General features: G+C 41.8%; 4 protein-coding genes across 5 annotated transcripts in view; 2 read left to right on the top strand and 2 right to left on the bottom strand.

The window, feature by feature from the left end:
- The window catches only part of xkr7b (XK, Kell blood group complex subunit-related family, member 7b), an 80,362-nt gene extending 74,701 nt beyond the window's left edge, over positions 1–5,661 (top strand). The window contains exon 4 of the mRNA XM_072448699.1: positions 4,251–5,661. Coding sequence (XP_072304800.1) covers positions 4,251–5,046 — 796 coding nt within the window. The 3' untranslated portion in view covers positions 5,047–5,661. The remainder of the gene's footprint in view (positions 1–4,250) is intronic.
- A 6,548-nt stretch (positions 5,662–12,209) lies between these two features.
- ccm2l (CCM2 like scaffold protein) lies at positions 12,210–33,370 on the top strand. 2 transcript variants are annotated; one of them, XM_072448698.1, is made up of 11 exons: positions 12,210–12,387; positions 14,654–14,821; positions 14,962–15,045; positions 16,024–16,204; positions 16,988–17,559; positions 25,578–25,707; positions 26,395–26,458; positions 27,295–27,430; positions 31,777–31,915; positions 32,859–33,006; positions 33,190–33,370. In XM_072448698.1, the coding sequence occupies exons 1-11, from the start codon at positions 12,358–12,360 to the stop codon at positions 33,320–33,322; spliced, it is 1,785 nt and encodes a 594-aa protein (XP_072304799.1). In that variant the 5' UTR covers positions 12,210–12,357; the 3' UTR covers positions 33,323–33,370. The 2 variants fall into 2 exon arrangements, with proteins under 2 accessions (XP_072304799.1, XP_072304798.1); XM_072448697.1 differs by having other exon boundaries at positions 16,021–16,204.
- A 4,278-nt stretch (positions 33,371–37,648) lies between these two features.
- Positions 37,649–40,779, bottom strand: LOC140362383 (complement C1q-like protein 2). Its single transcript, XM_072448487.1, has 4 exons — positions 40,566–40,779; positions 40,421–40,492; positions 38,426–38,557; positions 37,649–38,354 (listed from the first exon to the last, which is right to left on the bottom strand). Exons 1-4 carry the CDS (start codon positions 40,744–40,746, stop codon positions 38,074–38,076), a joined length of 666 nt encoding a protein of 221 aa, XP_072304588.1. The 5' UTR covers positions 40,747–40,779; the 3' UTR covers positions 37,649–38,073.
- A 5,865-nt stretch (positions 40,780–46,644) lies between these two features.
- On the bottom strand, positions 46,645–50,962 carry LOC140362602 (sphingolipid delta(4)-desaturase DES1-like). The gene is made up of 3 exons (XM_072448691.1): positions 50,855–50,962; positions 47,053–47,795; positions 46,645–46,947 (listed from the first exon to the last, which is right to left on the bottom strand). Exons 1-3 carry the CDS (start codon positions 50,934–50,936, stop codon positions 46,801–46,803), a joined length of 972 nt encoding a protein of 323 aa, XP_072304792.1. The 5' UTR covers positions 50,937–50,962; the 3' UTR covers positions 46,645–46,800.
- Positions 50,963–72,089: the final 21,127 nt, after the last annotated feature.

The following is a 72,089-nucleotide window of genomic DNA, read 5'->3' as shown; positions in this document are numbered from 1 at the left end:
CCCATTGTCTGATAAACCTGTTTCTGTGGAGCCTGTTTCCCAAAACTGCTCTTCTTTTAAGCCTGTCACTCTAGAAGACATCTCAGCTCTGGTGACCAAGATGAAACCCTCCTCTTGTACATCAGATGCCCTTCCCTGCAGGCTCTTCCTCAAAGTGTTTGATGTTATTGGCCCCTGGGGGACCAAAATGGTAAATCTCTCTCTTTCTACTGGTGTGTTTCCTGGTCCATTTAAACATGCCATAGTTGAGCCTTTACTGAAAAAAACAAACTTGGACCCGACAGACCCCAAAGGTTTCAGACCCATATCAAAGCTCCCGTTCATGTCCAAGATCCTTGAGAAGGTGGGCTCTGAACAATTGTCAGATTTCCTTGATCAGTGAAACATTCACGACTCTTTTCAATCTGGTTTCCGCAAACATCATTCTACGGAAACCGCATTGTTGAAAATGTCTAGTGACATTATGATGTCTGCTGATTCTGGAAAATGCACTGTTTTAGTTCTGTTGGATCTGTCTGCACGGTTGACCTTTGACACTGTCGACCATCATGTCCTGTTGAACAGACTGAGGGACCTGATTGGACTATCGGGGTCAGTTCTTCATTGGTTTTCCTCATATTTATCCGGTCGGAGCTTTAGTGTTGCTGCAAACCAAATAATGTCCGACTCAGCTGATCTGTTGTGTGGAGTTCCTCAGGGCTCCGTTTTGGGTCCCGTCTTATTTCTGCTTTATATAATTCCCCTGGGAATGATCATTAAAGAGTTTAGTGATGTGTCCTATCACCTGTTCGCTGACGATATTCAGCTCTATTGCTCTTTTAAACCTTCTGAGATCCAGAAGCTGAACTCCTTGGTCAGTTGTTTAGTGCAAATAAAACAATGGCTGAGTCAAAACTCCTTGCAGCTAAATGCTGACAAAACAGAAACTCTGATTATTGCCCCTGATGATGCCATTCCAGGGATAAACCAGTACTTGGGTGTTTTAGGCCAGACTGCTAAACCAAGTCTTAGAAACTTGGGTGTTGTCTTTGACAAAGACATGTCTTTAGAGCACCACTCCAAGCTGTTGACGAGGAACTGTTTCTTTCAGTTGAGGAAAATCTCTAAGCTCAGGAAAATGGTGTCTCAAAATGACCTGGAAGTTATAATTCATGCATTTGTGTCTTCACGTTTAGACTATTGTAATAGCTTGTTTTCCTGTCTTAACAAGAAGGAACTCTCTCGTCTGCAGCTGCTCCAGAACTCTGCAGCGAGGATCTTAACCCGCACAAATAGAAGGGCCCACATTTCACCCATTCTTAAAGCCCTTCACTGGAGCCGGTCTCATGCCGGATACAGTTTAAAATTTTTGTTTTAACTTTTAGAGCTTTAAATGGTCAGGTCCTATCGTACATCAGCGATCTGATTAATCCATACGCTCCCTCTCGCTCACTAAGGTCCTTGGACCAGAAACTGTTGTTGGTTCCTCGCACCCGTTTTGGGACCAGAGGAGACCGATCCTTCCAGGCTGTTGCCCCCAGACTCTGGAACGATCTTCCGTTCTCCCTACGGTCAATGGACTCAGTTACTGCTTTTAAGAGTCAGCTTAAAACCTTTTTATTTAGTCAAGCCTTTTAAATGCACTTGTTTTTCGGACTGATTTTACTGTATATTGTTGTATATGTATTGTTCACTGTAAGTTTTTTGTGTTTTTATTGTTTTATTCTGTGTTTTGTGAAGCACATTGTGACTCTGTCTGTGAAAGGTGCTATATAAATAAAATGTACTTACTTACTTACTTACTAGAACAAATGAATACATAAAATACAAAAATAAAATATAAAATGACTTTAAAAAAAACTGAAATGTGAGATGTATTAATAATAATAAGAATAATAATAAGAATAATAATAACAATAATAATAATAAGAATAAGAATAATAATCAAATAATGTTAATGTTAGAATTACCATCCAGGTTTAAACAACTATTATAGAATTGTACTTTGTTTTCAGAAAATAATTTACGGAACATGATGCATAAGCAAGTTTTGAAGGCACAATCTGGTGGTAAAATGGCAGTTACACAACAAGCAGGTGACTTCACTGAACTAAGTATGGTTTGTCAATAAAAATATCTGTTGGTTGAATTGAATAAATAAAAAATACATTTCTATGATACAGTGGAAGAGCGTTCCTAGCTAAGTAATCATGTATAAACCACCAGAAAACTCACATTGTGCACCTTTTAAGATATACATGTACTAGCTGTCTTTCTCTATTATATGGAATGAAATTGACGGATTAGAAATTAGCATTAGCGATTCCCTGCTGTTAAGGCTATTTTCCAGTCCACCAGGCAGTATCCATGCTTCTGACAATTGAATAGCCGTGTAAGCACAAGTTTATTTAACCTTTGCAAATTAAATACACAAATGCACTGTGTGAAGCTCTCCTTTATTACTGCCCGCAGAATAATAATGTTTGCAAACACTGGTAATATTCCAATGGTCGGCTATTTTTAGGCCTGTCTCAGCAGAGAGGAGCTGCAAGAGGAGGTGTGAGGCTCCGCTCCGCTGATTCTAGCTCAAACCGCAGCAAACCTCACAAATCAAGGGGGAAACTGTGAATATGGTGCATTAATATGGCACAGAAATGGAAGGAGTACTCAATTACTTCTTAAAATGTTGATTTTTTTGGGATGATTTCTTTTTAATATTCTTAATTGTTACCGTGTGTCTATAGAAGCAGCAGCAATACATGATTCAAAAGTACCGTTGTGTTTTAAACTACTGAAAATGTAGAACAGAAATGAAGCCTGTGTAAATTCAGCCAGGAAAAGACCTAACTCCACCCATCTACGTCAAGGCCTCCATGGAAGGACCCCTCTCCCCAGCGCCATCATCGCACTCAAGCAGCGTCCGCCTGTCCGTCTGTGAGAGTCAGATCCCTCACTTCACCATGGACTCTTATCCCAAAGAGGTTATGCAGTTTTTCCCGGCCAAAGAAGGAGGGTGAAAGGTCAGGGGGCGTCTGCACCATGGCCCTCGCACCTGCTCCTCATCCCCAATCAACGCTCTCAAGTGACTCCTCCCCGCTCCAATCAGCACCAGGCGGTCACATTTAAGCCTCAGGCAGATGGCTCGGCCGCTTCAAACCGTACTGCGACCCACCACCTCCCCAGCTCCTCCTCTGCATTCCCCTCATCCTCTACCTTCTCTTCACATCTACCACCACCAGTCTCCAGGCTCCGGGGGGAGACATCTAATACAAATAGATCATGGAGTGCCCATGATCGCAACGTCTTCCGCCGGGGTCTGAGCGCCAAATAACTAATAGTTTAACGTAATAAAGCTTGCTCAACAGTCCATTCTCGTGGTCTCTTCGTCTCTCCAGGGTGATATACTTTTACTGTCATAAAACTAGTAAGTAAGTAATGTAAGTTACGTAGGTAAAATAAGTAAGTAAAGTAAAGGAAGTAAAGTTACTGAAGTACGTAACGAAACGGAACTCAGGTTATTAGAGCGTTATTATTCTTATTAAGAGTTTAGGAGTTTCTTTATAAGTTATCTGTTTTTTTATTATCATACTTCTATTAATCTGTGTTGAAACACTGGAATTTCCCCATTGTGGGACAATTAAAAGTTATCTTATTTTATCTTAGTAAGTCATGCAAGAGTTATTAAAGTAAGCAACACAAGTGAGTTTTTAAGTCTTTTTTTATAGCACCACCTTGTTTTCCATTAAAAATCAGTGCAACAGATTATTTTTATTGGCAAACATGTTGCACACTGGAGCTTTAATTAAAAGTACAAGTTCAAGATAAGAGGCAAATCCTCCTACTGCTGTGAGACACTAGCAGGCCATAAAGTAGCTAAGTTGTATCGTCTGTACATTGTCTGTACAGCATGAAATACATGTCATTGTGTGATAACCATATCGAATAATAGCAAGGAACATTATTGTTGGTCAAATCAAAAGAAACAACCTGTGATTATCCTAGACAGGCGTCTGTCAAGGTGAGGAAAAGATTTACATGGGATCAGTTCAAACTAAAACGTAAAACAAAATCTAAATCAGGTCCTGCGCCTTTAAACTCAAACATTGTGTCATAATCTTGTGTGGCAAGGGATATTAATGGTGGTTTAGGTTTAATTCAGTCTATTAATTCAGTTTACTTCTCAGTGTCTCTAGACACTGGACTTCTCGGGGCCGTTGAAAAATGGGTCAAACGCACAGCACAATATTTACACAAAGGTTTTTGTCTTTCAGGTGTGTCATGACCTTCTGGATCATCCAAGGTGAGACTGACTTCTGCATGTCCAAATGGGAGGAAATCATCTACAACATGGTGGTAGGCATCATCTACATCTTCTGCTGGTTCAACGTCAAAGAGGGCCCCAGCCGTTTCCGTATGACCGTCTACTACTCCGTCACCCTGGCTGAAAACGTGGCCCTCACCGCGGCCTGGTACACCTATCGTGGTCCGCACACCTCCGACTCTTCCGCCTTGGTGGTGGTCTGCCTCGTGGCTTGCAGCTTCGCCCTCGGCACCTTCTTCATGCTGGTATACTACTGCTGGCTCCATCCAGACGGCCCCGTGATCGGCTCGCATTGGGGGGGTTGCGTGGACGAGGGCGTGGTGGGCGCTGGAGGGGTGGCCGGGGTCATCGACGCTTGCCTGACCCCATCGCAAGGCTCCCAAACGGACATGGTCATAACTAGTCCGCCCAGAACTCTCCCCAGGACTAAGGGGGACTCTGGCGACCCGACGCCGGGTGACCGGGAGCGGGACAGTTGCTTGCCCGTGTTCCAGGTGCGCCCCTCACCTGCCTCGTCGCCGGCCTTGCTTCACAGGAGCTCGTCGTCGTCACGGCAGGAGGGTCCTGTGATCCGAATTGACCTGCCCAGGAAAAGATACCCGGCCTGGGATGCACACTTCATCGACAGGCGCCTACGCAAAACCATTCTAGTGCTCGAGACGACGTCGGCAGTGAGCCCGAGGATACAGTACCGGAGCAGTTTGATGGGCAGCAAAGAGGTTTTAGAGTACGAGACCACAGTTTAAGCTCAACAATGAGTCTTTCAATTTAAAATCTCGAAACCTAATGCCCTGAAGTGTCTCCACGGGCTCTACACTTGACGAGGAGAGATCGGGGGGACATTTTGTACAAGGATGAGGTTGTTTGATTGTAAAATGTGAAGTGCAATCGTAGAGCAAGGTTCTTGCATCTTACTAGGAAGGAGTTCATCGAATGGACACGTGCGAAGGGAAAAGTGAACCAGGAGGCACTTTCGTGGTTGAACAGAGGAGTCTAAGAGGTGTCGTCAGAACTGTGAATGATATTAGGAGGTGCAATGCCTGTTGTTTGAGTGGTATTTACAGTACAAGAAGGTTGGTGCATGATTTCCAGCCACATATCCTTGCAAACAACAGAAAAGAAGACGTTTGTAAGAGAAACAATGTGGTGATAATTACATTGATGGTGTTTGGTTGAGAATTTTAAAAGATCCAACAATGGGCCGTAGGTGGGGTTCAACCTAGACAAGGACAAACAGTCTTAGGGCTGAGGCAGTATAATAAGTCACTTTCACAACATCCTTTAGGGCCAGAAAGGCGAAAGAATTCAGAATCTATATCATGAAACCGAATTAATTTGACTGTATGTCTGTTGCCATGTAGTGGGGGGTTTGTCCACAAAATATAGTGTTTATGTGGTGCACACTAAATATTTATAGGGCATTTTTGTTTTGCTTTTCAACCTAATTGTGTCCAGTCTTATGAGGTGCTCCAGATGCTAATATTTTGGTCAACAAAAGTAAATTTTAGAATTCGAATGTGCCATAAGCTACAAAAGTGGCACAGTCAATCTGTTTCAACCACAGGTTCCTTAGTTCACTATCGTTTAGCAAATGTCGGTATTGGAAACGTAAAAAGGTCAGAATTTTGTGTTTAAAAAAAGAGTCCTTCTGTTTACATATTATACATAGCACACCACTGTTAAAGGGTCAGAGTAGACTGCATAGGGATTTAGAATCCAAATGTATTGATGTAAAAGCGAGCTAAACCCTGGTTTCAGCAGGTCTGAGCTTCAACCTCCCTCGTCCTGACTCAGAAACACCTTTGCAACAACAACAACCTTCATGAAGCTGGTAACGCCTTGACCTCAGGTTCATTTCTAACATGACAATTACAAATCAACAAATGTTGTGTGTTATATACATACATAAGTCTATGGCAAACTATACTGTTGTGGACTGCACTACTGTATATTGTGATTCTGTCTCCATCTCTGAAAAGATTCATTTTAGAGAATCTGTAAGAAATACCTTTTACAACATCAGCTGTGGGATGTAAAAATTCCAAATGCTGGCCGTGAATGGCTCCCTCTGCTGGACATTTTGGATAGGACATTCTTGCTGGTTAAGATTATTACTCTTGATGTGAAGATGCCAAATGTCTTGATGTAAATTTTGGGTCAACTGCAGTTCTTGTACAGCATTACGAATGAGCACAACTAAGGCTCCAAAGAAATCCCAGATGTTTTGAGTAGCATCGAGTAGTGCCAAGCAAAAAAAACTATCATGAAAATAGTCGTAAGCACTAAAGTGTCAGCTCTCCTTCGAATACAGAGTTGGGGCAAATGGAATCTCACATTGAACTACAATAAAGCTGGATACAATGTCCCGATAACGCTCAAAGAACATCGTGTCAACAGTGGACGGACTGATGGACTGTACGGCATGGCAGTGGTGCTCTAAATATACGTCCATCGCCATTATGTCTGATTGATGACAGGTTAATGTACAGAAAATGCATATGTCAAAATGCTCAATCGTATAGCGCAGAGTTGCTCTCCCTGATTGGGTGATTAAAGGGATAGTTTTGTCATTTAATAGAATGAGGTTCTGTGCAGCATTTATGGACAGGCAAGAGCATAGTGTGAAGAGACAAAGCTAAGTTAAGAAGAGGCTAATGAAGCTTAGGATTCAAGTATATACTGGGTGTTTCCAAAGCAGGAGTACGGGGACACCTGTGCGTTAACGGGCACATGCCAGGGGGTACTTGGAAGGATTTAAAAGAAAGGTAGTATTGAATGGAATTTGAATATAAATGTTCCTCATAGTACAATTTACATCCTTTAGAATGTTTCTGTGGGATAAATATCATTAAAACAAGAAAATATGATAGTTAAATGTGGCAACATACTAGAAAACAGATTGGAAATGACTAAAGAAACACTGGTACATGATGATAGGGGCACTGAAGAGACAACTGTAGACCATATCACTGGACTAAGCTAACGTGCTAGCCGCAGCGTGATTCTGGGCTCAAATTGGTTCCATCAGTGTCTTGTTCTCATCACTTCAGGTTTAAAATGGGACACATATGCCAGCTTTCAGATCTTTCACTGTTTTACAGCAGATTGCTAAGATTTGGTGACACTGGTTAACTTAAACCAAACTAAATTAAAGAAAGAGGTTCTAAATCAAGTTTGGCTCAACATATCCAAGTCTTTATTCTCAGCAGTTGCTTTTGGGATTCCTACCTTCCTGAACCTTAAAGCTTGAACACCTTGACAGTAAATTATGCTTGCATAGCTATCAATGAGTAGCATTTGTGACTAGCATAGGACAAAAATAATGCTCTTCAGGTCTTCAGGAAACTGAACGTGTTTGGCTTAAAAAATATGAACAACATTTCAAGAGGATTTTTTTAGAGACTAAATTGTTATCCAGATTTGTGAGCGAGAAGTCAGTGAAGAGCCATGGAAAGTTCGATTCCCGACTACGACAATTAACTGCATGTCCTTCTTCTCTCTCACCCCCCATTTCACGCTGTAAAAGCCAATGAAGCCTACGGCAACGAAATCTAAAAAAACAACCTTCAGATAGATTCCAAACCATGTCGATTGCCTTTCCTGACCAGCCAAGACCAAACGATTTGAAAATAGTGTTGATTTCAAAGGGCGTGATTGACAGGCGCATTAACCAATCAGAGAAACGCTTGGTCCATTCCTGACTAAACAAACAATGAGGGAAAACAATTTAATTAACACTGGACTGAGAAACGTCGCAGATTTCCACAAGCGACGCACTAAACTCTGAGGTAAACTAGGCTATAGACTTAGTTTTGAAAATTTTGAAAATTTTTGAGCGGAAACGTCTTCTGCATTTGAGGGACACGTGACACATATTAGCGGCGGTAAACGGTGGTTGGACTGGTTCATTCTTGGAGAGGTTTTTTGACGCCCCCAATGGTCCGATTCCAGACCCTTCTGCTTTTGAAAGAAATGTAGGAGGGACTGGCTGGTCAGGCAACTGATCGCCCTGGCTGACCAATTTACATGACAGATAATCCTTCCTCTGACCATCTGACCAAGATCTTGCAGAATGTAGAATTACAAACCAAACACGCACATGAGAGTCTGATAGCTTTGGATATGAAGATCTGTCCCTGAAATTATGGATTTTTATTCTAAATGATTCTGAAATTGACGTATTTTACATGAAAAATAGCTCTGGCCCAACCCAAAAACAATATATTTCATCTGCGGCAGCTCTAATTCCAGCTCAAATGTCAAATTCCGTGGAAAAACTGCAAATCTGTCCAAACTGAAATGGAAAGAACTTCCTGTTGCTGCTCAGTCCAAAAATGGCAAGAACCGCACTCTAGAGAATACAAAAATGTCCCTTTTAAGAGTATTTTGTTGTAGAGGTAAAAAATATTGGTGCGCTGATTATATATCGACTTGAATAAAAACATGTTAGTGAGTTCAAAACTCTACTCATCTTTTATTAATTGATGCAAGTATTTCTGTTGATTTATTTTTGTATTTGTTTTATATCTATTTACAATATTGTTTACACACTCAGTGGCCATGTCTTTGGTATGACTCTTATATTAAGATGTAAAAATGAAAAATAGATTTTTTTTACTCATTCTATATATATATATATATATATATATACAGTATATATATGTGTACATACCAGAGTGGCGCTATATAGAAAGTGTATGTATGAGTATGTGTGCCTTGGTTTGTATGTATGTTCTTGTAAGTGCAGTATGTAAGTCTTTTTGATAATGCTGCTTAAACCGTCTGAGTGAAACAGACAGAAAATAAACCTGTGGTGAAAATATCTATGACAATGTAAAAAAAAAAAAGGTCTCAAAAAGTTGTACTGTAGTTGGGAACAAAACGTAGTAAACATGGCTCCAATGCCACCAAAACAAATGTGCGTCTTTATTGTGCCTGATTACAACACACAACTACTTGATGTACTTGTTTTGTTAAACATATATCACAGTACATTGATAGTCAATCAATAATAACAAGTAATCAATATTGAAATGATCAAATCATCATTTTCTGACTCCAAACATGCACATGCTCAGGTTTAATGACACATATGCAGTAATTAATGTAATGATGAGTTTAATTGATTAGATTGGCAGCCTCCCTTCCGTCAGTCTGCCCCAGGACAGCTCTGGCTACAGTAGTTTACCATCACTAGACGAGTGTTTTATTTAATTTAAATACTTAGTCAGTGGGAAGGCAAGTCAAAGCTATTTTACAAGCTTTTTGTGCGTATCAAGCTAAAATATCTGTGGTAAGAACATTCTCCATCTTTATAAATCCAACCAAAACAAAAATATGACTTTTGATTAATTGCAGCATAGGAAAATGAAATAACACTACATTTTAACTGTGGTTAACGACAGCGTAACATTTCTTCCAATGACTAAGTAAAAGCATGTCTCGTGTTGCTCAAAAATCCCTCTTTTGCCTGAAAAAACGTATGAACAGGAAAATCTCTCTCTCTTTGCAGATTTATCAACCAGAACCCGAGTGTAAGGTCAAGGTAAAGGTCCTTTTTACTGTCCCCGTAGGGAACTGTGTCCTCTGCATTTGACCCATCAGTGCCCCTGGAGCAGCCCGTCAGGAGCTGCAGTCGCACACCTCCAGATCTCTCCTCTTTGCAGGAGGATTTTACCCATGACCCATGATATGAGATGGTGAGGATTATTTTGACCTTTAAAACATGTTTTTATTTGACTCTGTGTATTTGCTGGAATATACCTCAGTGGTGCTTTAAATAAAAGAATGTCAGTCTTACCAGACAGAGGACAGTGCATACATGTGAGCAAAGACACCCAAAATAAAATACATAAATGTTCCATCCATTGCCATAGAAACCAGGCAGTGCTGAATAAGACAAATGGCTTCCTCTGTTGTCCATACATGGGCTCGTGTTGCCTCCTTGTGGCAAAACACACTTATTACACTCTTTGTTTCTTTTTACGCTTCACACAGTAACATATATTTTCAATGTTTGATCATGGTTTTATTAAGTTAATGTGTAACTTTTGCACCTTCAATATTTGATGAATACAATAAAGAAAAAACACACAACAAGCACACAAAAACTACAGGACACGTCTAGATGAACGTGTTTTAAGTCGTTTTGACAAATTTTGATTTATTTACAATTAATTGATCTATTATATTATGTGTAGCTTTTTGGTTCATAGTATTTCAAAATAAAGTGCACAGTAGTACAGAAGTACAGAACCCCAGATAGAAAATGAAACAGCTTCATTAGTAATAGTACTTGTGTTGTTTTCCCTTATTCGCTCTCTACTGCCCCCTGCTGTCCGTGAACCTGCTCCTTCGCTACGTATACACATAAACAAAATCAAAAATTCCCTCTCAAACATTGTTTTATTCACTTTAAATGTAATAACACTGTCCAGTTCAATAAATGAACTTAAATGGAACTTCATTGTGGCTGATACGAACACTTGCAGAGTTTTTAGTACTTGATTGAGTCGACTTGACGACTGGAACACACAAACTCTGAGAAATTGTCACTCTGAGGTCCGACATCTGAGGACGACTGGAACTAAGGCTCAGGAACCGAACGCTGCACAGGTTAAGTGTTGATAAGTACACACAAGCGAGGTTTCTCAACATATTTACATCTATTTGCACTTTAAATTAAGTCGGAAAATCAAACACATTAACAGAATTCCAACCCATTGCTTGATGTTTGTGTTATTTTAAGCTCAACTTCCCTCCATGATTTGATCCATGTCCATCCCATATGCTTAGATGTTTGTTTTTAGTTTAGATGTGTATGTGGAGGAACAGAAGACAAAGACTGTAAAAAAGTGGCATGCTCCGCTTTGTGTCGAGGCTTTGCAATGAATCCAGACAAAAAGAGCAATCTAGATGTACTTCTAGGCAAACGAGCACAAAATGGACGAACATAATGAGTTCCAAGTAAAAATATACATTTAACAGAAGAGTAAGAACAGAAAATTATCTCACGTAAAGGTACAAGGTCATGACTGTTGAGGTATAACTCACCTTTAAGTCAAGCTCGTCCGGACACTGGAGTTTATTCAAGAACTGGGGCCTAAACCAGATGTGGCTCGTGAGGCAAGAGGTTTACAAAAACGAAGGGAAAAATGACACCACCAAACTCGCGACATACTAAGAGATGGAAGTAATGGGTCACCTGCTCGCATCTCAGAACATAAACTTGACCCTCACGAACACCTTGTTGGACACAGAACATCGCGTGACAAGGAACACTCATCGTGGCCCCAGCTGCCAACCCTAACTACGAAAAGCTTCACCGCGTGACGGAACGGGAAGAGTCCAACGCAGACCGGGTGACACATCCAAAGCGCGGGGAAACAAGTCAAATAAATGGAGCCTGGACGGAAAATCTCAAGCCTGGAAGACTACCTGAGGCGTTGTCTCTCGGTCATCGACTTGCTTCCTCAGCGGTGCAGCGGCAGGTCACTACCTCAGCTTGCCAGCAGCCGACCGAAGCCCAGCTCGCCTTATTTAAGTCCCTCTGACCCATCCAGTGCCCTCCTCCTTCTCCTGACCCTTCTCGACCACCACCAGTGTCCAGAGCCCAAGGGGAAGACATCTCATCCATCAGCGCTCAAGTCTCCTGCCGGGGTCTGGGCGACAAAGAACCTAAACATGCAATAAAGCTCTTCTGACGCTCGTTTTGTCTGTCTGAGTCTCTCCACATTGAATGAATTGGGATAAATAAGCGTAAATGTAATGTCTGCGTATGTGCCTTTGCTTTATCTCACACAATGAGCGTTATCAGTCCTGGTGGGGTTTCCTCTCGGACAGGAAATGGGCTTCCTCTACTTCCTGCTCTCTGGAGTTTGGCCCTAGAGGCTTCCATCCAGAACAATCAGTGTAATGCGAGTGGCAGGGACCGAGCACGGCAGAAATGGGGCTAAAATAAGACAAAACAATGGAACATTTCGACCGAGAAACTGAAGACAACTTGGAAAATATGTGAAGAAGAGGACGAGGACGAAAAGGAAAAAACAAACTAAGCAATGGACTACGAGCCAAAGAAATCCAAAAAGGTACAGCATCATTATTGGTAGTGCTAACATTTTGAGGTGATAGTAGTAGTTTATGCACGTTACACTGACTGGAATTCTAGATTTCTTGATTTCACACGTGGAGCTGGTGGTTTAGGTGTTGGTTTATGCGGAAATCGAAGGTTGCCCTTTCATACAGTCTCTAGGCAAGGAAAACTGGCCTGGTCCAATTCAAATCGATTGTTCAAAATGCTCTCACACCAGGAGCAGATAAGCAGATGGATTCAACAGCACTAGGTCAGAAACAGACAGCGAAATATTCGACGTAGATTCACTCGTTTTAGATGAGCAGAAATGACAAACCACGGCCCCTCTACCGCGGCATGTGTGGTTTTAGTTTTGTTTTTGGTCTGCTGTGTGAACATGAAAGTAAAAACTACCGGACCGCCAATGTTTTTATTTGCGCGACGGACAGCAAATAGCTTGTGTGCAAGTTTTGTGTAAATGCATTAATCTCTGTAATAAAAGAAGCCAATGCGTTACGTCAGATGTAAGCAAAGCTATTGAATTTTATTTTAATTTTTAATGTATTAATTTGATCATTTTTTATTATTTAATTTAATTAATTTGTTTATTTATTTATTTTATTTATTTTAATTTCTTTTTTTAATTTTTTATGTATTTTATTTATTTTTATCATCACAATCCGAATCAACTTTTTTCTTTCTTTTGTACTTACTTTTATTCATATACAGCATGTTAAGTGTTAACATGACAAAATAAGACCCCTTTCTTTTCTTTTTTTACATAATTAAAAAGGAGTACAAAGAAGAAGAATCTTATAATATGTTCCCCTTTCTCAAAAATCAAACAACTGGTAAGAAAAACTACAGGATGGTCCGACACGATGATCATATCATCAAAGTACTGACGCTTCACACATAACGCACATGACAATTTAACACATCACATTAACTTAAGTAGGATTCTGTCTTTGTTTTTGTTGTTTTTATCAAGCAAGAACCCCTCAGTGAGACCAGTTCACGCAACATAAATTCAGACCGAAAGGAGTTCCGAGCTGAGGGAGCAGCATAAGCGCACAACCTCAAATTGTCTTATAGATTAAAGTCCTCCAGTGAGTGAACCTGGGAGCGCTCAATGAGGGTTAAAGGGTGAGTTTACCACCCTCTAACTTGAAGACGGAGCCTGAAGACCGTCACTAACTGTTGGAGAGAGTGTGGCAGCCAAGAGGCAAACCACCGCCACGTGTTTTGGGACTGTCCTGTCAATCAAAAATATTGGAATTAGCTTCACAATGCGCTGCAGAATTTTAAAACTATGTACCGTATTTTCCGGACTATAAATCGCACCTTTTTTCATAGTTTTGGCCGGGGTGCGACTTATATGTGACATTATTTGTTATTTTCACATGACAACCACAAGAGGGCGCTCTAGGCTCTAAGCAACGCAGAAGAAGAATCTGCACTTCCTCTTCCTCTGGAGTTTGTGGAGTTGTTTAGAAGTGACAGTGGATTTAGTGATTTGGGGTAAAACTGATGTTTTGCTAAACTTGTTAGCATGTTCTTTATGCTATAGTTCTCTGAATAACTGTTCATATGTTACGTTAACATACCAGACACTTACCACAGTTCTGTCTGTGCCTCATGTAGCTGAAGGTGTTAGCGTTAGCATACGTCATGTAGCTGAAGGTGTTAGCGTTAGCATACGTCATGTAGCTGAAGGTGTTAGCGTTAGCATACGTCATGTAGCTGAAGGTGTTAGCGTTAGCATACGTCATGTAGCTGAAGGTGTTAGCGTTAGCATACGTCATGTAGCTGAAGGTGTTAGCGTTAGCATACGTCATGTAGCTGAAGGTGTTAGCCTTAGCATACGTCATGTAGCTGAAGGTGTTAGCGTTAGCATACGTCATGTAGCTGAAGGTGTTAGCGTTAGCATACATACACCTGTTATTATATTAAATTGCATTGAAGATGAAATGTCTGATCGTAAATTATTTATTTCGCACTCTGGTCTTGTTCTATGTCTGTTATGAGTTTTAATGTTTTGATATTTTAAAAATGGAAAAATTATCGTAATAAAAGACCGTCACTCCAATCCAACAACGGTAAAAATGTTGCAGATAGGCCAGGCCAGTATCCAAACATCCACGCATTTACAATCAAACCATAGTTTCATCACATTTAACACTTATAACGACTTGAATACTACATTAGACGTGACCTCCTCGACCTCCGTCACAATCCGCCACGTGCAAATGCCAAACGACCGCCGCCATCTGCTCCCGTAGGGTTTCGTGTCGCCCATCAAGCGCCTGGTTTGGTCCAAATCCAGTCGCCGGGCAGTGGACCGCGGCAGCGTTTACCGACGCCCGCTGCACACGGTTCCTCTGTACGCTCCCGACTACCTCATCCACCCAGAGAGGCTCATCTTTGACTACGTGGAGAAGGAGGTCAAGGTCGGTCCAAATGTCATGAATCTAACTTTACTCATTAAAGGAGACTATGGAACATAAATCCACATGTTACAGCTCATTTTATAAATATGTTAGTTAGATGCATTTTGTTTACTGTCAATGACATTTCATTTATAATCCAGTTTCTTGGCCATCTGACCTGGGTGTCGGTGTCTTTGAACCCATCGAGTCGAGATGAGCTGCTGCAACTTCTGGACACAGCCAGGGTGAGTAACTTTTATCTTTATTTTTATGTACGTTTTCATTTATTTATATTTATTTATTACTTCATTTGATGTGCATTTTACTTGTACTTGAGAATTTTACTGAGTTTGATTGTGGTTTCTAATATTGCTCCGGTCAGTTAGAAAGATGACCAGGTAAAAACATGTATCAACAACAAACGATGAATTAATTCAATTATGTTTTGATTTATAGGGAGCTTGTTTTTTTCTAATTGCTTGATTTAAAAAAAGGAAACGGTGATTTGAGTTTTAGATTTGATAGTAAATGTCTATTGATACAAAATAGATCTTTGGTATGTATCATCATGTGTTGATCCTGTCTCGCACATGGACCCTCGTGGTTTGATCCTCGTGGTTGGACCCTCGTGGTTGGACCCTCGTGGTTTGACCCTCGTGGTTGGACCCTCGTGGTTGGACCCTCGTGGTTTGACCCTCGTGGTTGGACCCTCGTGGTTGGACCCTCGTGGTTGGACCCTCGTGGTTTGATCCTCGTGGTTGGACCCTCGTGGTTGGACCCTCGTGGTTTGATCCTTGTGGTTTGACCCTCGTGGTTTGACCCTCGTGGTTGGACCCTCGTGGTTTGACCCTCGTGGTTGGACCCTCGTGGTTGGACCCTCGTGGTTTGACCCTCGTGGTTTGACCCTCGTGGTTTGATCCTCGTGGTTGGACCCTCGTGGTTGGACCCTCGTGGTTTGACCCTCGTGGTTTGACCCTCGTGGTTTGATCCTCGTGGTTTGACCCTCGTGGTTTGGTCCTCGTGGTTGGACCCTCGTGGTTTGACCCTCGTGGTTTGACCCTCGTGGTTGGACCCTCGTGGTTTGACCCTCGTGGTTTGACCCTCGTGGTTTGATCCTCGTGGTTTGACCCTCGTGGTTTGGTCCTCGTGGTTGGACCCTCGTGGTTTGGTCCTCGTGGTTTGACCCTCGTGGTTGCGTCTGTGTGCTCTGTGGTCTGCAGCAGCTGAAGGTTCTCCCTCTGAAGACCAGTGTGGAGCAGGACTGCATCTTGAGTCTGTCGGCCCGGTGTCTGCTGCTCACCTGGAGAGACAATGAGAAGCTGCTGATGCGCATCCCCACCCACGAGATCGCTGCTGCCTCCTACCTTCGGGACGACGCACTGCACCTGCTCGTCCTCAAAACAGGTGAGGGACAAGAACACAAGCATAAATGCAGTACATGTACTTTTACCTGCATATCTGTGTGTGGCTTCACTTTTGTTGTTGTTTGTTAAGTTGAAAAAGGATTTCCCCCTCACACATTCACTTACAATATGAAGACTTAATAATGTGCATTAATAGTCGCAAAAATAAAATTATCCACAAAGTTGTGGAACTCAGTGTCGTGTTTCAGTTTTCCAGATATAAACCCGGTAAGTCCTTTATTACAGAAGGGACGCCAACGCTGGTCATATTCTACATATGGTTACCGGCCTCAGTAAGTGATCTCGTCGAGTGTTCGTGTCTTGTTTCAATCAGAGGCAGAAATGCTCAGAATGAGTTTGGAAATGATTTAAGGACTTAATAGGCTCTGCCTATTACATTCTTTTCAATTACAATTTTGCTGCTTCTCCACACAAGATGGCAACCGCAACTAAACCCAAAATCTCTCAAGCCAATGTCATAACTCTTCTATAGATTATAATGGCTTTTTGGTGATTTAAAACCGCTCCAGGTTAAAACAGCACAAAAATAATCAGTTCTGTTATTTAATTGTTTTATTTATTATACATAATTTACATGTAATAATTTCACTTACTCATATTATTTATCCATGTGAACGACCCAGAGTGTCCTGAGTTTGAATCCGGCTCTCCACAGTTTGCTGCAGTGTCTTTCTCCACTTTCATCCCTATTTCACGCTGTGCTGTCCAGTCTAATAAAGCCTTTGGGCCAGTCCCATAACTCAATGCTTTTCCCCCCTCTCAGGTTTGAATGTCGACACAGTAGTTGCCGGGGACGACAGCCTGGACTGCAAAAAGTCCAGCGGAGCCAACAGCCGACGGCAGAGCGCGAGCAGCAACAACGACCCCCGTCCTGAAGGAGGCACTATGGAGCGACGCCACACCATCTGCGGAGTGGACTGGAGGCCCTCCCTGTCCCGGAGCAATCACGACAAGAACCAAGCCCAGAATGTGGAGCGAGGAGGAGGGGAGCGGGTCGGAGGAGGGGGGAGCCTGGAGAGGAAGAGGGTCGGGGGCAGCTGGGAGAGGAGACAACCCACCCGAAAACCCGGAGGGAGCTGGGAGAACCGCCGGGCCCGTCCCATGAGCGGAAGCTGGGAGAGGAGGCTGGGCGCAGGCAGCTGGGAGCGGAGAGGGGCCGCGGAGAGAGGCTCGGGGGCGGCGGGGGGCAGCTGGGAGCGACGTCAGGCCTGCACCGGCAGCTGGGAACGGGGCAAAAGCTACGGAAGCTGGGAGAGGAGGAACCACAACCCACTGGAGCCCACGCCCTGCCCCGACGCGTACTGCAACCTGGTCATACTGGCTGTGGAGAACAGGGTGGGTGTGGCGGATGGAGAGCTGCCTCAAACTGAAGTGCAGCGGTCTCCTTCGATGGCTGGGCCGACTCGCAGTGTAAACGGGTTTAGATCAAAGACGGTCGGCAATTCGAGTCAATGGCCGAGCTCAGGTGCGTTTGGCGTCTGTACGGCAACCGAGCTGTCCCGGTGGTGCCTTTCGTGACCACTCGGAACAATCGAAGAGAGAGTCGAGCGAGCAGAGAAGGCTAAAAACGCTGATTGTAAGAAAACAGAAGGATTTTTAACTGAAAAAAATAGGCAAAAATCACTATAAAATCAAACCTTTATTTAAGCTGTTGGCCCCTGTCAGCGGAACATGAGCATTTCACCCTTTATTATGTGGGTTATTTGGCGCTCAGACCCCGGCGGAAGACATCATCTATTTGTATTGGTGGTGTACTGGTGGTGGTAGATATGAGGAAAAGGTAGAAAGGATGATTAGGATGAGAGGGATGCAGAGGAGGAGGAGGGGAGGTGGTGGGTCGCAGTACGGTCTGAAGCGGCCGAGCCGACTGCGTGAGGGTTTAAAATGGGACCCGCTCTGCGCTGATTGGGAGCAGAGGAGGTGCAGAGGAGGTGCGCCGTGCCACGGGGAGGAGTGACTTGGGTGCGTTGACTGAGGCTGGGGAGCAGGTGCGAGGGGCGATGCAGGTGGCCCTGGCGTAGCAGTGGACGTAGATGGGTGGAGTTAGGTCTTCCAGGCTGAATTTAAGCAGGCTTCATTTGTTTTTACATTGCGCTCAATGGAAAAAATGCTACTTGGATGAGTGACGAAACATCTTCAAACCTTTGTCCACTGATACACAGAATACATTTTGCTTTTGCCAAGGATAGAGTTTCTTGGTTTCTTTTTTGGCACAGTCTGTTACTCCCGGCACTCTGTCTTACTCCATCAGGCCAAAACATCAAAACATACACATAGAACACACACATAGAACACACACATAGAACACACACATAGAACACACACATAGAACACACACATAGAACACACACATAGAACACACACATAGAACATACACATAGAACACACACATAGAACACACACATAGAACATACACATAGAACACACACATAGAACACACACATAGAACACACACATAGAACATACACATAGAACACACACATAGAACACACACATAGAACACACACATAGAACACACACATAGAACACACACATAGAACACACACATAGAACATACACATAGAACACACACATAGAACACACACATAGAACACACACATAGAACACACACATAGAACACACACATAGAACACACACATAGAACACACACATAGAACATACACATAGAACACACACATAGAACATACACATAGAACACACACATAGAACATACACATAGAACATACACATAGAACACACACATAGAACACATACATAGAACACACACATAGAACACACACATAGAACACACACATAGAACATACACATAGAACACACACATAGAACACACACATAGAACACACACATAGAACATACACATAGAACATACACATAGAACATACACATATAACATACACATAGAACATACACATAGAACACACACATAGAACATACACATAGAACATACACATAGAACATACACATAGAACATACACATAGAACACACACATAGAACACACACATAGAACATACACATAGAACATACACATAGAACACACACATAGAACACACACATAGAACATACACATAGAACATACACATAGAACACACACATAGAACACACACATAGAACATACACATAGAACACACACATAGAACACACACATAGAACACACACATAGAACACACACATAGAACACACACATAGAACACACACATAGAACACACACATAGAACACACACATAGAACACACACATAGAACATACACATAGAACACACACATAGAACATACACATAGAACACACACATAGAACATACACATAGAACATACACATAGAACACACACATAGAACACACACATAGAACACACACATAGAACACACACATAGAACATACACATAGAACACACACATAGAACACACACATAGAACACACACATAGAACACACACATAGAACATACACATAGAACACACACATAGAACACACACATAGAACACACACATAGAACACACACATAGAACACACACATAGAACACACACATAGAACATACACATAGAACATACACATAGAACACACACATAGAACACACACATAGAACATACACATAGAACACACACATAGAACACACACATAGAACACACACATAGAACACACACATAGAACACACACATAGAACATACACATAGAACATACACATAGAACATACACATAGAACACACACATAGAACACACACATAGAACACACACATAGAACATACACATAGAACATACACATAGAACATACACATAGAACACACACATAGAACACACACATAGAACATACACATAGAACATACACATAGAACATACACATAGAACACACACATAGAACATACACATAGAACACACACATAGAACACACACATAGAACACACACATAGAACACACACATAGAACACACACATAGAACACACACATAGAACACACACATAGAACACACACATAGAACATACACATAGAACATACACATAGAACATACACATAGAACACACACATAGAACACACACATAGAACATACACATAGAACACACACATAGAACACACACATAGAACACACACATAGAACACACACATAGAACACACACATAGAACATACACATAGAACATACACATAGAACATACACATAGAACACACACATAGAACACACACATAGAACATACACATAGAACATACACATAGAACATACACATAGAACACACACATAGAACACACACATAGAACACACACATAGAACATACACATAGAACATACACATAGAACATACACATAGAACATACACATAGAACACACACATAGAACACACACATAGAACATACACATAGAACATACACATAGAACACACACATAGAACACACACATAGAACATACACATAGAACATACACATAGAACACACACATAGAACACACACATAGAACACACACATAGAACATACACATAGAACACACACATAGAACATACACATAGAACACACACATAGAACACACACATAGAACACACACATAGAACATACACATAGAACACACACATAGAACATACACATAGAACATACACATAGAACATACACATAGAACACACACATAGAACACACACATAGAACATACACATAGAACATACACATAGAACATACACATAGAACACACACATAGAACACACACATAGAACACACACATAGAACATACACATAGAACATACACATAGAACATACACATAGAACATACACATAGAACACACACATAGAACACACACATAGAACACACACATAGAACACACACATAGAACATACACATAGAACATACACATAGAACATACACATAGAACATACACATAGAACACACACATAGAACACACACATAGAACATACACATAGAACATACACATAGAACATACACATAGAACACACACATAGAACACACACATAGAACATACACATAGAACACACACATAGAACATACACATAGAACATACACATAGAACACACACATAGAACACACACATAGAACATACACATAGAACATACACATAGAACACACACATAGAACACACACATAGAACACACACATAGAACATACACATAGAACACACACATAGAACATACACATAGAACACACACATAGAACACACACATAGAACACACACATAGAACATACACATAGAACACACACATAGAACATACACATAGAACATACACATAGAACATACACATAGAACATACACATAGAACATACACATAGAACATACACATAGAACACACACATAGAACATACACATAGAACATACACATAGAACATACACATAGAACATACACATAGAACACACACATAGAACACACACATAGAACATACACATAGAACATACACATAGAACACACACATAGAACACACACATAGAACACACACATAGAACATACACATAGAACACACACATAGAACATACACATAGAACATACACATAGAACACACACATAGAACACACACATAGAACACACACATAGAACATACACATAGAACATACACATAGAACATACACATAGAACATACACATAGAACACACACATAGAACACACACATAGAACACACACATAGAACACACACATAGAACACACACATAGAACATACACATAGAACATACACATAGAACATACACATAGAACACACACATAGAACACACACATAGAACATACACATAGAACATACACATAGAACACACACATAGAACACACACATAGAACATACACATAGAACACACACATAGAACACACACATAGAACACACACATAGAACACACACATAGAACATACACATAGAACATACACATAGAACATACACATAGAACATACACATAGAACACACACATAGAACATACACATAGAACATACACATAGAACATACACATAGAACACACACATAGAACACACACATAGAACATACACATAGAACATACACATAGAACATACACATAGAACATACACATAGAACATACACATAGAACATACACATAGAACATACACATAGAACATACACATAGAACATACACATAGAACATACACATAGAACACACACATAGAACACACACATAGAACATACACATAGAACACACACATAGAACACACACATAGAACATACACATAGAACACACACATAGAACATACACATAGAACATACACATAGAACACACACATAGAACACACACATAGAACATACACATAGAACACACACATAGAACACACACATAGAACACACACATAGAACACACACATAGAACACACACATAGAACATACACATAGAACATACACATAGAACATACACATAGAACACACACATAGAACACACACATAGAACACACACATAGAACATACACATAGAACATACACATAGAACATACACATAGAACACACACATAGAACACACACATAGAACATACACATAGAACATACACATAGAACATACACATAGAACACACACATAGAACATACACATAGAACACACACATAGAACACACACATAGAACACACACATAGAACACACACATAGAACACACACATAGAACACACACATAGAACACACACATAGAACACACACATAGAACATACACATAGAACATACACATAGAACATACACATAGAACACACACATAGAACACACACATAGAACATACACATAGAACACACACATAGAACACACACATAGAACACACACATAGAACACACACATAGAACACACACATAGAACATACACATAGAACATACACATAGAACATACACATAGAACACACACATAGAACACACACATAGAACATACACATAGAACATACACATAGAACATACACATAGAACACACACATAGAACACACACATAGAACACACACATAGAACATACACATAGAACATACACATAGAACATACACATAGAACATACACATAGAACACACACATAGAACACACACATAGAACATACACATAGAACATACACATAGAACACACACATAGAACACACACATAGAACATACACATAGAACATACACATAGAACACACACATAGAACACACACATAGAACACACACATAGAACATACACATAGAACACACACATAGAACATACACATAGAACACACACATAGAACACACACATAGAACACACACATAGAACATACACATAGAACACACACATAGAACATACACATAGAACATACACATAGAACATACACATAGAACACACACATAGAACACACACATAGAACATACACATAGAACATACACATAGAACATACACATAGAACACACACATAGAACACACACATAGAACACACACATAGAACATACACATAGAACATACACATAGAACATACACATAGAACATACACATAGAACACACACATAGAACACACACATAGAACACACACATAGAACACACACATAGAACATACACATAGAACATACACATAGAACATACACATAGAACATACACATAGAACACACACATAGAACACACACATAGAACATACACATAGAACATACACATAGAACATACACATAGAACACACACATAGAACACACACATAGAACATACACATAGAACACACACATAGAACATACACATAGAACATACACATAGAACACACACATAGAACACACACATAGAACATACACATAGAACATACACATAGAACACACACATAGAACACACACATAGAACACACACATAGAACATACACATAGAACACACACATAGAACATACACATAGAACACACACATAGAACACACACATAGAACACACACATAGAACATACACATAGAACACACACATAGAACATACACATAGAACATACACATAGAACATACACATAGAACATACACATAGAACATACACATAGAACATACACATAGAACACACACATAGAACACACACATAGAACATACACATAGAACATACACATAGAACACACACATAGAACACACACATAGAACACACACATAGAACATACACATAGAACACACACATAGAACATACACATAGAACATACACATAGAACACACACATAGAACACACACATAGAACACACACATAGAACATACACATAGAACATACACATAGAACACACACATAGAACATACACATAGAACATACACATAGAACACACACATAGAACACACACATAGAACACACACATAGAACACACACATAGAACACACACATAGAACATACACATAGAACATACACATAGAACATACACATAGAACACACACATAGAACACACACATAGAACATACACATAGAACATACACATAGAACACACACATAGAACACACACATAGAACATACACATAGAACACACACATAGAACACACACATAGAACACACACATAGAACACACACATAGAACATACACATAGAACATACACATAGAACATACACATAGAACATACACATAGAACACACACATAGAACATACACATAGAACATACACATAGAACATACACATAGAACACACACATAGAACACACACATAGAACATACACATAGAACATACACATAGAACATACACATAGAACATACACATAGAACATACACATAGAACATACACATAGAACATACACATAGAACATACACATAGAACATACACATAGAACACACACATAGAACACACACATAGAACATACACATAGAACACACACATAGAACACACACATAGAACACACACATAGAACACACACATAGAACATACACATAGAACATACACATAGGTACTCCAGCGGTTCCCGACAGTTTGGCCCAGCTGCATTGCAGGATGGGGCAGATGCAGAGTGAATTTAATAGATTGAACCCTATTCTTGAATCACGATGGACTGGTTTTGTTGCTTGATGGAATATGTTTGAAAATCAATGTCCAAGCCAAGTCCGACCCGGTTTATCGTCTCGTGGGCACGTTTCCGTATTTCACTTGCCGCGAGGTATGTTAGCCTCTGTCCCAACAAGCTTCCCTTGTTTTCCCTTTTACAGTGATCAGAAATGGCAGTTTTGTCGTTTTGTGGTTTGCCGGACACACTCCAGAAATCAATTTAGCGTTTTAATTGAACGAAATGTACAGTCAGAGAAAACCTACGGTATTTAGGCCCATTTTTCACCGCCAATAAGGTTTCCAGGCTGTATTTTGTCAGACTCAACAGACTCTACTGCCCTTTTACCTTGTATCGCCGAGGAATTTAAAGTTACTGCAAATTTCTCTCGAATACAAATGACAGTAGAGCAGGTAAACGCAGTCTCCAACATCTTGCTCTGATGTTTTTGGTTCTCTACGGACTGATGGACCAGTTGTGTGTTGTCTCGGCACAGGACGCTGCAGAGGAGTACTGCTCGCTCATCTGCCAAATGTTCCAGATCATTTACGGCCATCGGACCATCGAGTGTGTGGACCGAGCGGGCTTCCACCACACGCTGCCGGGCCGCTACTGGCTAGAACGGAGTCAGTATGACACCATCATTGTTCACTAGAAAATAAGATAAAAGTGCATGCATTTATTAACCGTAAGTGCTGGAATATGACAAAATACCAAAGACCTGAATTGTGTTAAAAAATATTTTACATCTAACATTCCCTCAGCATCAAATGAAGACGGGTAAAAAAAACTAAAACAACAACTTTGAAGCCATTAACAGTCATTTGAAATAAGGAAAAGAAATATATATATATATATATATATATATAGAAACCTATGTAGGCCTTAACTGTAACTATGTTTTTCAGCGTATATTGTTTTTAGCAATAAAACATTGTAATTGTAAAAAAATACATTGTAAAAAAAAATATATATTGATATTTATTGATTTTATTTATACAGAGAAAAACTCCCCTTTTCATGGGTTCCCTGTTAAAAACAAAAGACAGATTAAACAAATAAACATTCAATAAAACAATCAATAAAATTACCGGTAATGAATACATAAAAAGACTTACACTATTAGATACAATGATATAAAGCAGTGTAATGCTACACCATGGAACATTTCAGCCTAAGCAACATATCCATGGAGACAAGCAAGTATTTTTTTTAACTAATTTAACATCTCCAGCTACATGTTTTTTGGCTACACAGACGGATAGAAATAGATAAATACACATATTCTGAAATAAGCGTGTGTCTTGTTGCAGGTGACAGCTGTTTGACGGACGTGTCGTACAGTTATGACCCAGAGTTCAGCTGCTGCAGCTCATAGTGAGTGACCTTACTAAACACTACTACTACTACTACTAATACTGGTACTACTACTACTACTACTACTACTACTACTACTACTACTACTACTACTCACTCTGTCATCTGAGCCGCTGTCTGTGTATACTTCAGTACAATCTGAAGAGATTCTACGCTGCAAAATGTAATTCCAAGTGAGTTAAAATGACTTAATTTATGATGTCACCGTCCTGTTTATAGGTGTTATTTTAAGGATGGACATTTCCCAATTTGACTCATTTACCAATTTTGTTTTACTCGTTAGCTCCACTATAATTTCATAATTTAGTTATAATATTAGCTGTTGGATGTAGCCTTCTTTTGCCTGGCATTTAATCTAAATAGTTTGCTAAGAAAGTTTTACAATGTTTATTTTGCGATTTAAAAAAAAGCAAACCTTTTGTACGGGCCATAATCACCAAACACATTAACATTTACACTCAGTTAGCTCAAGTTTATTTGCAAATGTTTCACGAACACTGAGCTCATGTTTGACTTAAAATAAATATGTCTATAGAGTAAAACACATCGATAGATGAGTCTAGACTAGACTTTAGTTTGTGAATATACTTTTGTACATTCAAAAGATAAAAGCTATTGTAAAGGTGCTAGATTTATTTTATTCCAAGCCCATTATTATTTCATTTTGCAATTCATATTTTACATTGTTTTTTAATATTCAACTTAACTTTTTGTTTTTTACATGTAATTTTGCGTAAAACAATAATCATAGGTTCGATTAAGTAAATAAAAAGAGTTTAATCTAATCTTAACAAGCGAAATACTCTATAGTAAATAGTCTGTTTGTGTGTTTGCAGCGATGGCTCTCAGGAGGCCTTCGAGCTGTACTACAGTGAGACATACAGCGAGAGCTCGTCCCAGCGCAGCGTGGCGTCGGCGGGTGACGGGGACAACGGCGCCGCCCTTCTGCTCATGCACGACTACATGACCACGGTGAGGCCCGACCATGGATGTATTATATGATCTGGATAGGCCACGCCCCCTCTGCCTCTGGCTCCAAATTGAGTAGTGGCCACTTCGCAGAATGCAGCCTTTGGTCGGACCATTTCAGGAGTTCGGCCTCTAAAATTACCAAACATGCTAAATTGTTTTTAGTCTAAAAATAAAATAGAAGGAATTTCACTCTTCAACTGTTTCTAAAATACTTAAAAAATACATTTTTAACCTCCCGGTGAACGGTGTACGCGCACCGAGCGCGCACGTGACCCTCATGAACGAGCCTCAAAAGAACACGTGACGGAAACTAAACACAAACAGAAGAAAGTGACGAGACAAGACCACGATACACGTAAGTTGTGTTTGTATGTCATTCCTCACGTTTCACACATCGTTCCATATGAAGTGTAAAACAACGATTACACAGTTAACACGAGTTAACACAAGTTAACACGAGTTAACACGAGCTAACGTAAGCTAAAGTTTAGCTACACAAAGATGCAACAACACGTCGTGATGGCTCGTGCTTCTGCAAATAAATAACTAATTATTTCTCTTACTAAATGTTCTAAGAGACAAGAGGTTATGCACAGATAAAGGAAAACTAGAGAAAGAAGGGAAATAAAGTGATGTTTGTATTATGTGCTATAAAAAAACAACCAATAATTCAAATATAACCTGCTACAATGGGTCATATCTTACATATATAAATGTAAAGGTGTTTAAAAGTGACAGTGCTGTACTTACAGGGGCTGAGACGACATTTGAGGTTTTATTACATATTTCATAATGAAGTGTGCTGTGTTTAAACAAAGCACACGCTTGTTTTGTATAGGAATGTCATGGATTTACTTCCATGGAATATGTAGAGATTTAGCAAACATGTCAGTTATGTTCTAACTTCTAAGGTTTAAACTTATTCATAAATAAATTACTTTTGGTTCTAGCTTTAAAAATTAATGTGAAAAGAGGAGCTTTTGTGTTACAGAGCGAAATGTAAATCTGTCAATAACATATTCCAGCTTTTCTCTGTTAAATGTGCAGAATATATCAATGTTCTAATGAGTATCTTTCTCATCTTCAGAGTGCTGACCAGTGAGTTTAGTCTGTCTGTGCTGTCCAGAGCTCTACAGGTCACTACAGGTCACTGCAGGTCACTGCAGGTCACTGCAGGTCACTACAGGTCACTACAGGTCACTACAGGTCACTGCAGGTCACTACAGGTCACTACAGGTCACTGCAGGTCACTACAGGTCACTGCAGGTCACTACAGGTCACTACAGGTCACTGCAGGTCACTACAGGTCACTGCAGGTCACTACAGGTCACTACAGGTCACTGCAGGTCACTACAGGTCACTGCAGACACAGAGTCATCTCAAGTAAACTCCTGACGACTCCAAAGCAAAAGGTATTTTAATAATAACTTGTGCCTCGACTAAAAGTAAACAGTGTAGAATCAGTATTTTGAATTTATAAAATGTCTGTTTTGTTATGACCAAAAAAACTAAATGATAATTGTTCTTCAAAAGAGACACTCCTGTGTCACATGTGTCTGTGAAGCAGCTTCATGACAAACATATGAAGTGTATGTTATATGACTTTTATAAATCTAATACATATGAAGTGTATGTTATATGACTTTTATAAATCTAAACATATGAAGTGTATGTTCTATGACTTGTATAATCTAAAGCTGTGACATGTTCTGTTTGTCTCTGTCATACGATGGAGCTGAACGGTGCAGTTACTGAAGTACAGAAGACTGCGTAGCCATGGAAACAAAGTCTTGTTAAATACTGAGATATTCAGTATTTAATGCAATAATGTCACATTCATGTGCATATAACTGATGTAAAAAGAGTGTTTATTTTACCATTATTTTTAGTATTATTTTGTCTTACGCTGTTTTTATTTTATCTTTATCTTTATTTTCCCCCTCCATTCCTTATTAAGGTGTGAGAGGTTCTATCTATAGGAGTTTTTGTTTATAAGAGTTCTTCTATTAAGATCGATCTATTAAGAGTGTTTTTTAAACTTCCTATAAGTTTTCTGTTCTTTTCCTCTGTATCTACTGTGTTGCAACAACGACATTTCCTCATGTGTGGACAATAAAAGATTCTTATTTTATTCAGTTTGTTCTATTTGACTTATACAGGTTGTTTTATCATTGTTAATATTTTTATGTTGCACTGAATCACCAAAGCAAGTTCCACTGTTTGTGAATTCTGTTCTTTGACAATGGCAATACATTTTCTGATTCTATTAATGATGATAATAATAATGAACAGTACACAGACTCCAAAACTCCTTAATAAGGGACTCCCACATTGTAGCTTTAAAACTCATTGTAGCTTTAAAACTGAACTAAAACTGGCTAAAATCAATTTATCATTTAAGATATTCCTTTATTGTCCCACATGGGGAAAAATATAATCAGATTTGCATTTATTGAACAAGTTCATTCATGTTCATTATTCGTATTAAATACATTAATAAACAAATGTGTTTTGTATTTATTAAAGATTGACATGATACAAAAACGACACAAAAGGAAACTGAATATAATTAAATACTGCTTAACTCAATTATGTAACAGAATCGATGATTATATTTTATATTTCTTCTCATCTGATTAAAAAAAATGCATATTGGCCAAATTATATTATGTAAATAAATAACTGAAAAGTTAATAACAAAATAAATACCCAAACCAAAAACTACAGAAAATGATGAGGACGTTATTAAACCTCTAAATGTAATTCATTGTCATTAAACCAGACTTTTTATCTTAACACTTCTTTATAATTCTCTTAAATATCAGAGCTTTACAACATGATACATGTATATTTATAGATGGATATAACAATTCATCATTATACGTTATGTAAACAGAATATTTCAAGCCGAATTATTCCAAAAGTCCGTGTTGACTCTTCTCAGTCTGTCGCGCTGCTGTGACGTGCGCGCTCCCGACGCCAAAGCCTCACGGCGATGACGTCACAAAAGTGGGAGGAGATATACCACTGTTCAGGAAGTAATGCGGAACTAAAAAACTTTTTTGGAACCATGAGCCAATGAGCAGCTCCATAGGTTTCAATGGCGGCCATCTTGGCTTCCGGGGGCTTGGGCCCGACACTCAAATCCTCTCTCTTTCAAAAAGGGACCTCGTCACGCTCACAGGGAACAGCGGCACTGCATCGGACACAAGTTACTCTTATGCTCCATTTTGGGTTTTTCGAATACGTTTTTTCAAATTCTTTTATATGTGTTTTAAGGAAAATTGCTAAGAATTGGAAGGACCTTGAGCGGTTGTACAAAACATCAATACTGCGTCCCAACGTCCACACTCTTCCCACTATTTTGAGGTCACTCTATCTTTAGTCGTGCACTCATAGTTTCCCACAATGCATCTTGAAAAACAGTGCACAGACAGATCTTTAACTGGACACGACCCGACTGAATCGCTGTCAAACTGTGATTATGAATTATGAAGCCAATCATAAACAAACTGTTACACCCTAAAGTCGCTAACGTTGGCTATATACCTTATTGAGCTTTAAAAAATAAAAAAAGTCATTAACGGTTTGCCACCGAAGGCTACAAACTAAATAACCCAGTTCTTTTTGTTTATATATTTATTGTAAGATTGAGTGTAAGACAATGCAGTCAATCAATCTTTATTACAGACAGGGATGTTAAAATGAATTGGTTGATCGATTTCCATGATTATTCCGGTCACAATAATTGAAAGTAATCAGTGTACTCCCTCGTTCATCCATCATAGAAAAATAAAGAACTAAAAACTAATAATCACGTCATTTCTAGTCAATCTGGACCATAATCTGGTTTTATGTGCTGTTCATGTACAGTAACTTTACCTTTGCATTCAGACAGTTTGATTTCGTAACACATGATACTGGGACGGAAAAGAAAATTACATTTTTTGTTTTGTTGTGTGTCAGTAATCGCGAATAATTTGATATTGTGACATCCCGAATTATGGAAATATTTTTTTTACCACGGTTTAGTTGACATTTCCCCCACCCCGGGGTTAGGGAGTAGAGTGGATGTTCCCGTTTTGTCCTGTTTATTGGATTTTCTCAATTTCACCACTTTTTCCCCTCCCTGAACACGAGACAACATATAGATCTCAGTCAGACATACCTTGCTCCAACATATAGTTAGAGAAATATACATTTAACAGCGGCAAAAAAAAGTATGTGACAAACCCTCCACCAGAAATGTCATGCAATTTAACAAAAATATATAGAAACGACTCAAATCCAGTTAAACATCACGGCATCCAGTCCATTTTCACTCATGTAGATCTTCGTGTTTGCAGCTGCGTAACAGACTGAACCCGGGGGAGCTGCAGCAGTTCGCCGTGCTGCTCAGGGAGTACAGAGTGGGCTCAGACATCCAGCACTTTTGCGCCGATCTCCTGCAGCTGTACGGAGACAGCCGCAAGTTCCTCCTGCTGGGTACCGCACCATCCCGTCAACACCTGCATGGTCGCGCACACCAGAACAGAACAGGGCCCTCTAGTGGTGACGCTCCGCCCTTGCGTGAGAGTACTTGACTGGAAATACATGTAGATCAGTTAATATTCACAAATATTTTAAATATGCCAGAGTGGAAAGTCCCTCCTTCACAAAAGCCTTCTTCGAGTCTGGAAGAAGGCTGAATATTCTCCTGTGAATCCCCCTCGACCTCTCAACACGTCCTGTCATTTAAGGGTTAACATTCTGCAATAGTAACAAGAGTTTTACTTGTAAGATGAAAATAAATACAAAAAATTTAGATGGCGAAATATTTTGTATTCTAACCAAGCACCTTGAGAAGGAATATGTGATATGGATTTGTGCAATATGAATCAGTGCAATATATAGATTTGTGCAATATGAATCAGTGCAATATATGGATTTGTGCAATATGAATTAGTGCAATATATAGATTTGTACAATATGAATCAGTGCAATATATAGATTTGTGCAATATATGGATTTGTGCAATATGAATTAGTGCAATATATGAATTTGTGATCAGTGCAAAATAGGGATCTGTGCAATATAAATATTTCTGAGATCAGTGCAAAATAAGGATTTTTGCAATCTGAATCAGTGCAATATAAATCAGTGCAATAGAGATTTGTGCTGTATGAATCAGTGCAATATAAATCAGTGCAATAGAGATTTGTGCTGTATGAATCTGTGCAATATGAAACAGTGCAATATGGACATGTGCAATCAGACTAAGACTAGTAAAGTACATGCATAAAGTTCAACTCCAGGTATGATTTTGATGAGGGATAAAAAGTTGAGATAATTCAGTTAATGCAATGCAATAATTTCAGAGTGTGTTCTTAACCCCTACCCTGTACATTAACTCTACGTCCGCTTTAATCTCGTGTTTCTGTGGGACAAGGAATGCGGTCGTTCATCCCAGACCAAGACGTGGGAGTCTTTGAAAGCTTCCTGGAGAGCATCGGCATCAGAGAGGGCGGGATTCTAACCGACAGCTTTGGACGCATCAAACGCAGCATGAGCAACACGTCGGCCTCAGCCATGAGAGGGTCAGCGTGTACACATCAAATGCAACCGCTAAATGCACAGCACACATTTGAATAATAAACACATCGCAAACACTGCAATTATGTATGGAACAGTATCGCCGATTCCGCACATCTCCTTTGAAAATTGGCCAGAATTGCAGAAATAATTAGTTTGAATACCAAATCGTATCATTTCTTCTGCAGGTACGATCACTGCACTTCAGAATCTGGATGTCAGGAGTTTAACCGACGCATGAGCGACATAACCCACGACATCCAGGCGCTGGGCTTTCAGGACACTCACGGGGACATTGAGGAGGAGGACTATTATCTGTAGCACACCCGATGATGAGCAAGAGATAAACCAAAGTCAAGACAAATTTCAGTTCAGTTTCAGTTTCTTGCCCTTTGTAGTATAAAATAAGCACATCGGAAACCACAAGAAAAGGTGCGAGGAGCTCAAAGTGCCCAACATTCATATATACATACATTCAAACCAACAAAAAACAGTTCTGGAAACACAAACCACTTTAAAAGGGACTAAAACAGCACAGTCTCAAAAAGGATGGAAAGAAGTGCCTGTTGCAGTTTAAGGACACCACTGGGAAGAAACTCCTTCTGTGGCGTGATGTAGTGCACTTAATGGCACAATAGCGGTTTGAATATGTCACTGGCAGGATGATTGGATGGGTCAGTACTCATCGATAATGCCCGATAAAGTAGTATATTTTTGAATACGAGATAGATAAGATAAGATAGCTTTTATTTGTCCACACAATGGGGAAATTTCGGTGTTGCAAAGCAAATAGATACAGAAGTAGGAGAACAGATAACTTATAGAAAGCTTTAAAAAAACACTCTTAATAGAAAACTCTTATAAATAAAACTACTATAGACAGAACCGGATGGGAAGAATGTTGTCATTTTAAGACAAAATACGATCATCGTCACCAAAATATCAGGAAACAAAGAAGAAATACAATCTTTTCTGGATATTTACTTGACTGAAGAGCAAAACAAAAAAATAGGTGTTGACATAACAACTACAGAGTTATGTGCCATCAAAAACTAAAAAACAGTGAATCTCCGGGAGTGACGGATTCGCCTGCTTTTATCAACTTTTAACTGGGCCATTAAAAAAGCTGAGAAGGAAGCCATCATCTCCTTAATACCTAAAGAAGGGAGGATCGACTGTGCCTCACATAGACCAATCTCAATTCAGAATGTGGACTACCGTTAATACGCCTCAATTGTGTCCAAAAGAATCAAAATTTAAAAAACAAATATTCCCAAATTGAATCCACAATGATCAGACAGGATTTATTAACAAACAACAAACACAAGACAACATAATACCATCCTTACACATAATGAACAATATACAAAAACAAACAGAATCAACAGCCTTCTCAGCATCCACACTTATTATTACAGCTTTGTTTTGTTTGCAGGCCTTATTTATTTAAAGTACCAAGCAAATTTAATTTAGAGAACTTCATAATAAAACATATTGAAACGATAGTCCAACATCAAGAATCAAAATTAACGGTCAATTGACGGACCCACTGACATTGGAAAGAGGGGTGGGGCAGGGTTGTGCTTGGTCCCCTCTGTTGTTCGCCTTGTACTTGGAACCATTGGCCCAATATATTAGACAAACGAAAACAATTGATAGTGTCTCAATTGACGGGACAGAATATGAAATTGCTTGCTATGCAGATGATGTTCTACTATATTTGACCAAACCAGACATTTCCATACCCAATGTGACACATTTCCTTCATGATCAGGCCCAATGTCTGGATACAAATTGAATGTAAATTGAACTGACATTCTCTCTCACTGGATTACTTCCTCTTTCCTTTAGAAAGACCTATCAATTTAAATGGCAAATTGAATCTCAGAAATATTTAGGTTTAGTTCTCCATAAAGAATGATCAACAATCTTAGAATGAACTCTGAGCCTATTCTTTAGTCTGAATCAAAGGATAAAAACTAAAATAAAAAATGTTTTGCACAGATTTCTATATCTAGTCCAGCCCCAACCGGCTGTTTGGTGAGTGGAACAAATGAATCCTTAAAGAATCCTTTGACTTGGAGAAACAGGACTTTTATGGGTATTTACAAATTATTATAACCAAGAAAGTAGACGAAGTGTTGGCCATTATAACTCTCTGACTGAAGTCTTTGAGGAATAAAAGGCCATGAAAAGGACTGACAAAGTAACAGACATCAGACAAATGTACAATGTACAAATTTGATGGACTTTGAACCAAATTCACTTTGATTTTAATTTAAATGTTACATGATTGTGTTGTTGTTGTTGTTGTTGTTTTGCTGTTTGGTTGATGTCTATTTTTATTTTTTACTTTGAATTCCGCTCTCTGGTCTTGTTCTGTATTTTATGCTTTAAAAATAAATATGTTAAAACACGGTCAAAAGCTTGAAAAAAGTAAATTATGTACAATGTGTGTCCTTTAATATATATGGTTGACTTCAGTTTGGATGCTTTTTCTAAAACACAGATATTGAGTAAATTAGATCTACGTCATAAAGTTTTTTGTTATTTTATTGTAAATCTGACCTGAGCCTGCAGCTGCTCGATCTTCTCCCTGTGTTCAGCCAGAGCAGCACTCATGCCCCGTAGCACAGCTTTAATGTCGTAAAGCTCGACAAAATAGAGTAAGACAGTTTGAGGTACCAGTTTAGTTCAGAAGATAATTGAGTATAGAGAGAACTCATTATGAATTCAAGTTTAATATATCAGTTTAGCGTGAGTACAATTTTAAATGTAGTTAATTTGGTGAGTAAGTGTTTGAGGGGCACATGAGCTTGGTGTGGGAAAGGGAAAGGCAATGGAGCCAGGAATAGTCCAGGAGTTGCTGAACTACTTCATTTATGGACGATTCCCACCTGAAGCTAATTGTGAAGGGTGAGTATATATGCAAAGTACTTTTTAGGTGTGGAGATTTATCACAATAAGCGCCTGAAACATCTCGGTCCGATGGAGAATTGTACTAAAAGTGCCAGAGACAAAAGGATCCAACCGTGTTCCACTGGGAAAGGTGGTTCGCACAGCAAGCAACATCCAGCAGAACTGGAGGTGAGCGCTGTGGCCGAGAGAAGACGCACAGAGTCAATGCAGGTGAGTAGTACCAGCAGACTCCGCCCATATCCCCACATGAGGGAGGAGCAAAAGAGGAAGTGTGTTGTGTTAGTCATGTATGTTTGTAATAAGCTGAACGAACCCACAGACATGCGGTTATAGTTTTATACTCTGTTCCTGAACCAATAAACTGCAAAAAGTAGACTCCAAACAACTAATTGAACTATATGAAATCCAACACAATAAAACTGGACTTGACACAAAGTAAATGTTACAAATATTACAAATCATACTGTGGATTCATATTTATATTCATATGTAGATTGCCATCTCATTTATAATAAGGTGTTTGAAATAAAAACACATGCATCTAATACACACACATATGATTAGCTTTGAGTCCAGTCGGTCGGTTTAAAAATCTTTACCATTGGCCCTTTGAATTCCTTTTGTCTTTGGCTATTCAACAGAAATCACTGACTACAGTTTTGAGATGTTTTTTCAAAGTTTATTATAGATTGCGTCCCTTTAATTTCAATGGACACAGAGTTTGGCTGTGTCCAAATGTCCGGACTATTCCCGACTTTAGAGCTCGTCCAAAAAGTCCAAATGTCCCACAAGTGAAAAATTTCCCACAGTGCAGCATGAAAAGTAGTGTCCAGCGATGGTCAATATAGACCATGATGCATTGGTCTTTAACATGACACAACACGACTGAATGAAGCAGAAGAGCTGTAAATACACTGACTCGAGAACACTGTATGAACAAAACACACTGCTAATTAAGTTGCTAGCGTTAGCTGCTTAACTTAGCTTGAGATCATAACGCAGGCAAAAAGTTGAATAATCCAGTCCATTTGTTGTTTACAGTTTGATCCATGAATTGTGTGAAATGTATTTGTCCATAATTATGTGCCTCCCAGACACATTTTTACCAATATTCATTACATATATCTATATTTTGATGCGTTTTGCTCACTTTTTTCCACTCGAACCGACAGAGTCTCGTGACCCGCGGTGAAGAGGAAGTAGTGAGCAGAGTGTATAAAAGTGTATAAAGTCTGCTAAAGAGTGCAGGACTGTGAAGTGAATGAGGAGTAGGGGACGAGTGGGGACGTTCTGCACTATTTAGCAGACTTCATAGTGCAATAAATCATCCTCGGCGCGGGTCACGTGACTCTGGCGTCCGAGTGACAAAAAAGTCTGCAAAACTCAGATAAAGATAGATTTCTGTAATAAATATTGTTTAAAGCCATAGTATTGGGTAATAGTGTGTGTGCACCCGTCAAAACATCCAAACTACAGTACAATGTACTGACAGTAAACCCTTAATGTAGCAAGATTTAGTCAAATGTTTAAGATAAATGAACAACAGCTGATATTCGTCCATCTCCACAGCAGGTGCGGAAGTCGAGCAGCGGCTTTTGACACACACACACACACACACACACACACACAATATATTTAGTTTCAGTGCAAAGAACTACTACCAGTTTGTTATGCAAATGAATTTCATTGAAGAAAAGATGCAGACATTGATCTATTCACTTGTGCTGTAATGAGATTTTATTGAGAAGCTGTTGGAGGTTTGTGACACAGAGTATGCGTCCGGAGAGGAAGCTGACCATGAACAGAAAAAAGGGACACGCAGACTTTGAGAGCCCTGTGCATCAGGTAAGTGTGCAGGAGAGCACGAAGGACCTGACACTGAGGAAGGGCATCGGAATGGAGGAGCAATGATGTAAAACTGGTCTGTGTGCAGGGTCTGTCACCCATCTGACTGTGCGTACCCTCACAAAGACACCTGCAAGTGCCTCTGTAACTAGTTGAAAAATACGGCAAAATAAACAAGAAAGTATTTTTTTTTATCATTAACAAACTGATCACATTAGAAATTTGTGCCCAAATTAACCTATTAACCCTGATGAGTACAACATTTCTGTTGCCATTGTTGTAATTTTGAAGCATGAAGCATTTGGTTCTCACATAGGGAACAGCAGGTGACCACTGAAGGTGCTGAGGTGAGCTTCATTATCATAGATGACTGTTTTCTGGATGAGACGCAGATGCACAACATCCCCAGCCCTCAGGGACAGTGTGACTCCATTGGCTGCAGTGTTGAATCCACTCGTCTGCTGTTCAAAAGCACTAAAAGTGTACGCTCCATTCTTCACCAGCGCCGCTGAACTGTAATAAGCTGAACCTAGTGAATTAATGTGGAACTCAAAGTGGTAGGCCCCGCTCACCGGTGCAGTGAAATAGCCTGTATGATACATAGTTAATATTAGAGTTGGTTAGGCCCACATAGATCAGTGTAACGTGTGGGTGCTTCACCTGTGTATGGGTTGTAGGCATTTCCAATGTTTGTGAGAACGTATTTGAAGGGCAAAATGACATCAGAGGTATAGGGTCCAATGGTTCCAGAGCCTGAAGCAAATAAAGAGGCAGAGAAAGCCACTTGTGCCCCTGAAAAACAGAGACAATGAACTGTTAGCAATGTTGTAGGACCTAAACGGACTATGTTATTGCTAAACAGCAATAACATAGTCCGTAGTATAAAAACCTCCATCCATCTTGTTCATTATAAGACCCACACCACCACCTGTGCAGTATGCACGCTGTCTGAGATGCCATACCTGTGAGGATGGAGTATATCCAGTGAAACTCATGTATTGTGTCTCAAGGCTCTTTGGGTCGCCTGTGCCTGTGCCAATTAGTTTGCCAGGCAGGTCCAATTAAAGAAAAACTACTTAAGAAGGACGTTCCACATTATTAAGCAGACCACTATTTTCAAGCAACATGGGAAAGAAAAAGGGTATGTCTCGCGCAGAAAAGCGTGAAATAGTTGAATGCCTTGAACATGAAAACTTGTGTGATCATGGTACGATTTGTAGCTGATTCAGAGCGCAGTTCCGTGTAGATAAAGACACAATGAGGAAGGTTTCTGCCAGACAAACACATCGGGTTAACGAGAGCAGCTGCTAAACTGCCATTACAAAGCAGCAAACAGGTATGTGAAGCTGCTGGTGCCTCTGGAGCCCAGCAAACATCAAGGTGTAGGATCCTCCGGAGGCTTGCAGTTAAACATAAACCTTCTATTCTCTCTTAACCAATGCTCACAAGCTGAAACGGCTCCAGTGGGCCCAGAAATACAGGAAGACTCATTTTCAAACCACGTCAGCAAGGAGATTTTGGGCCGGAATCATGGGGAGAGAGCTTTTCGGCCCTTTAGGGTCCCCGGAGGTGTGACCTCTGTAGTATGTGGGGTTGCTGACTGAGAAAAAAGAAGAAAAGAAGAGCCGTGCTTTCATCTTCATGCCTGACAATGCTCCATCTCATCATGGGCCTCTATGGGCCTAAAAGAAGAGAAACTCATGGTGTGGCCCCCATCCTCCCCTGACGTCAACTCTATTGAGAACCTTTGGAGCATCCACAAGCAAAAGATCTATGAGGTACTTCACAATAGATCCAAGAATTATGAAGCTCCTGTCACATAAGGGGGGCTATGTTAAAATGTAACGTGCCTTGTTCAGATGTGTTGATTGAAATAGCTTTTGATTTCAGTAAATATGACCAGCAAATCCCTCTAATTTAACAAATGACCATTTTCAGTTCTTTACAACAATAACATGGTTTGAAACTCTGTGGTGCATAATCATTTGGAACAGTGCATTTGAAGTTTTTATTCTAAAAACTTTTGAATTGTACTCTAAAGATTGATGACTTCAATGATGAGTCATGTATTTTGGCAAAATCAGTGAAAGATATCGTTTGCATTCTAATTTGGAACACAGTGTAGATCTGCAGAGGTCGCGAGGGCGGCAGAGAGTAGGACATTTGTGGCAGGGACCCCAGACATACACGATCCAACATTTAACTCATTCAAAAGATAGCTATCAATCAATAGGTCTAAAATAATTTTCATCATTGTAAGAACCATTGTATTCATAGTGCACCTGGAGGATGCTAAGCGGTTGAAAAATATCACCAAAATACACAAATCACATCACAAATCTAACAACAAGGCTTTCAGGGGCCCCCAGAATTTATAGCGGCACCCCTGGCATAAAAAAAAGTTATTTAATCATATTCACCTTTTGATTTCATTCAAAATATAATTACTGTTTTATCAGGCCTGTGTGACTCGTACCTTTTGAGAGTGTGTTTCTGTTCATTTACCTTTTACACCTTTTTAAACGTTACAACTTGATTTTATGATTCTAAATCTTGGTTGTGTTTCTTCCCTTTTTCTTTGCAGAGCTGGCTTGTAACACATGTACTCAGTTAAAACCACCGACCACATTTACATCGACAAAGTGTGCGTCTCACCTTGCAGCTTTGCCTTCATTGACTCCACTTCACTGGTTTGGTTCTCGAGCTCTTTGAGTTTGGCTGCTTGTTCTAAAAAAAAAACATAACACACAGTAAATTAGATCTACGTCGTAAAGTAGTTGTATTGTATTGTAAATCTGACCTTGGCTGAGCGCCTGCAGCTGCTCGATCTTCTCCCTGTGTTCAGCCAGAGCAGCACTCAGGCCCCGTAGCACAGCTTTAATGTCGTAAGGCTCGTACTTTTCTTTTGACCTCCTCTTGAAGACGTCCTGAGCCGAGGAGAAGGCGCAGAGCAGCAGCAGAAAGACCAGAGTGTTCGCCATTGTTGTTCTCCGAGCTGTGGCCGGACTTGTCTGACTGGTATTGTCAGTGAGTGTTGCAATATGTCATGAAAAACACCCACCAATTACATACAGCCATGAGATAGTTCCTGCTTTTCTGCTTCTGACGGGAATCTCAGCAATTTCCTCTTGTGACCTTTCCCTCCTTCCTTATTTTCTGTTCACGCCCTTTTTACTGCGCTCTCTCTCTGTACATACAGTACATAGATCTATTTTTTCTCTCTCCCTTAAATCACTAAATACACTTCAGTTCTGACGAAAAATACCAAATGTGTTATGGATGTGTGTAATTTCTATAGCCCAAACTGTAAATCAAATGTTTTTGTAAACTGAACTCATGACTCAAAAATGACCCACACAAAGGTTTTCTCCCATAGGGTCTTTGTGCTCATCGGACTAAAAAGTAATGTTCTGTTGGCGCTACTTCCATAATGAATACAGTGAAACAGACAAAAGAAAATGTGAACATCCACCAGCCAGCACCATATAACAAGCTTTGAATGAAGAAAACCTAAATCGTACCTGAATTATAAGGCGGTTTTGGGTGTTGATCCGAGTGTCAGTGACGTGCTTGAGTTGAACATGTACTTTATAGTTTTTTTAGTTTTAATACATTTGCAAATCATTTAAACAACCTTCTTTCATGTTGTCATCATTAGGTATTGTTTGTAGAATGTTTGAGACAAATAATGAATACAATGCATTTTGGAATAAGGCTGTGACATAACACAATGTGGAAAAAGTGAATACTTTCTGGATGCACTGCAAACTGCACTAAAAACCTTGAAAAACATGCTCCTCGCTATGAGGGCGGCTTGTCTTTCCCCAGACGTGACTTGTAACTCCTAGTGAAAGGCACACCACCTGCCTGTCTGTTAGTTTCACCTCTTCACCAAACAATGACATTATGAAAGCGGTTTAAAATTAGCTTAGAAAACAACAGACGGAACAATTTATGAACAAAATATGAGTTCACCTCAGCTCTAAAAGAACAGACTCTTTTGCTTTTATCAACTTTTAACTGGGGCCTTCAAAAAGCGCTGATCCCTCCGAGTTGGAAGGAAGCGATCATTTCCTTGACACCTGAAGAGAGAAGGATCCTGTGGCCCCTACAAGCATCGTGGTGGTGGACACTTTGCTCAATGCGCATCAATTACTTTGGTGTGCGTGAGTTTTGACGCTCTTTTTATGATATGTGTGTGTTTGATCTGTTGTATATGTTTGATTATATGTACAAGTAAAATATTACAAATCATATGTTACAATTTCTTGATGATGTATTGTGAAACAAAGTAAAAACTGTGCTTTCTTATATTTCTGTTCCATCTATTTTTTCACCCCAAGTAATCATCTTTTTTATAACCACAATTGGTGATTGCAATTTGAAACATAATCTCACGCTTGATTTCCTAAGCAGTACACTTTACAGGGTTTTACTTTTCTGCCGTTACATAACACATTGAAACATGAGATAAATCTAAAGCAAACATCAAGCAACATCTTGATGTGTGACATCATCGTCATGGCAACTGTACAGAATATGGCCATGCATTACACGGTCACTTGCAATGGTTTCTTGCCATTGCACAGCAACCAGTGGAGTGACTGTGTAATGCATTACACAGTCACTATGAGTTGTTCTTTTCCTCACTGTATTTATCAGCAAAGGTGAAAGAAAAGACTTGACTCTGATCAGTTTCTCTGAGTGCGGTGGACGATGGAAGAGCCAGCTGCAGAAGCCATGGACAAAGTTCTAGTTTGGTCTCAATGTTTCTCCAAGGGAATGTTTACTGGGGGGGACACAATTTTCAAATGTTTCACTTTCAATTAGTCATAACTTGTGGTGACTAGATTATACAATGATCAACACAATCAACATAATGTTCTAGTTACAGTGAGGAAAATGAGTGTTTGAACACCCTGTGATTTTGCAAGTTCTCCCACTTAGAAATTATGTTCATCGTAGGTGCATTTCTACTGTGAGAGAGAATCTATATTATATCATTTATTTGTATGTTATAGCTGCAAATACGTATTTGAACACCTGATAAAAAATCAATGTTGATATTTGGTACCAAAATATCTATTTTTGTATCATCTGACCATGTGACATTCTTCTTCTTATTCTTTGATGTTTTATGGCAGTTTGTATCCAAGTGTTACATTACCGCCACCTACTGTAGTTGTACGTCTTCTGTAGTTGTACGTCTTCTTTAGTTGTAACGTCTTCTTTAGTTGTACGTCTTCTTTAGTTGTAACGTCTTCTTTAGTTGTAACGTCTTCTTTAGTTGTACGTCTTCTGTAGTTGTACGTCTTCTGTAGTTGTACGTCTTCTTTAGTTGTACGTCTTCTTTAGTTGTAACGTCTTCTGTAGTTGTACGTCTTCTTTAGTTGTACGTCTTCTTTAGTTGTACGTCTTCTTTAGTTGTACGTCTTCTGTAGTTGTACGTCTTCTGTAGTTGTACGTCTTCTTTAGTTGTACGTCTTCTTTAGTTGTACGTCTTCTTTAGTTGTAACGTCTTCTTTAGTTGTAACGTCTTCTGTAGTTGTACGTCTTCTTTAGTTGTAACGTCTTCTTTAGTTGTACGTCTTCTTTAGTTGTAACGTCTTCTTTAGTTGTAACGTCTTCTTTAGTTGTACGTCTTCTGTAGTTGTACGTCTTCTGTAGTTGTACGTCTTCTTTAGTTGTAACGTCTTCTTTAGTTGTACGTCTTCTTTAGTTGTACGTCTTCTTTAGTTGTACGTCTTCTTTAGTTGTACGTCTTCTTTAGTTGTAACGTCTTCTTTAGTTGTACGTCTTCAAAGCCAATGACTCCTCTGGATCATCCAGATGGTCAGTGGCAAACTTCAGACGGGCCTGGACATCCATCCATCTTCTACCGCTTTGGTGCTTGCAGCGGGGGCACCAGTCTAACCAGGGACTCCCAGACTTCCTCCTCCCCAGACACTTCCTCCAACTCCTCCGGGGGATCCCAAGGCATTCCCTGGCCAGCGTGTCCTGGGTCTTCCCCGGGGCCTCTTCCCGGTGGGACATGCCCGGAACACCTCCCCAGGGAGGCGCCCAGGAGGGATCCAGAACAGATGCCCGAGCCACCTCAGCTGGCTCCTCTCGACATGGAGGAGCAGCGGCTCTACTCCGAGCTCCCCCCGTGAGCTCCTCACCCCATCTTTAAGGGAGCGCCCAGCCACACGGCGGAGGAAACTCATTTCGACCGCTTGTATCCGCGATCTTGTTCTTTCGGTCATTACCCAAAGCTCATGACCATAGGTGAGGGTAGGAACATAGACCGACCGGTAAATCGAGAGCTTTGCCTTTCGACTCAGCTCCCTCTTCACCACAACGGTCCGATGCAGCGACTGCATCACTGCAGCCGCCGATCCGCCTGTCGATCTCACGCTCCATCCTTCCCTCACTCGTGAACAAGACCCCGAGATACTTGAACTCCTCCACTTGGGGTAAGGACACCCCACCCACCTGGAGAGGACAAGACACCTTTTTTCCGGTCGAGAACCATGGCCTTGGCTGCAAACCGTCCCAGTGCAGCTGCAGGTCCGTATTTGATGGAGCCATCAGGACAACATCGTCTGCAAACAGTAGAGATGAGATCCTGTGGTCCCCAATCCGGACACCCTCCGACCCCTGACTGCGCCTAGAAATTCTGTCCATAAAAACTATGAACAGAACCGGTGACAAAGGGCAGCCCTGGCGGAGTCCCTCATGCACTGGGAACAGGTCTGACTTACTGCCGGCGATGCAAACACAGCTCCTGCTTCGGTCATACAGGGACCGGACAGCCCTGAGCAACGGGCCCCGGACCCCGTACTCCCGGAGCACCCCCCAAAGGACACCCCGAGGGGCAAGGTCAAAAGCCTTCTCCAGATCCACAAAGCACATGTGGACTGGTTGGGCAAACTCCCATGAACCCTCGAGCACCCAATGGAGGGTATAGAGCTGGTCCAGTGTTCCACGACCGGGACGAAAACCACTCTGCTCCTCCTGAATCCGACGTTCGACTATCGGTCGGATTGTCCTCTCCAGTACCTTGGAATAGACCTTACCGGGGAGGCTGAGGAGTGTGATCCCTCTGTAGTTGGAACACACCCTCCGGTCCCCCTTCTTGAACAGAGGGACCACCACCAGAGGCATGGTCCCCGAACGCCACTCGATGTTGCAGAGACGTGTCAGCCAAGACAGTCCTACAACATCCAGAGACTTTAGGTACTCAGGGCGGATCTCATCCACCCCCCAGAGCCAACTTACCACCAGGTGGTGATCGGTTGACAACTCTGAGTGTCCAAGACATGCGGCCGGAGGTCTGATGACACGACAACAAAGTCGATCATTGACCTCTGGCCTAGGGTGTCCTGGTGCCATGTGCACTGATGGACACCCTTGTGCTTGAACATGGTGTTAGTTATGGACAATCCGTGGCTAGCACAGAAGTCCAATAACTGAACAGCGCTCGGGTTCAGATCGGGGAAGCCGTTCTTCCCGATCACCCCTCTCCAGGTATCGCTGTCATTGCGGCCGTTGAAGTACCCCAGCAGAACAACGGAGTCCCCGGTCGGTGCACTGTCCAGTACCCCTCCCAAGGACTCCAAGAAGGCCGGGTACTCTGCACTTCTGTTCGGCCCGTAGGCCGCCACAACAGTGAGAGACCTGTCCCTTCACCGGGGTAAACTCCAACACGTGGCGGCTGAGCTGGGGGGCTATAAGCAAGCCCAAACCAGCCCGCCGCCTCTCCCCGCGGGCAACACCAGAGAAGTGGAGCGTCCAGCCCCTCTCGAGGAGATGGGTTCCAGAGCCCAAACTGTGCGTGGAGGTGAGGCCGACTATATCTAGTCGGTATCGCTCAACCTCCCGCACAAGCTCAGGCTCTTTCCCCCCCAGCGAGGTGACATTCCATGTCCCCAGAGTTAGTCTCTGTGTCTGGAGATCTGGTCGCCGAGGCCCCTGCCGTCGACTGCCGCCCAGATCTCTCAGCACCGGCCCCTTATGGATCCTCCTGCGGGTGGTGGGCCCACGAGAGGGCGGCCCCACGTCGCTCTTTCGGGCTGTGCCCGGCCGGACCTGGACATGTGCCGACTTAAGCAGTGGAACCTTCTATGCGATGCATGACTTTAAACCATGACGACGTAGTGTATTACCGATAGTAACCTTTGAAACTGTGGTCCCAGCTCTCTTCAGGTCATTGACCAGCTCCTCCCGTGTAGTTCTGAGCTGATTCCTCCCCTTTCTTATCATCACTGATGAGGTGAGATCTTGCATGGAGCCCCAGTCTGAGGGAGAATGATAATCATCTTTAGCCTCTTCCATTTTCTAACAAATGCTCCAACAGTTAATCTTTTTTCACCAAGCTGCTTGTCAAATGCACCATTGCCCTTTCCAGCCTTGTGGAGGTCAACAGTTTTGTCTCTGGTGTCTTTTGGCTCTTTGGTCTTGCCCAAGGTAGTAGATGGATTCTGGCTGATTGTGGGGTGGACAGGTGTCTTTATGCAGGCTACAACAGGTGCTACTACTTGAAGTGGAATAAAGGTGGACTTTTTAAAGGTAGACTCTTTTAGAGACAGAATTCTTCTTCTGTTACTTTTAATGGTGGTTGGCAGCCAACTGAAAAGGTGCATTTACCACCACCTACTGTAGTTGTACGTCCAACTTCTTGTATGTGTGGTATGTGTGTTTACACTTTACCATACCTATACCATCATATACTTATTTGCAGCAATAACGTATATACAAATACATTATTTAAAAATCCTAAAATGTGATTTCTAGATCTTTTTTCTCACAGTGGAAATTTCAGAGCCCTCCATAATTTCTTAGTGGGAAAAATTGCAAAATCGCAGTTCAAAAACTTAGACAGATCTCAGTAAGGTCAGTGGAAATATGAAAAGTAATCAGTCAGTCCTGGGAAAGACTTTAGTTCTGCACTTGTTTCACTCTTGAACTTTAGATGTCACAGTCACAGCCTGCTTTATACAGCCTCAGTCTGCCATAGTCAAATCCATTCAGCCTTTGGGTGGTAGTTTTTTAGGTCACTCCAGCTTCATTTCCCCTGTGAGTTTTCTCTTGATGCGGGAGTATGGACTAAGTGTGTCGTCCATGATAAAGTCATACAGAACTCTGACCCACGATGTGTGCTGGGGCAGATCTTCATAGTACTCTGCAGAAATCTTATTTACCTGGGAAGACAAGCAGCATGCAGCAAGTATTAGTGGTAGTTTAACCATGCATAAGATGTAAATACTCAGAGGATGAACTGAACGAACACTAGATCATGCACTCACCAGGGGCAGCAGGCGTCCAGGGATGCTCGGGAAGTCGTGGTGCTCGTTATGGTAGCCCACATTGAAGGTGAGTAGGTTGAGTGACCCATAATACGAGTAGGTCTCGTGGCCTTTAAGGAACATGTAGTGCTCTGCAATGAAGTGACTGGAGATGGGGTGCAGGCCCATTCCCAACAAGGAGCTGGCTAGCATGTAGACCAACGGCTTAACCCCCCACAGCCAGAAAAGCACAACATCGAAGCTGCACTGGATGAGTAAGTTGGTGATCTCCAGCTGAGAGATGGGTTTGGGGTTGATGCACAGCGGCTGTACGGCATAGAAAAGTGGTTGCAGAACAATCCAGATAAACTTTCGAATGCGTGTGCAGAAGAAGCGGCCTTCAAAGTCTGTGGGGATGTCCACGTCCACTCCATCGCCACCCATGTAGCGGTGATGGTCCAGGTGGTAGCGCTTGAAAGAAGCTGAAAATGGCAGGCCAATGGGCAGATTTGCAAACATCGCAAAGTAACGATTCCACAGTGCTTTGTTGTTTCCAAAAGCTGTGTTATGAGAGATTTCATGTATTGCAAGGGTTATAGACTGGTTGACACAGCTCCCAAATGTATAAGTCCAGAACAAGTCCCACTTCCAGTCCAGGTCTTTGACCAAATAGAAGGCGAGAAACTGGATGAACACCATCATACACACAATCCATTTGAGTCTTGGGTCAGGACCCATCAGTGTCTTGATCTCTGGATATTTGTCTGTAAGAAAAAAAAAGTAAGTAATTTCAACATACTTTTTCCTTCTTTTATTTGAATTAGGTCATAGCAACCTTTGCAGACTATATATAGCTGCACCATGAATAGGATATTTGAGAGGTGAACATCTCCACAATCTCAGGTTCTTCGTGTCAGTAGAAGGTTCTTGAGGTTAGTGTGCATGAAAGCACACTTTTATCTACACTTTATCTTACTACAGGTAGGCCATTCCAGGTGACTTCTGTCAACAGCACAACAATAACTGACTGATAAGAAAAATAATAATAATGATTGATGAATGATGATTACATAGTGCCTGTTAGCTGATAGCTTGACAAAACAATATAATTCATGTGTTGCAGTCACGTGATGAGATAAGAAGTGGGATATTTTTGAACAGGTGGACAAACTTACCTTTATCACTCTGGGGGAGGGCAGAAGTGCTCAAAATGAATGTGCTCCCACGATTAGCTTTTCTCTTCTCTGCCATCCCATTAGAAATCCCCCAGAGATGGTTCAGAGAAATCAATACACTATTTTCTTCATTTTTATGGAAAGGTAAGAAACCTAGAATAAGTCTGAAAAAAATATCCATCCCCAGGAAAAAGGGTGGACTAGGGATACCAGACATTCATAATTATTATATAGCATACAATGTAGCATAGAGTGTATACCCCCTTATCTGGGCGTATGAGAGGGAGCAGGCAGCTATGGGCCGCTGGAGATGGCTGGAACAGAAACTTGTCGAGGTGAATTATAAGAGTATTTCATTAGCCTCACTCTGGTATCATACCAAAATTAATAAAATCATAAAAAATCCCATAATTTCATTTCCTTGTAGAATTGTCAATGAAATACACAAACAACTCAAAATGAATGGTGTAGCTTTACCTTCGTGCCCCATATGGGACAACCCAGTATTTAAGGCTGGCGGGAAACCTATTAGCAATAAATCATGGCAAGAAAGAAACATCAACAATATAAGTCATATCCTGACGGAGAAATGCTCCTTCAATGAACTCAAGAAGACATTTGGCTTGAATGACTCTGATACGTTTCAGTATTTTCAAATTAAGTCCATCATGCAAAATTAATCAAGCATCATGTTAGCATCATGTTAGCATCATGTTAGCAGACAACAAACCTCTTGACATTAAGTTCGGGGATGCAGTCTCTGGCCGTGGAAAAGTATCTAAAATCTACAAATTGTTATGTTGCACTTCCTCTTGCACCTTTAATGTGATAAAAACACAATGGGAGAAATATTTGGGCAAACACTTAACATCAGAACAATGGGAAACTATCCTGAACCGCTCAAACAATCTTTCAAAATGTGTCAGGTATAAAATCATACAAATTAAGATTCTGTTCAGATCTTATATCACTCCACATAAACTTAAAAAAATGAATAGTAATGTTACGGATAAATGTTGGCACGGGTGTGGGATGAACCGTGGCACTGCCCAGAAACACAGACATTTTGGTTAAAGATCAGAGATTATTTATGTAAATTATTTAAAATCAACTTTACTTTAGAACCAGCAGTGCATTCTGGGGAAAAAAATGGAGGGAGCAACCACAAAAAAAAGTAAACTTTTATTAGACTTAGCCTTCCTTTCAGCTAAACGATTAATTTTAATAAACTGGAAAGTGAAGAAACCAAATTGTTTTAAAATAGTTAAACTGGCAGAAGGACTTTCTGGAACTTGTGTCTATGGAACAAGCAGCTTCTGTTCTGCAAGATCTGGGCAGTGACCACAGTGACCACTGTGACCACAGTGACCACTGTGACCACTGTGACCACAGTGACCACTGTGACCACAGTGACCACAGTGACCACTGTGACCACTGTGACCACAGTGACCACAGTGACCACAGTGACCACTGTGACCACAGTGACCACAGTGACCACAGTGACCACAGTGACCACTGTGACCACAGTGACCACAGTGACCACAGTGACCACTGTGACCACAGTGACCACTGTGACCACAGTGACCACTGTGACCACAGTGACCACAGTGACCACTGTGACCACAGTGACCACTGTGACCACAGTGACCACTGTGACCACTGTGACCACAGTGACCACAGTGACCACTGTGACCACAGTGACCACTGTGACCACTCAGACTCTCTGAGTCAAATCATGGCACTATTGAAAGAAAATTAAACATATGGGAATAATGAAATAAGACTGAAAATGACGAGCCACTCTGTCCACTCTTGTTTATTGTATTTTTTATTTTTTTTTTATTTATGTCATATGTGTGTGTATGTGGGGTGTTTCTTTCATTCATGTATTGTTTTTGTTTGTTTTTTCTTGTTATAGTCCTTGTTGTACAGTATATGTAAAATAAAAAAAATGTTTATTAAAAAAAAGAAAAAAAAGAAGCGGGATATTTAGCCATTTCAGGGCCTCATCAAGAGAGTTGTGTCATGAGGAAGTGATGCTGAGACAGGCACAGTCATGTGACCACTGTGTTCCACAAAAGTACAGGCAGAGCCCTGCACAGAGCAGGCCTGAAGTAGACTCCAATGAGAGTGTGACGCTTCAGAGTAAATCATTCAACCCTAGAGCTTGGTCCACACCAAGTCCCGTTACAGCACTCTTGAGTTATTGAAGATGAATCATTACACATGAATAAATCCTCCTGCGCAATGCAATGAAATTGAAATAGAACTAAATATGATAACTAATTTGCTTTCTTAATAAATTCACTCCTGCACAAAAGTGAGTGCCAGGAAGTTGCGCAGAGACGTGAAAATATTTGTATACAGCATAAAAGCATCATCATGGAAATCATTAGTATTTCCAGAGTATTGGAGTATATGAGTCAATTTGTATGTGACATATACCGTAACGTAATCCACCATAGATGAGATCAGAAGTGTTTTTAACAGCCTGACCTCGGACCTGTACTCTTGAATGACTCCAGACATTAATCCACCTAATTGCAGCATCTTCAGTTCAAGTTGACATGCTTGGTTCCCTGCACAACTAAGTCAATTATACATTTATTTTTTTTAAATGCACAACTGGTAAGTTAAAGTTTACATACCAAGGATCTCTTTCCTCCTTTCGGCATGAGGCTGGTCTGTGTACACCCATTCATAGTCCTCATGCGGTACACGGTTACCCATGGCGGTACTCTGTTATTATTTTAGGTCTTTATTTTAGGTCTTTGTGTGCATCCTCCAAGTGTGTCTGGAGACTTTAATCTAGATACCTTAATCTACCCCGCAGACCTTAACCAGGAGGAACCTTCTCTGACTGGTTCGGAAGAACACATTGCTAAGGTGGAAGTACTTTGAAGCGCTTCAAAGTACTTTGAGTAAGTGAGTAAGTGGGAAGGTTCCAAGTGTGGCGGTTCCATAACTACTGAGAGTACAGTCTAAGGAGGCGTAGTGAAGGTGCGTGTGTCACATTCCCCACAGTATTGACACTGTTGCTCTATATTGCACCATCTGGTGGTCTAAAAAAGGTAGACCTACTGCTTCTTAAGCAGATGCGTTAACACTACGATCCTTCATTCAAAAATGCAAACACTGAGTATGTTCTGAGGAGCAACAAATATGAGATAACTTAGTGATAAAGTCACTCAATCTTAGTAATTAAAATAAATAACAGCCTATTGTACAATACAGAGGCTGTAATATGAGAAGTGACTCATAATGAATGTAAAAATATTAGTAAAAAAGGGCTTGCAGAGGTTATTCTTGTGAACAATCACAATTACCCCTCAAAGAGGAACCGGCAAATATTCATCACAAGTGAACCACAAAGCGACAGACTGACACGAGCGACACCAAATGACACAGTAGATGTGTTGGTCACGTGACTTCTTTTGTGACACACAGAGTGACACAGCTCGACACAGGCGTCACTTTCAGAGCTGGAAACATGTGTCGGTTTCTCAACTCGTTTGGCCCATCACCAGGAGGCAGGGGCCTCGGGCCTCGACCATAAAGGGCAATGGCCTGATTAAATAGTACATCTAAAATTCACTAGAATACAGATTTCACCTCAACGTATAGGAAATTACAATAAGGCAAGGCAAGTTTATTTGTAGAGCACATTTCATACACAAGGCAATTCAAAGTGCTTCACAGCAAGAAAAATACATTAAAATCACAAAAAAATGACAGAAACAGAAATACAATCAAATTAATCAAATAAAAAAAAAAAAAAAAACACCTAGCCACAAAGAGTAACGTGTTTTTGGCTTTTTAAATCAGTCCAACTGATTGTACTTACTTTTAAGAGGATTTAATGTATTTAAAATGAATAGATATCAAGGATTTAAAGCTTAAGATTGCTAAAGATGCTTTTTATTTATGATATGAATTGCTTATGTTGATTAAAATTATAGAACTAGTGGAGACTACCATTTACCAGTAGCACTTATTATCAGATCAGATCTGACAAATTATCAGATCTTTATTTGCCACAATTGTTTATAAAAATACTCACAAACTTTAAAATTGGAACACACACATTGAAATATGTTTATCAGCCTGGGCTGAGCCCCTGATCCCACCAGTCTCTAGTGACACCCCTGCTGACAGCAGCAGGAAGGAAAGACCGGCGAAACCTCTCCAGAGTCTGTGGGTCAATGTGGTGTGATCATGCCACGACATGGACCCTACAACGAGCCAACATTCTGACTCTGTGAATGTCCTTGAGTGGCCCAGTCAGAGCCTAGACTTAAACCCAACTGAACATCTCTGGAGAGACGCTCAACGTCCAACCTGATGGAGCTCCAGAGGAGGAGTGGGAGGTCCAAAGATGCTTCAACAAAGTATTGAGCAAAAACAATCCAGTTCAATCAACTTTATTATACAGCACATTTTTATAAACTGAGATGTTTCCAAAGTGCTGCACAAACATTCAATAAACTTGCTCTACGAGAGCTCCTGACCATAATGATACAACATAAATAAATACAATATGAGAGTAAATAAATCATCTAAAACTATGAATCGAAAGAAAATAAAACAATGAAAGAAAAAGATTAAATAAAAACACAAAAGATCACACAACTCAATAAAAGTGGGCCTTAAGCTGAGACTTAAAACACTTTTAAGTCACTACTGCGGGGAGTAAATACTTATGTACAGGTCCTTATTTTGGTTTATTTTTTATTCTTAATAAATTTGCAAAGACTTCAAACAAACTTCTTTCATTTTGTCATTATTGTTTGAGAAATGTTGAGGCAAATGATGAATTTAATCCGAGTTCAAGGGTTAAGCTCTTGCACACAAGTGAGACTCTTGGACTATGGGACAGAATTATGAATTGGATCAATGCTTTTTTTAATCTAGCTTTGTTTGACATTTTTAGATTCTCATTCTTGTAGTAAAACCCCAGAAACTCTACTAGCTTTAAAGAAAGTACATGTAGTATTATGCCAAATTGACTTTGAGCGTTTAACCATTGCCCCCAGTTTTATGACATCATAAGGTAGATCTCCAAATATGTTTACAGCATATTGAATCATATTGATTACAACTGAGTGTACAACATGCCAGTGGAAAGCTAGGTTTATTTATCTTCTGCTGCCAGTAGATGGAAGTGCTAACATGATTCCTGATGAGTGTAAAAAGAGTGTGTGCTTTTGGTAGATACATCATTTTAAGTTCTAAAACATGAGATTTCAAATTAAATGTTCTCGGGAACACGTTTAAAGGCCAATAACAAGAGTATTAATGCAGAATATTTGTCTTTGCATCAGGTATAGGCAGATACTCAAAGCATCTCTACCATACACCAAATACTCAAGCATGTTCTTATCTGCATGGCCAACAAATGTACATTATTTACAAGTTCTTAAGCATTAAAATTGCAGACAGCGTTCTTGGACTTCTTCTCTTCTTTTGTGGGTGGGATGCTCCATCTTGTTGAGAAACCAGAGCCAAGTTTATCTTCAAGCTGAATAAAAACGACAGTTCGAACAGATTCATTTTGATAGACAGTAGACGACTTGCTCAGTACTTAAACTAAACTGAACTTACCACTTTTAGGAAACTCTGATAAACAACAGGATTTGCCATATCAGCCTCTGTTCGGAGTGTGACTTTAATAAGATAAGATAAGATAAGATATTCCTTTATTGTCCCACATGGGGAAATTTCATACACCAAATACTCAATAATAAAATAATCTTGGCACTTGAAGTTTTTATATCTACAAACAGACGAAAACAGTAAAATGAAAGATCTTGCAGTAGAACTGACCTTAGATTCAGGGTCTGGATTACAATCAATGCATTTCTAATCCACTGCTCTATTAAATATGTTAAAAACCAATGGGAAAGAGAAGGTAATATTGTTTTGACAGACAAAGAGTGAGAAAACGCGTGTACATCCTAGAGGAGGACATCAAAATCACATGTCTGGGGGGAGTTTTGCTGGAATAATGTGTCACACCGTGTCAAAGTGCCCATTATTCATGAGGAAATGCTGAAAATTGAAATGAATAATGTTCTGCAAACTGTTTTTGACATTGCCATCCATTTGGGCCTCCAAACTCCTGCCATGGCCACAATAAATGGATACCTTGTGAATTTACTTCTGACCGCAGGAAATGAAAGAAACTGGACTGGCATCGGAACAGACATCAGACGAATGGAAAAAATGACCTTCAGATTTATTTTGAAAATGGACAAATTTGACCGACTTTGGACTAAATGGGCCTTAAATGTTGTGACTTTTTATGTTGTAATTTGTTGGACGTTTTGATTTATGATAATAATAATAATTCATATTTTTGTTCTTCTCTCTGGTCGTGTTTTTTGTTCATGTATATATTTTAAAAAACATTGTGGTGATGAACAAAATGTACAATGATGATGATCTACTTATGCCGTAGTCACTAATTACCTGAAAAAAGCACAACATTTTGTGTCATCAAGCGCCAAGAAACCTGCTTAAATTCAGAAAATCAATCAAGTTCAGGTCACTTTTTATACACACAGGTAGAATTGTTTTGCAGTTGGAGTTGGTTTTCTCTGATACAGTTTGATAGCACCGCTCACTCACAGGTCAGTCCTGGGTCCCCGTCTGTTCAGTCTCTACATGCTGCCGTTAGGTCACATGATACGCAGTGAAAATGTGTCCAATCACAATGATGCAGACGAGTCAGATCTATGTTTCACTGTCGCAGGTGAATATGGACCAGTAGATTCACTCTGTCACTGCATCCAACAGATCAGTTTGTGGAGCAAAACAACTTTCTCCAGCTGAACTCAGACAAGACTGAAATCATCGTCTTTGTCACAGAAACAAAGAGAAAGTGTTAGTGTCACCTCCAGAGTCTCGGTCTAAAACCTACAAACCAAATTAGAAATCTGGGTGTAATAATGGACTCAGACAAAACAACATCAAATCAATAACATCAGCAGCTTTTTACCATCTAAAAAACGTTGCCAAAATCAAAAATATACTGTCAAAACCAGATTTAGAGAGACTTATCCATGCGTTTGTCTCCAGTAGATTAGACTACTGTAACGGCCTGCTCACTGGTCTCTCCAAACGAGCTGTAAAACAGCTGCAGTACATCCAGAACGCTGCTGCTCGGGTCCTGACTAGAACCAGGAAGTATGATCACATTAGTCCTGTTTAAAACCAGGAAGTATCAAATCAAATCAAATCAATTTATTTTTGTAAGGCCCAAAATCACAACAACAGTTGCCTCTGAGGGCCACAGGGAGAAATGAATCAACAATGTCTGTGGTGGCGATGAAGTCAGACAATGTCTGTGGTGGCGAGGGACGATGTCCCAGGGTCCTCTGTCCTTAGACTCTCCTTCTCGGCCAGGAAAAACTACAAAAAAACCTCTTTGGGAAAAAAGCGTAGAAACCTGGAGGAGTTCCAGTGAAGGAGAGATCCGACTCTCACAGACGGACAGACGGACACAAGGAGACTGGAGCTGGACCCACTCTTCAGGCAGAAGAGGGACCGTCTGAGTCGAGCTGGACCCACTCTTCAGGCAGAAGAGGGACCGTCTGAGTCGAGCTGGACCCACTCTTCAGGCAGAAGAGGGACCGTCTGAGTCGAGCTGGACCCACTCTTCAGGCAGAAGAGGGACCGACTGAGGCGAACTGGAGCCACTCTTCAGGCAGATGAGGGACCGTCCACACAGGGCAGGGACCACTTCACCAGGGGAGGGGCATCTGGGTCCACAGGTCCTCAGGAGTGAGAGAAAGAAAAGAAGGCGGTGAACAGTTTGCAAGTGGAATCAAAAAATAAATATTGTTTGATAGCATAAGTAGTCAGAAGAAGAAGAGGATAGTGCTCAAGCTGACATACTTCCCCCAGCATAGTTACCATCACATTAGTCCTGACTAGAACCAGGAAGTACCATCACATTAGTCCTGTTCTCAGGTCTCTGCACTGCCCCCTGTGGCTCAAAGAAGAGACTTTAAACAGCTCTGCTTGTGTACAAGTCTCTCCATGGCCTAGCACCAAAGTACATCTCAGACATGTTAGTGCCATATGAACCATCTCGGACTCTGAGGACCTCAGGGACTGGCCTCCTGCTGGTGCCAGAGTCACATGGACCAGCCTCCTGCTGGTGCCAGAGTCACATGGACCAGCCTCCTGCTGGTGCCAGAGTCAGGACTAAACATGGACCGGCCTCCTGCTGGTGCCAGAGTCAGGACTAAACATGGACCGGCCTCCTGCTGGTGCCAGAGTCAAACTCAAACTGTTTTGTGACCTCTGTAATTTCTTTGTGATTGTAATACATTTTTCCTGCTGTGAAGCACTTTCAATTGCCTTGTTTCTGAAATGTGCTCTACAAATAAACTTCCCTTGTCTTGCCTTGTTCATTTCGGGACCAGGCTGTTACCTTTTTGGCAGACAAAGTTCCCCAGAGTTGAACAGTGTAAATCATTCCAGGAAAAGCTTGAAGTCTGAGAAGCACAGAATTCGGATCCATGATTGTTTGGCTCCGGTTGTAACCACTTCATGTAGGTACTGGGGCTGCCGTTGGACCACCTCCAGGAGATCCGGTCCAGGCCGATCCACACAGAGGTTGTGGTGGTAGAAAGAAGGTCCGTCACAGCTTGGTTTTCAGCCGAAGTCTCGATCATGGCCAGGTCGTGGTAGTTCTGTCTGCAGTAGGACTGGGACTGGGACCAGGTCATCGGATCGGTGATCAGAATGTACTGTTTAAGGCCTGACAGTTGAACTGAGTTGAGAGAGAAGGGAAATGTTAGAAGCAAGTGTATGTTCTAGAGTGAAATATTGCTTGTAGAGGTGGAACATATTGAAAAATGTAACAAATAAATTAGAATATTCAGTGTATTGTGAAATTCAAACAATAAAAAGTTGACCAAAGAGTATAAATTTCATCTGGACTCTCATCCAAGAGTCATTGTCAATCTGCAAATTTAGATATTTATCCTTTTCTGTGGTTTCAACCGAAACTACACCTCTTTGTTTCCTACTGGAGGTTAAAGAAGAGGCTAGTTTGACAGGCTCTCCGGTCCCTGCCCACCAGGCCCTGCCCTTCACGGAACAGGATAAATGTCTCTTGGATGAGAGTCGAAACGTTTCGTTCTTTTTCCACGGGTATAAAATAACATGTATGCCCTTTTGTGGTATATTTTAATTTAAGGTTTATTTTGTGTGATACTTGAACCTCAACCAAGACATTGACAGGAATGTTTGATTGCTCGGAAAGTCCAGAATGATATCTCAGTATTTTACGGAGATCGACATCAGTCAGGTCATCGTTTTAAGGGTTAGGCTCAGATGGCCATGATTGACGTTGAGGTGGATTAGTCAACCAGGGACTAGCATGGTCCATCCATATCAAAACAAACAAGTGGTTAAAAGGACAAAAGGCAAACTATATCACAAGTGGACGTCTGCAGAATCTACAAGAGAAACTCAAAACTCCCTCTAAACGAATCGAACATTTGATTCGCTCATTTGTTTCACAAGCATCACAGAAATAAACCGATCTGATTCCATGGTTCTGTCTGAGTTTAGTGGAGGGCGTGGTCACCAAACGCAAAGAATTGAAAAAGTGTGAATCATCTGAATATTGAGATGATAACTTTTGGCAATATAAGAGTGTCAGAAATAAATGATTCACTTTATTAACTAACAAATATACTATCTTTGTATTAGAATATCAGTCTATCAATTTTAATGTGAGCATAATTGAAGTTGCTAGATTATTATAGAGAATAGAGTGTAGAGATGTGGGGCATTAAAGCAACTTACCATAGTAACAAAAGAAGTGCAATGGACTGGCACTGGTCTTGATCCCTCCAGAAGCCGTTTTGAATGTAGACACAAGATTCTTTTCCACCATAATTATCTGGTTGAGCGGAGGCCCAGTTCTGGTAACCTCCAGGGCTGGTGGTCCCAGTGGAAGACCATCTCCAGGAGTTTGAGTCAGTGGTCATCACCCCTTTCCATGAAGCAGGGTCATCGAACAGTCCGATCCAGGCCCAGGCGCCAGAAGGTATTTGTACTCTTTTCACATCCTCTGCATTTTCCATAGTGGCCAGGTCAGTGTAGTGCTCTCTGCAGAACTCCCGAGCATCTTTCCAACTCAGGGTCCTGTCCACGTAGTGGTACTCAATCTGACATTGCACACGGATGAGCCCTGGTTGTTTGGAACAAGCAAGAGTTCAATGGAGATTAGAAAAGCAGAAAACAACATCCAATAGTTGTAGATTTGGTTCATATCTGAAGAGATAGCTTTGTGTCTTGCCAAAACTATAAGTACAATGGGATAAATTAGAACAACACTAAGAAGAAACTATCTTAAAACAGACCCAATAGTCTTAGTGATACTCTTTAGCTTTAGTTGTGCACAATAAGAACAAAATGATAAGGTGGACTCTTACCATAAAGCAGGAGGGATGAGAGAATCCCAAAATGCCTGTTCATCACTATCTATTTCGAGCTATTCTATTCAAATGAATTGATATGTAATCATAAAGGTCGCCAGATAATATGGAAAATGAGCTTTACAACTAAAGAGCCTTGTCAGTCCACAATCTCAGTCGATCTCAGTCGTCCGATGGCTGTGCCACTTTGTTTATGACCAGGATTTGTTTGTTCGTCATCCATTCAAATGACTCGGATGGAAATATGTATTTCTAGAAAGGGTGAGGTTTAATGTGGATCACGACATTACAGTGTTATAATGGAGTCTGCATTTAACCTAATCATATTCTGTTCATATTCATGTCATGGATGTAAAGGTCCATGGTTACTAGATGTATGAGTAGTTTAGTACTGAACTGTGAATGGAGTACAAGCCGTGTTGGAAAGAGTACTGAATATTTGTACTCAATTAAGAGTACAAGTACTGGGACCAAATCTGAACTTAAGTAAAAATAAAAAGTACACTAGTTTGGACTCTTTAATATGGTTTCAGTATAATCTTAGCTCAGTTTTTTGTACAGAACTTGATTAAAGACACATCTTAAAATGGCAGTCAGTGTATTCTTTGAGCTCTGGCCAATCAGAGCGAGCGATGCAGCGATGTTTTAAGTGTTTGTAGTTTTAAAGCGAAGCAGAGACACTGTCGAAACGTACTATTAGTGACGATGACACAAACCTCACCAACGATCAAGGACTGGACTGACAAAGTAACAAATATCAGACAAATGGAAACAAAATTACATTTGGACTTAATTTGGACAAGTCTGAGGACAGGTCTGAGGACAAGTCTGAGGACAGGTCTGAGGACAAGTCTGAGGACAGGTCTGAGGACAAGTCTGAGGACAGGTCTGAGGACAAGTCTGAGGACAGGTCTGAGGACAGGTCTGAGGACAAGTCTGAGGACAGGTCTAAGGACAGGTCTGAGGACAGGTCTGAGGACAAGTCTGAGGACAGGTCTGAGGACAGGTCTGAGGACAGGTCTGAGGACAGGTCTGAGGACAGGTCTAAGGACAGGTCTGAGGACAGGTCTGAGGACAAGTCTGAGGACAGGTCTGAGGACAAGTCTGAGGACAGGTCTGAGGACAGGTCTAAGGACAGGTCTGAGGACAAGTCTAAGGACAGGTCTGAGGACAGGTCTGAGGACAAGTCTGAGGACAGGTCTGAGGACAGGTCTGAGGACAAGTCTGAGGACAGGTCTGAGGACAGGTCTGAGGACAGGTCTAAGGACAGGTCTGAGGACAGGTCTAAGGACAGGTCTGAGGACAAGTCTGAGGACAGGTCTGAGGACAGGTCTGAGGACAAGTCTGAGGACAGGTCTGAGGACAAGTCTGAGGACAGGTCTGAGGACAAGTCTGAGGACAGGTCTGAGGACAGGTCTAAGGACAGGTCTGAGGACAAGTCTAAGGACAGGTCTGAGGACAGGTCTGAGGACAAGTCTGAGGACAGGTCTAAGAACAGGTCTGAGGACAGGTCTGAGGACAAGTCTGAGGACAGGTCTGAGGACAAGTCTGAGGACAGGTCTGAGGACAGGTCTGAGGACAGGTCTAAGGACAGGTCTGAGGACAGGTCTGAGGACAAGTCTGAGGACAGGTCTGAGGACAGGTCTAAGGACAGGTCTGAGGACAGGTCTGAGGACAAGTCTGAGGACAAGTCTGAGGACAGGTCTGAGGACAGGTCTGAGGACAGGTCTAAGGACAGGTCTGAGGACAGGTCTGAGGACAAGTCTGAGGACAGGTCTGAGGACAAGTCTGAGGACAGGTCTGAGGACAGGTCTGAGGACAAGTCTGAGGACAGGTCTGAGGACAAGTCTGAGGACAGGTCTGAGGACAGGTCTGAGGACAGGTCTAAGGACAGGTCTGAGGACAGGTCTGAGGACAAGTCTGAGGACAGGTCTGAGGACAAGTCTGAGGACAGGTCTGAGGACAAGTCTGAGGACAGGTCTGAGGACAGGTCTAAGGACAGGTCTGAGGACAAGTCTAAGAACAGGTCTGAGGACAGGTCTGAGGACAAGTCTGAGGACAGGTCTAAGAACAGGTCTGAGGACAGGTCTGAGGACAAGTCTAAGGACAAGTCTGAGGACAGGTCTGAGGACAGGTCTGAGGACAGGTCTGAGGACAAGTCTGAGGACAAGTCTGAGGACAGGTCTGAGGACAGGTCTGAGGACAAGTCTGAGGACAGGTCTGAGGACAGGTCTGAGGACAGGTATAAGGACAGGTCTGAGGACAGGTCTGAGGACAGGTGTGAGGACAGGTCTGAGGACAAGTCTGAGGACAGGTCTGAGGACAAGTCTGAGGACAGGTCTAACGAAAGATCTGAGGACAGGTCTGAGGACAAGTCTGAGGACAGGTCAAAGGACAGGTCTAAGGACAGGTCTGAGGACAGGTCTAAGGACAGGTCTAAGGACAGGTCTAAGGACAGGTCTAAGGACAAGTCTGAGGACAGGTCTGAGGACAGGTCTAAGGACAGGTCTGAGGACAGGTCTGAGGACAGGTCTAAGGACAAGTCTGAAGACAGGTCTGAGGACAGGTCTGAGGACAGGTCTAAGGACAGGTCTAAGGACAGGTTTAAGGACAGGTCTAAGGACAAGTCTGAGGACAGGTCTGAGGACAGGTCTAAGGACAGGTCTAAGGACAGGTCTGAGGACAGGTCTGAGGATAGGTCTAAGGACAGGTCTCAGGACAGGTCTAAGGACAGGTCTGAGGACAGGTCTAAGGACAGGTCTAAGGACAGGTCTAAGGACAGGTCTAAGGACAGGTCTGAGGACAGGTCTGAGGACAAGTCTGGGGACAGGTCTAAGAACAGGTCTGAGGACAGGTCTAAGAACAGGTCTGAGGACAAGTCTAAGGACAAGTCTGAGGACAAGTCTAAGGACAAGTCTGAGGACAGGTCTGAGGACAAGTCTGAGGACAGGTCTGAGGACAAGTCTAAGGACAAGTCTGAGGACAAGTCTGAGGACAAGTCTGAGGACAGGTCTGAGGACAGGTCTGAGGACAAGTCTAAGGACAAGTCTGAGGACAGGTCTGAGGACAGGTCTGAGGACAGGTCTGAGGACAAGTCTAAGGACAAGTCTGAGGACAGGTCTGAGGACAAGTCTGAGGACAGGTCTGAGGACAAGTCTAAGGACAAGTCTGAGGACAGGTCTGAGGACAAGTCTGAGGACAGGTCTGAGGACAGGTATAAGGACAGGTCTGAGGACAGGTGTGAGGACAGGTCTGAGGACAAGTCTGAGGACAGGTCTGAGGACAAGTCTGAGGACAGGTCTGAGGACAGGTCTAACGACAGGTCTGAGGACAGGTCTAAGGACAGGTCTGAGGACAGGTCTAAGGACAGGTCTGAGGACAGGTCTAAGGACAGGTCTGAGGACAGTTATGAGGACAGGTCTGAGGACAGGTCTGAGGACAAGTCTGAGGACAGGTCTAAGGACAGGTTTAAGGACAGGTCTAAGGACAGGTCTAAGCACAGGTCTGAGGACAGGTCAAAGGACAGGTCTAAGGACAGGTCTAAGGACAGGTCTGAGGACAGGTCTAAGGACAGGTCAAAGGACAAGTCTGAGGACAGGTCTAAGGACAGGTCAAAGGACAAGTCTAAGGGCAGGTCTAAGGACAGGTCTAAGGACAGGTCTAAGGACAAGTCTGAGGACAGGTCAAAGGACAGGTCTGAGGACAGGTCAAAGGACAGGTCTAAGGACAAGTCTGAGGACAGGTCTGAGGACAAGTCTGAGGACAGGTCTAAGGACAGGTCTGAGGACAGGTCTGAGGACAAGTCTGAGGACAGGTCTAAGGACAGGTCTGAGGACAAGTCTAAGGACAAGTGTGAGGACAGGTCTGAGGACAGGTCTGAGGACAGGTCTAAGGACAGGTCTAAGGACAGGTCTGAGGACAAGTCTGAGGACAGGTCTGAGGACAGGTCTAAGGACAGGTCTGAGGACAGGTCTGAGGACAGGTCTGAGGACAAGTCTGAGGACAGGTCTAAGGACAGGTTTAAGGACAGGTCTGAGGACAAGTCTGAGGACAGGTCTGAGGACAAGTCTGAGGACAGGTCTGAGGACAGGTCTGAGGACAGGTCTAAGGACAGGTCTGAGGACAGGTCTGAGGACAAGTCTGAGGACAGGTCTGAGGACAGGTCTAAGGACAGGTCTGAGGACAGGTCTGAGGACAAGTCTGAGGACAGGTCTGAGGACAAGTCTGAGGACAGGTCTGAGGACAGGTCTGAGGACAGGTCTGAGGACAGGTCTGAGGACAAGTCTGAGGACAGGTCTGAGGACAGGTCTGAGGACAAGTCTGAGGACAGGTCTGAGGACAGGTCTGAGGACAGGTCTGAGGACAGGTCTGAGGACAAGTCTGAGGACAGGTCTGAGGACAAGTCTGAGGACAGGTCTGAGGACAGGTCTGAGGACAGGTCTAAGGACAGGTCTGAGGACAGGTCTGAGGACAAGTCTGAGGACAGGTCTGAGGACAAGTCTGAGGACAGGTCTGAGGAACAGTCTGAGGACAGGTCTGAGGACAGGTCTAAGGACAGGTCTGAGGACAAGTCTAAGGACAGGTCTGAGGACAGGTCTGAGGACAAGTCTGAGGACAGGTCTAAGAACAGGTCTGAGGACAGGTCTGAGGACAAGTCTGAGGACAGGTCTGAGGACAAGTCTGAGGACAGGTCTGAGGACAAGTCTGAGGACAGGTCTGAGGACAGGTCTAAGGACAGGTCTGAGGACAAGTCTAAGGACAGGTCTGAGGACAGGTCTGAGGACAAGTCTGAGGACAGGTCTAAGAACAGGTCTGAGGACAGGTCTGAGGACAAGTCTAAGGACAAGTCTGAGGACAGGTCTGAGGACAGGTCTGAGGACAGGTCTGAGGACAAGTCTGAGGACAAGTCTGAGGACAGGTCTGAGGACAGGTCTGAGGACAAGTCTGAGGACAGGTCTGAGGACAGGTCTGAGGACAGGTATAAGGACAGGTCTGAGGACAGGTCTGAGGACAGGTGTGAGGACAGGTCTGAGGACAAGTCTGAGGACAGGTCTGAGGACAAGTCTGAGGACAGGTCTAACGAAAGGTCTGAGGACAGGTCTAAGGACAGGTCTAAGGACAAGTCTGAGGACAGGTCAAAGGACAGGTCTAAGGACAGGTCTGAGGACAGGTCTAAGGACAGGTCTAAGGACAGGTCTAAGGACAGGTCTAAGGACAAGTCTGAGGACAGGTCTGAGGACAGGTCTAAGGACAGGTCTGAGGACAGGTCTGAGGACAAGTCTGAAGACAGGTCTGAGGACAGGTCTGAGGACAGGTCTAAGGACAGGTCTAAGGACAGGTTTAAGGACAGGTCTAAGGACAAGTCTGAGGACAGGTCTGAGGACAGGTCTAAGGACAGGTCTGAGGACAGGTCTGAGGATAGGTCTAAGGACAGGTCTAAGGACAGGTCTAAGGACAGGTCTGAGGACAGGTCTAAGGACAGGTCTGAGGACAGGTCTGAGGACAAGTCTGGGGACAGGTCTAAGAACAGGTCTGAGGACAGGTCTAAAAAACAGGTCTGAGGACAAGTCTAAGGACAAGTCTGAGGACAGGTCTGAGGACAGGTCTGAGGACAAGTCTAAGGACAAGTCTGAGGACAGGTCTGAGGACAAGTCTGAGGACAGGTCTGAGGACAAGTCTAAGGACAAGTCTGAGGACAGGTCTGAGGACAAGTCTGAGGACAGGTCTGAGGACAGGTATAAGGACAGGTCTGAGGACAGGTCTGAGGACAGGTGTGAGGACAGGTCTGAGGACAAGTCTGAGGACAGGTCTGAGGACAAGTCTGAGGACAGGTCTGAGGACAGGTCTAACGACAGGTCTGAGGACAGGTCTAAGGACAGGTCTGAGGACAGGTCTAAGGACAGGTCTGAGGACAGTTATGAGGACAGGTCTGAGGACAGGTCTGAGGACAAGTCTTAGGACAGGTCTAAGGACAGGTTTAAGGACAGGTCTAAGGACAGGTCTAAGGACAGGTCTGAGGACAGGTCAAAGGACAGGTCTAAGGACAGGTCTAAGGACAGGTCTGAGGACAGGTCTAAGGACAGGTCAAAGGACAAGTCTGAGGACAGGTCTAAGGACAGGTCAAAGGACAAGTCTAAGGACAGGTCTAAGGACAGGTCTAAGGACAGGTCTAAGGACAAGTCTGAGGACAGGTCAAAGGACAGGTCTGAGGACAGGTCAAAGGACAGGTCTAAGGACAAGTCTGAGGACAGGTCTGAGGACAAGTCTGAGGACAGGTCTAAGGACAGGTCTGAGGACAGGTCTAAGGACAGGTCTGAGGACAAGTCTAAGGACAAGTGTGAGGACAGGTCTGAGGACAGGTCTAAGGACAGGTCTGAGGACAGGTCTAAGGACAGGTCTGAGGACAGGTCTGAGGACAGGTCTAAGGACAGGTCTGAGGACAGGTCTAAGGACAGGTCAAAGGACAGGTCTGAGGACAGGTCTAAGGACAGGTCTGAGGACAGGTCTAAGGACAGGTCTAAGGACAGGTCTAAGGACAGGTCTAAGGACAGGTCTGAGGACAGGTCTGAGGACAGGTCTGAGGACAAGTCTGAGGACAGGTCTGAGGACAGGTCTAAGGACAGGTCTGATGACAGGTCTAAGGACAGGTCTAAGGACAGGTCTAAGGACAAGTCTGAGGACAGGTCTGAGGACAGGTCTGAGGACAGGTCTAAGGACAGATTTAAGGACAGGTCTAAGGACAGGTCTAAGGACAGGTCTGAGGACAGGTCTGAGGACAGGTCTAAGGACAGGTCTAAGGACAAGTCTGAGGACAAGTCTGAGGACAGGTCTAAGGACAGGTCTGAGGACAGGTCTGAGGACAAGTCTGAGGACAGGTCTAAGGACAGGTCTGAGGACAAGTCTAAGGACAAGTGTGAGGACAGGTCTGAGGACAGGTCTGAGGACAGGTCTAAGGACAGGTTTAAGGACAGGTCTGAGGACAAGTCTGAGGACAGGTCTGAGGACAGGTCTAAGGACAGGTCTGAGGACAGGTCTGAGGACAGGTCTGAGGACAAGTCTGAGGACAGGTCTAAGGACAGGTTTAAGGACAGGTCTAAGGACAGGTCTAAGGACAGGTCTGAGGACAGGTCAAAGGACAGGTCTAAGGACAGGTCAAATGACAGGTCTGAGGACAGGTCAAAGGACAGGTCTAAGGACAGGTCTGAGGACAGGTCTGAGGACAGGTCTGAGGACAGGTTTAAGGACAGGTCTAAGGACAGGTCTAAGGACAGGTCAAAGGACAGGTCTGAGGACAGGTCTAAGGACAGGTCAAAGGACAGGTCTAAGGACAGGTCTGAGGACAGGTCAAAGGACAGGTCTAAGGACAGGTCAAAGGACAGGTCTAAGGACAGGTTTAAGGACAGGTCAGAGGACAGGTCTGAGGACAGGTCTAAGGACAGGTCAAAGGACAGGTCTGAGGACAGGTCTAAGGACAGGTCTGAGGACAGGTCTAAGGACAGGTCTAAGGACAAGTCTGAGGACAGGTCTAAGGACAGGTCTGAGGACAGGTCTGAGGACAGGTCTAAGGACAGGTCTGAGGACAGGTCTAAGGACAGGTCTAAGGACAAGTCTGAGGACAGGTCTAAGGACAGGTCTGAGGACAGGTCTAAGGACAGGTCTGAGGACAGGTCTGAGGACAGGTCTAAGGACAGGTCAAAGGACAGGTCTGAGGACAGGTCTGAGGACAGGTCTGAGGACAGGTCTGAGGACAGGTCTAAGGACAGGTCTAAGGACAGGTCTGAGGACAGGTCTAAGGACAGGTCTAAGGACAAGTCTGAGGACAGGTCTAAGGACAGGTCTGAGGACAGGTCTAAGGACAGGTCTGAGGACAGGTCTGAGGACAGGTCTAAGGACAGGTCAAAGGACAGGTCTGAGGACAGGTCTGAGGACAGGTCTGAGGACAGGTCTGAGGACAGGTCTGAGGACAGGGGACCCTGGGACATTGCCAAGTCCCTATGAACATTATTCGTATTTCACTGTCGCCCTCCAAGAAAACTGCTGTTGTGATTTTGGGCGTTACTGAAGTAAATTAAATGTAATGTAATTGAATAAACCAGGTTAACTCTGAGTAAACAACATGAGACATAATAACGATGTTCAAACAATTATACATTTATTAGAATAGAATATATAGGATGTACATTTAGAAAAGCACGTACATTATATGTCGATATACTGATGCTAAGGTTAATGACTTGTGAAGTAAGACTCACTTATACAATTAGAGAAATAAAGCATGTTTTCTATCCTGGCTCACGTTTGGGTTTAGTTCCACTTTAAGAGGAGAGTTAGTATCTACAGTCCTAAAAGTGACTTATTTGACTCATTCCAGCTCATGTTAATGTACAATAAAAAGGCACATTCATTAGTGCAAAGAAAAAGTAAAGATGATATTGAACCCCATCCCAAAAGTGTTATACGGATTATCAGTTATTGAACGATTGGTTACTATCGTAAATATTGTTACAAATCTACATCACACAAATTGATTCACTCCCGTATAAATATATAAACTCACTTCTGTTTCTAATCTGTGTTTCTGTCTAATATGTGTCACAACACTGGGATTTCCCCCATTGTGGGACAAATGAAGCTTCTCTTCTCTTATTTGATCAGTCTCAGAGCTTTCTTACTGTCCTTCTGTCAGAGCTTTGCCTGTGTGAGACTCAATAATCTGACTTTACATTTCAGATCCATCGTCCTCTTTCACACTAACACCAGAAATAACATAATATAATAATATGTCATGTAATGTAAGTAAATAATAGAGTTATTCTGACTTCATCATGACACACACATACCACTGCACACACTACATGCACAAATCAAACTAACATTTACAACACTCAACCATGAATATTACATAACATAGTTGTTATGTTACTGGTGACTTTTTCCAACTGACTTTTACATCAGAAAGTCCAAGAGTTCTGAACATGGCGTTGACCTAAAATACAAAACAAAATATATGTTATTTCATTATGTGGCGCCAGAATAATAGACGAGTAATGTCTAATCAATCTAAGTATTGAATTTTAGCAAAGGTCAATGTATTATTTTAGTTTATGGCTGGGACAGCAATACTTTATCTAGATAATGTAATATATCCATTATTACATGATCTAAATAGGGTATTTCTAGCTTAAACCTGTCGTTAGTTGGATGAGGGGCCAGTCCATTGAAACTGCAGTGAAAATATGTAAGAAGATTTAGTTTAGTCTTTATTTGTCAGGGACTGTGTACAAAGTCATCTTCAAGAGAAAACATGATCTGCACCAGATGTATCTGCTGCTAGTGTTCAGATGTCCTTTTGTATTTACCTTTTAATCGACCTTCAACATTTTGTTGACTCTTTAAGGAGATTTTGGTAAAAGACTAATGCAGAGAGCAAACTTTAGACTATTATAAGATCATTCTTCTAAATGACGCATCCTCTCACACCATCTCCTGGAGGACAGAAGTGGAACTTGGGCCGGAGCCGGCATCATCAGCCTCCCCATCATCAGTGGACCCTCCTGCCCTGTTAAATCCACACTCCAGATGCTCCAGAACAACAAAGTGGTCTGGTTTCTCATGTGGCACTCGACTGGGACTGATAACTTTTCTAAAATAGCGCGATTCTGCGGATTCGCCATTCCGGAGAAAGGAGAACGTGATCACCTCAGAATAAGCCAATCTCACCTTCCTCCCGCCTGGGCAATTTAAATTCAACTTAATATTAGAAATCAAGTTAACCAACCTCTCATATTAAAGAGATGATACTGTCACTGCAAGAATTAAAAGGGATTTCAAAATGTGAGTAAATGTACCTTGTCTAGGATTTGAGCATTAGTCGCTGGATGGGCCAGGTCAGCAGCAGTCTGAAGAACAACCTTTACCACAGTTGTCCTTGTTTTTAACGCTGGGTGTAAAAGAATCTATTATTACATCACAATGAAAAACTGAAAACATTAATTACACAATTTTACCTTCTTGGCAGATTATAGGAAGTGTGAGTTCACATCTAGCATCCAGCCAATGATGTTGCATGTCAGAACTTTCCACAACGCAGTGCTCAATTGTTTGCTTGTTGTCTGGTTCACCATTGAGCCAGTTTTTGAAGAGGCCGATGCGGTTGTCGGACCATCTAAAGGGCTGTCTGCTCAGGCCGATCCACACCCAGTTTGTGCCAATCAGGTCTACGACTGTGGCGAGTTCAGACGCATCTTCAATGACGGCAAGATCTACATAATTCGTCCTGCAGAATGTCAGCGCTTCACTCCAAGTTTTCAAGAACTCCACCAAAATGAAATGCTTTGATCCTGGCTGAAGAGGTCCTATATTTAAAATAACAAGATTGCCATTAGAATCTGATAATGTCTCATACTTTTATGCATATTCTGACCCTATTTTGTTCTGCATTCAAGGCTTGCATGCTCAGAAAATGTCACATTTCGCTCCCCGTGGCACTGTACACTCTTTAAAATGTGTTTGTTATGCTGAAATGCCACTAGGAATCAAAGGGCCCGAAACAGGGGATCAGTTATGCAGTTTTAAACAGGAAAATAGAATAAATATTTCTATTATTAAGATATTTTAGATCTTCCAAAGAACAGATGTAAAGTTATGACAAAAAAGGAAACAAGCATAAAATGTCTAAAGGTAAAAGGCGCACAGGCCTAACGTTTTAGAGGTTAAAGTCGTTTACAGAAACTACTACGACTCTAACATTCTGTGTCATTAAACATAAGAGTTTAATTAGCTGCGTCTGAATGTCCACTATTCCCTGCAAACAGCACTACTTTTAGTGGTGTCAGAATATCCAGCAGGTGAAAAACTACTGCACTCAAAATCTCCCACAATGCACGTCAGAAAAACAGCAGCAGCAGGTCTTTAACTGAACAGAAGACGACTGAAGCAGAAGAGCTGAACGCACTGTTGACCCGAGAATATGAACAAAACACTAAATAAACCGATACGCTGCTAAGTTGCTCGTGTTAGCCACTTAGCTTAGCTTGAGTCACCATCAAAAGCAAAAAGTTGAATCCAGTTGTTGTTTGTTAGATCTATGACTTGAATTGTGATTTGTTGTCCATAAATATGTTTTTGTCAGATGGATTTTACCAATATTTATTACATAAATGAGTTTTGTAGGCTTTTTTGTCACTTGGACGCCAGGGTCAGGTGACCCGCGGTGAGGATAAAGTAGTGAGCTCTGAATGAGTGCACGGGATCAGAGGTCAGGGGACGAGTGTGGACATTCAGACACAGCCAATATCTTCTATTTAGCATTTGGAAATTTTGGAAAAGCTAGACTCTGAGCAGTTATACACACCAGCTCCTTTAGATTACAACTTTTTCCAAGTGTCGTACTCTTACCTGTGAAACAGACAAAGTATCTGTAACGGTTACAGTCATCATCAGCCCACCCTCCGTTCATTATAATCACGCATGTGAAAAGTGCATAGTTGAAGTATGGCTCCCCCCCCTCCCAGGACTGGTACCCTCCAGGGCTGGTGGTCCCAGTAGCAGACCATCTCCAGGAGTTTGACTCGTTACCCATAATTCTCTTCCATGAAGCAGGGTCATCGAACAGTCCGATCCAAGCATAGACGTAGTCACTTGGTCTGTTGACTCTCTGTATGTCCTCCGTGCTCGTGAACGTTGCCAGGTCGTGGTGGTGTAGTCTGCAGTACTGCCGGGCTGCAGGCCACGTCATTTCTGTGTTGATAAAGTGGTACTGGTAGAACACAGTGTGGAAGCAGAGCACGACCTTAAGACCTGAAAAAGTACAACAGGAAGAAACATACATGTGAAGAAATCAAATATTAGAGTGAATGATTTGACATTGTTGTATTTGACAAGTTATTTACAGGGATAAAAAGGTTTGTGTCTATCTATGTATTTATTTATATTTATGTTTCATGAAATTCAAGCAAACTGTACTTGAATTTCATGTACAGTTTCATGAAATCCATCTTTGTACCTCAACTACTACTCTACACAAATTTTCCCTCTGACTTTCTTCCGTAAAAAGGTGAATTGTCCATTGACCTGCATTCTGATGTATATTTAAAGATTACAGACTAAATAAACCAAAATATGACCAACCAAGCCACCTACCGCAGATCAGGAAAGCCCAAATCTCCTTGTGTGCCATCACGGACCCTGTCTTCAATCGACTGACCATTTGTGAGATTTCAAGTGGACGTTGAGTGTCTTTCATGAGTTTGAGTGACAGCATGCAAACATGAGAGAAGAGATTTTCCCTATTGAAATCAGCACGACTCGAGGCTGAAGAGAAACTTGCAAATAATATGCAATATAGCGTGTGTAAAATGAGCTTTAGAGTCATACGTTATCAAAACCAGGAGACGGAAAGCACTGAATATGAAAGGAATATTTGTTATTGTTTTTATCCTTCTTTACTTATTTTTTGTGAAGAGTCTTGTTACCTTCTCTCTCAGGCCAGAGCCAGGTCTGTCCTCAGTACAGTGCAGTGCTGACTGTCACTCAAATGTCTGGGACACCTAGTCTCATTTATTACAACTGGGTTTTTCTGATTTTTTTTTTTTTTTTTTTTAAATCCAAACACACAAAACAGCCATTGTTTTTGCATTTGTGCTGTACTAGAAAATGCAAATTTTACAGGATTTAGTTTCACAATCAGGTTAGGTTAGGTGCGGTTAGGTTTTGGATGAGTATTTTGGTTAAGGTGAGGGCACTGGGAATGTTTGGGAAAAGGCTCTCTGCAGATCTGCTTTTAGAAAAAATATGCTCACTTATAACACGTTACGAACTAACTACTTCACTAGAGGACGCTTACGTGGGGCCTCAAGTTGGGTTGTGCACAGATCTGTCAAACATATGAGTTATATATATCAAAGAAAGAAACAATGTTCTACATAAAAGCTGTTTTAGCACAATGTAGTAATCACCACCCATTTAAAAAAATGCCTCAAATTAGAAAAATATTTCTGGGTTCAGCCACATGTACTTGGGATGTTAGCTAGAATAGTTCAATCTTGTACACTACCTCACAAATCAACATAATCCAAGGTCAGTGAAAAAACAACAGCTAAATATAGCCGCAAGCGGCGATGATTGGCTCTCGCCACGCCGCCGCCGCAAGAGAAGGGGGCACTAACGTGCCCCAATTGACCTTTTATTACACCTACTGCTGAATCCGTGACGCTCTCACGTCTTCTTCCCTTTGCTTTACATATGAAGGGAAAAGTTTGCGGCTCCGTCGCACAAAGTCCGTGATGTGGCGATTTCCCCATTGGAATAACATGGGAGGTTTCTGTCATCGCTACAGCTACGCCGTAATATGACATAGCTCTCATTGGCTTTTTTGATCGGGGTGCCAAAATGGAATTTGTACCAAGTTTCGTAAAATTTGGAAAAA

This window comes from Eucyclogobius newberryi, unplaced genomic scaffold (genome assembly GCF_026437365.1).
Source record: "Eucyclogobius newberryi isolate DKJ021-1_F unplaced genomic scaffold, fEucNew1.0.hap1 SCAF_17, whole genome shotgun sequence".
NCBI lineage: Eukaryota > Metazoa > Chordata > Actinopteri > Gobiiformes > Gobiidae > Eucyclogobius > Eucyclogobius newberryi.
The sequence above is the reverse complement of the archived record's forward strand: the minus strand, read 5'-3'. Positions and strand labels throughout refer to the sequence as shown.

Coding starts and splice junctions, on each gene's coding strand:
- ccm2l (XM_072448697.1), top strand. CDS start 12,358: ATGGACTACGAGCCAAAGAAATCCAAAAAG. Junction 14,822..14,961: donor ACGTGGAGAAGGAGGTCAAG/GTCGGTCCAAAT, acceptor TTTATAATCCAG/TTTCTTGGCCATCTGACCTG. Junction 33,007..33,189: donor TCGGCCTCAGCCATGAGAGG/GTCAGCGTGTAC, acceptor TTTCTTCTGCAG/GTACGATCACTGCACTTCAG.
- LOC140362383 (XM_072448487.1), bottom strand. CDS start 40,746: ATGGCGAACACTCTGGTCTTTCTGCTGCTGCTCTGCGCCTTCTCCTCG. Junction 40,493..40,565: donor GCTGCAGGCGCTCAGCCAAG/GTCAGATTTACA, acceptor TTTTTTTTTTAG/AACAAGCAGCCAAACTCAAA. Junction 38,355..38,425: donor TGCCTACAACCCATACACAG/GTGAAGCACCCA, acceptor TGTATCATACAG/GCTATTTCACTGCACCGGTG.
- LOC140362602 (XM_072448691.1), bottom strand. CDS start 50,936: ATGGGTAACCGTGTACCGCATGAGGACTATGAATGGGTGTACACAGAC. Junction 47,796..50,854: donor AAGGAGGAAAGAGATCCTTG/GTATGTAAACTT, acceptor TTTTTCTTACAG/ACAAATATCCAGAGATCAAG. Junction 46,948..47,052: donor CTGGACGCCTGCTGCCCCTG/GTGAGTGCATGA, acceptor TTGTCTTCCCAG/GTAAATAAGATTTCTGCAGA.